We start from the raw sequence: 72089 nt of genomic DNA, 5'->3' as shown, positions 1-72089 counted from the left end.
TTAGTTTTTTTTCAAAGGGTTGCATCTATTTCTAAAGGGTTGCATCTGTTTTTCAAAGAGTTGCATCTGTTTCTAAAGGGTTGCAACTCAAAACCAACAGACACCATGTGAATCATTACAACCTATTAGAGTGGATGTGTCTATTGGTGAACAGATACCATCTGAACCATTGCAGCTAATTGGAGTGGATGTGTCCGTGTGAAGAGACATATATAAATGGTTGTGTCCAATGATGAAGAAACACACCCAATCCAAAAAGGCACCTTACTTAAAAACTACGATTTAGTTTTTTTCCAAAGGGTTACACCTAATCCGAAAAGGCACATTAATTAAAAACTACTTTTTAGTTTTTTCCAAAGGTTACATATAATCCGAAAAGGCACCTTGTTGCCTATAAATATCCCCCTTTGGATCATTTGCAAATAATTCATTTTTCAATTTCTTCTATCTCCCTCTTTAGACTTAAACCCAACCCAAGTGGGTTCAAACCATAGGTTAAATGGTCCGAACCACTTAGACCCTAATTCAATTCCATTGAGCCGTATTAAGATTGGTCCGAACCATTTGGTTTGGATTGCACCCAATTCAGCATTTATATAGTATAGATGCATTTTTGAGTCAGAGAGAGTATTACACGGAGGAGGTTCGCCGTATCCACGAGTTTGTAGTGCTGCTACTGGTGGATATAGACCGTTGTATTCTAGGAGATAAACACCACTGAGTCTGTTAGCACCATAGCGGGGCGAATCTGTCTTAAGAACATAATATCCAATACTAGCATCGGTCCAAGTTCTTTATTTATTATTATTATTTTATTGCTTTATTTTACATATTTAATTAAATATAGAGTTGCATATTTAATTAATGATTTCTTAGCATATTGTTAATTATCTCATGATATATTAGTATAAGATTTGTTATATTTTAAATGTTACATGAAGCATATATTTACCAACAGAGTAGAGAGCGTTTGAAAAAGTACAAAAATAATATTATGTATTGTAATGAACTGACAAATTAATGTAAGAGTATTATTAATTTTTTACACTCAAAATCACTTGCTAGGAGATGTCAAAATAACAATTGCAGTTTATGGTATGTAATTTACTTAAAACTACAAAAGAGGTCAATATAATTTACCCATAATATTGTCTATAAACTAATGTTAAAGTCCTGTAACTTGTACCATCTGTTCAGTTAGTCTATTAACATCACAAGCGAAACAGTGAAAAAAATTGGAGCCACCTCTCGTAAACCGGATTTAAGAATTAGGTCTAATTCTTGTACCATAATAATGAGTGAAATGCTTACTTCCTGCATATCACGTGTTATTTACTTATTATTATGGTGCAAAATTAGTTGGGGAGTCTAATTCTTGCACCACAATAATGAGTTGAATGCTTCTTATCTGCATATCACGTGTTATTAACTTATTATTATGATGCAAAATTGATTGGGGGTCTAATTCTTGTACCACAATAATGAGTTGAATGTTTACTTTCTGCATATCATGTGCTATTAACTTATTATTATGGTGCAAAAATTGGTTGGGGGCACTTGCCCACTAAGCCTTTTAGCTAGTTCCGTCTCTGCTGTCATCCAAACAAAAGTGGAGACTGATTGTTACATCTAATGATGCTGTCATCCAAACGATATATAAATACATATATATATATATATATATATAGGCTGGTGAAAAGTCTATAACGCCCCTAAGGCAAAATAATAAAATCGAAAAAAATTTCCGAAACCCAAATATCATTCCGACTTTCGAAAAATTCTAAATCAATCTCGTCACCTCTAATTGATTTAAAATAATAATAATAAATTTTCTAAAACCCTCGGCTCAAAAAATGATCGAAACGGCCTTCGGGACCTGTGTGGCACGTAAAACGAAGCGCAAAAAAATAAATAAATAAAAATTTGAAATAAAATTCAAAAAAAAATTCCGTGACATTGTAGTTAATTTAATTTATTTGTTACTAATTAGAGGAATATTTTGGAGAACTCAATTTGAAATTTATTCCATTCTAAATTTTAAATTGGTCCAACCAAATACTAAAATAATTATTATCATTTCATTCCGATACATTTCATATTTACAACTAAACATCTCATTCTATTCCTGCATTCCATTCCATTCTATTCCTGCACCCTAACATAAAGGTTTTTGAAAACTAAGGAATATTTATACATTTTGTATATAATGGGGAGGTTTTTTTGCACTTACCCAATTTATAACAAATAATATGTATATTTTTATTCATAAAAAATGTATCTCCACGCCGTACAGGTGAGACTAATCCACCTTAGGGCATATGTAACACTCCCACAAGTCACGTGCACCGGACAAATAATAAACATATGTGGTAGATATGTTGTAGTAAGTATTATAATAAAAAAATTATTAGATTTGATTTTTTGAAAGCAAGATTAAAATGATTTTATTGGAAATTGGAGGCGTTTAAATTTGGCTGGTATTTTTTTTTACTTAAATCCCATCATTTCATTTTGTATGAGTTTTGATATTGGTCGTTTTGAAATAGTAATAATAATAATAATAATAATCGTGTTTTAAGTCAATAAACTGCCATTATAGTTAAGAGTGTTTTTTTTTTTTTTTAAATAAAAAATAAAAAATTCCAAAACTACCTTCAATTTATTTCTTCCAAACTACTCTAGTTGCAAATAGAATCCACCTTTGTTCTCTCTATTTTGGGTCGCCGTGGCTAATTTCCCTCTATTTTGCATCGTCGATATAATTAGGGTACTAAACCCAATCATGTAGGGCTAGTATTTTGTACTAAAGATGTATCTTCTCCACTTTTCAAGGTGAATGCGCAAATGTTTGAGTCTTCAAAAGATCAAAGTATGGGTATTCTGCGTTTCTTGCTAAAAAAAAAAAAAAAAAAGCCCTTAGTATTTTGTCTCTTTTAGAAAATAAAAAATGAAAAGTTGGAGCTTTATTGCTTTCTCTTCGTATCATCATTCATATGGATTCCATTCAAACTTGACAGCAATATATATATATATATATATATATATATATATATATATATAATATTTTGATTGCTTGTCATATATATTATAATAATATATAGGGTTAAGTGCAAAAAATCTCTTTGAAAAAAAATTAGTCTGTACTTTCAAAATATATATGTATAATATTTTAAAAATGTGCATGTTAGTTTATAAAATTCAAAAAATGTACAAATAAGCTAATTACTTTTTTACAAAAATTAAACATGAAAATTCGATTTTGTCCTTTTTCCTTCCCATTTTACCACTCACTTTATGCCATCTTCGCTCTCTCTTTATCCCTCTCTTGGTAATTATCTTGTTATGACCATACGATAATAATAAATAAATCAACCAATTTTTTACAAAAATTAAATATGAAAATTTGATTTTATCATTTTTCCTTCCCATTTTACCACTCACTTTATGCCATCTTCGCTCTCTCTTTATCCCTCTCTTGGTAATTATCTTGTTATGACCATACGACAATAATAAATAAATAAAACAGTACCGGCAAGACCCATAAAGTTTAAGGGATTATTACATATAAATGGACTTAGTGGTCCATATTTACCCATACATTTAGTCAAAGCCAATAATTTTTTTAAAATGTGTTTGACCCAAAAGCTGAGGTGGCACGTGAAAAAATACTGTTTCATATTTCTGTGGCCTAAAATACCCTTCTTCCTATTTTATGTGTTGCCTAAAATGCCGTTTTTCTACAATCAGCAAACATAAATGAAGAAGATACAGGGGGCGGCGCACTATGCCGACTGCAGCAGATGAAGCCGGTCGGTGGATCACGGACGGAGAATGATCTGTCCGGCGAGCATGGTGGCGAGGACGGCTGCGGAGAGAACGGGTCCGGTCATGAGAGGAAGGCTTCGGTCGTGAGAGGAACGGCGGCCGGCAATACAGAGCCGGCGATGGGAATAGCTGGCTATATAAAAATGTGAGTTTAGCCATGATATCCGGTGACAGAACCAAAGGAAGAAGGATACGAGTCTTATGAGAAGATTACTGAACTTCTTCATCGCGACTGTTCCAGTTCTGCAGCAACCCATGCTCGTCGAAAATTTACTACTTCGACCAATTCTTGTGGTGGTAATTGTGATTATTAGTTGTGGCGGTGCCTGGTTCTTTGGCCTCGTATGAACTCCCTCTCTCTCTAGAAAATTTTGCAGACCAAGACACATAAATAGGTGGATTTTGGGATTATTTACATACATACATAATTGACACCCAAAATGTGTATATCCGAGGTGGTGGTTCTGAATTTCCAAACATATTTATAAATCATAAATTGTAAAAACTAAGAACTGGGGGTCTTGTTTTGTTTGTTTATGGAGATGAAAAATAAGAACTGGGTTTGTGTGAATCAGCAATTATTTGTCATGCTGTGCTTTTTATGGATTCAATTTGAGCAAAATCAATTGAATCAAACATGGTTTATGATTTGAAAAAAAAAATTCAAAAAGAAATTCAAAAAGATATATATATATATATATATATATATATATATATATATATATATACACACACACGCACGCTTCTTCTTCCAACTCTGTTATACATTAAGTAAAAAAAAAAAAAAAAAAAAGAAATTTCAAAAAGAAACCCATTTATAGTCAAACCAACCATCTCATTAGCCGACCGTAAGCCACTGCTCGTCGTCACCACACCTCCAGCCCAAGCCGCCATCACAGCCAGCCCTTCCTCATTGCCATCCGAGCCCATCACCGGCTCTATATTGCCGGCCGCCGTTCCTCTCACGGCCGAAGCCTTCCTCTCACGACCGGACCCGTTCTCTTCGCAGCCGTCCTCGCCACTATGTTCGCTGGACAGATCATCCTCCGTCCGTGATCCACCGACCGGCTTCATCCGCTGCAGTCGGCATAGTGCGTTGCCCCCTGTTTCTTCATTTGGGTTTGCAAATTGTAGAAAAGGGCATTTTAAGCTACACATAAAATAAGAAGGAGGGTATTTTAGGCAACAAAAATATAAAACAGTATTTTTTCATGTGCCACCTCAGCTTTTGGGTCAAACACATTTTAGAGAAATTAACTTTGACTTAATGTATGGGTAAATATGGACCACTAAGCCCATTTATATGTAAGAATCCCTAAGTTTAATTTGGTTAAAGTTCAGCCCGGTTTAGTTCAGTGTAGTGGAGCGTACTGACCCTGTCCGTTCAGACGAGCTTCAACCTTGGTTCAGTTCGGTGGTTGTCATGTCTCCGTTAGGAGTTCTTCACGTTTCAGTCCGAGAAGCTTCAGAGTTGTGGGTTTTCAGTCCGGTAAGAGTTCATAGTTTTAGTGATCAACTCCAATGAACTACATAAAAGACTGAGTGTTGTCCATGGTGAAACAAACGGAGGCTACAACTTTCACTCGTTAGTGGTAATTCAACTACGAGTATCAACAATCTTCAGTTCCAGTGTACATATTCTTATTTTGACGGGATCCAATTCTGTGTGCCGTAGTTGAGTGGAGAGCCATGAAAAACTGTTTCGGTGAGCTTTCGACAGACCCAACGGCTGCGATTTGTAGTGGCGACAATCTTATGCGACGTCGACGATCATGGGCGCAATATGCGGCGACAGTGTTTGGACGGAATCTGTGCAGTGATAGAGTATTGCAAGACTTTTCAAGTGTGCACTATCAAAGTTATTTCCCAAATAACAGGTCACCGTGTAGTGCTCTCTTAGAATGAAATTGATAAATCAATTAAAAGTGTGAAAAGCACAGAAGAGGCAACTCCGGCGACCATGATGCCGGTGATCAAAAGCTGACATATTTGAAGACCAACCGAGAAAGCCTTCAACTTCGACAACTGATAAAGAGACTATCACAGTGAGATTGCATCAATGACCCAGCACAACGAAAAACCAAGTGACCGGAAAGCTTTAAGCAATGACCCAACCGTGAGCTTCACGCCGGCGGTAGCAGAGATTTAAATCATATATTTTCCAAGTCCCACGAGCTTCACTCAGTCCGTCGTTCCACAACTCAAGTGAGATTAGAGATCAAACTGACCGACCGAGCTAATGCACGACCAGCAAGTGTCCCCAACGACCAACTCAGCTTGATAAACCCAGAAACTTCAACGAGAAGAAACCGACAAGAACCAACGAGCTCCACCTTGTATCTTCCCGGCGAGCTGTATGAACAAGTCCGACGAGTTTCATTCTGCATCAACAGTTCTGGCAAGCTTGATTCAAAGACTGAACAACTCCGGTGTGATTTATTTAAGGGCAACAAAAGCTCCAGTGGCGAGCTAGAGCGGATAAGCTGGCAATCTCTCTTTGATTCAATAGATACAAACTTCGACGAGCTACAAAGACCGAGATGTTCTGACGACACTTTCCTTTACCAAATCAGTGAGACACAACTGCAAGTTAGAGTGTTTGGTGTTGGTTGTTTCTTATCCCAGAGCTAGAGTGTTTGGTTGTTTTGTATAAACAAAATAGGATTTGCTTTATTCTGGTCCCAAACAAACTCCTTTGGCAATTGGACAAAATGGTCATTTTACATAACCTGCATTTTTAGTTATTAATTTATTATAGGGTAAAGTACAGTCACACCCCTTGAGGTTTGGCAAAAAGACAAACAGATGAAAGTTACTTATTTTTTGGACAATGACACCCCCTCTTTTGAAATTCCGTCCAAATAAGCCCTTAAGTCATATGAAAAGACAAAATTACCCCTCAATAATAAATTCAAATATATTACAAAATATTAGACCTTACAAAATGACGTTATAGCCCCTTATATATACATACATACATATATACACGCACGGATAAAACGTTGGTGCCTAGTAAAGCCGTGAAATTAGTTACCGTCGCCGTTGTTAGTGGCAACTGCGATAGAGAAGGGTGGTTGAAGGTTGAGTTTCTTGGAGGTGGATTGTTGTTCTTAGAGAGACGACGACGCGGCACACCTCCCACACAATGAAGAGATCCAGTCAGAGAGGGTTGAGAGGTGAATCGAAGAGATCGGGTGTTAGAAGGTGAATCAGAGAAGGTTGGGTGACTGCCGTATGATGCGACGGTCAGTGCCGGTGGACAAGGATGGAAGAAACGGAGAGAACACCGACAAAGGTGATTCGGAATAGAGAAGAACAAGTCACTGGTTAAAAATTTAAATATACCCCTTCTAGTAGGTACAGCCACTTGTTTTTGCTTGGAAATTTAAGACTTTCTGTTAAGGTTTAAGGGATTAATGCATTCCTAAGGCAAAAACTGATGTCAATTGAACTTATTTTATACAGAAACTGATTGTGCAATTCCTTATTTAGGATTGACAAAAACTTATGGTCTAACCACTCTTGGCTTTCCGGATGAAATGTCTATGATTGGAACTATTGGTTCTGTATTTGTTTATAGCAAGTTGTGTCTAGAAGAGGTTCCAGATATGGGTTACAATCTACTTGGAGATCCTCCGCGAGGTGAGATATGCATCAGAGGGAAAACTACCTTTGCTGGGTACTACAAGAATCTAGAATTGATGAGAGAGACAATGAGAGATGGGTGGTTCCATACAGGTTAAGCATTCATTTTCTGGGCAGAGAAGTGCTTGTGGAAGAGTTGAATATGAGATTTTTCAGGTTTTGGCGTTTTAATCTGGACAAAGAAGAGATCCAGTCAGAGAGGGTTGGGAGGTGAATTGAAGAGATCGAGTGTTGGGAGGCGAATCGGAGAGGGTTGGGTGACCGCCGTATGATGCCACGGTCTGTGTCGGTGGACAATGATGGAAGAAACGGAGAGAACATTGGCGAACGTGATTCGGAAGAGAGAAGAACAGGTCACCGGTTAAATTCGTCCGGTTAAACGGAGAGAACACTGGCTCTGCACCGGCAGGAAAGAAGAAACTCGACTGTGAGCTTCTCGGTTGTTCGCGGCGTGATTGCAGTAACGGCGACATTGGACTTGGTTGTGATGAGGAACTGTGGCGGTGAGCTCAGTTGTGAAGAAGCGGTGAATTGGGGATAATGATAACGGCTGCGGCTGAGGGGTTCGTCCGGCGGGGATTATGTAGTGTGTGTGTACATACATACATACATACATACAAAGAAAAAGGGTTTGGGTTTGGGTTTGATCTCAGAGTATTTGAGTCAATTAAAATATCAATTTTATATAAAGGGTAATAAAGTTAATTCATCATTTTCAGGATCTCTTTGTCCATTTTTCAAACTTGAAGGGGTGTCATTGTCCAAAAAATGAGTAACTTTCACCTGTGTGTCCTTTTACAAAACCTCGGGGGGTGTAACTGTACTTTACCCTTTATTTTAATTACATTAGGGCATTATAGTCATTTTAAGTCACAAGAGCTATTTGCACCAAATCAACAGTATAGGAGAATTTTTTATCACACATGGACCGTTTTGCACTATATCGATAATAGAGAGTTTTTTTTGCACTTAACCCTAATATAGATATATATATAAGGGTGGTCTTTTATAGTAGATATGTTGATATATTTTTAAATACTATATGAAATTTTGTATATAAATGACTTTTTATGGTGTTCTATATTATTTTGTACCTATAAACAATTTGCCTTATTCGTACTCAGGATTGTCTGACGAAGAGTTGGATAGCCATACTGTTTGAAAAATCCAATAGACAATTGGGACAACAGTGACGATGATGAATTTGAATCAAACACCAACGATAAAATGAAAATTGAGAGGTTGACCAATCAAGAATCCTAATCCATATTAAGAGTTTGGATAAAAACAACCAAAAAAACCATTACAAAAAATGGATAACATATATACTTTTACCTATTAAGGCAGATTCGGTGAAAAGAAATGTTGCGTTTGTTCTAATCACATGAATTTATATGATAAATTATGATAGAATGAAAGACTGTTTGGTTTATGGTCTGTGTTATTGGGAGATGTCTCACTTTCAAATCGCACTCTTAATTTAAATAGTACGTATGTTATGGGATCGATACACATACTTTAAAAAAATATAAAAATAAAAAGTTATTCGCTTTAGATATTAAAACTTTTTAAAGGAATGTGAAATTAATGCAATTAAAATTATCAATTAATTATGGAAATATACTCTCTTTTTTCTTTAATTTTTGGGACATCCCTAAATAAAAAAATAATAGCTATAAATAGAAAATATTTAAAATTACGAAGGGCGTGCTTGAATTTTGCTACACAAAATCACAATTAATAATGTTAAATAATTTTCATTAATAGATGTTTGAAAAAATAATAGGAGAGAGCCACACCTTGTGAATAAATTATTACATAATCTAATCCAAATTATACTCATGCAAATAATTTTTTATTTTTATTTGGGTTAATTACAACGACACCCCCTGAGGTTTGACATAATGACAGCTATATATAAGTTGGGCCATTTTTTAACAATGACACTCCCTTAGGTTTGATAAAGTTAACAAAAGCAACCCGATGGTACTAAATCACGATGAATTGACAATATTGCCTTTTGACACATTCAATTATCAATTTATCCAATTTAATTCTTTTTTATTGACTAAAATACCCTACTCATTCTAGGACCAAAATACCCTACCAAACCAACAGCCACCACACGGACACTGTTGACAAAAACCCACCGTCATACATTAACTTAAACCGGCTATTGCAGATTGGTGTTTCAATTATTCGCTTTGTAGAAGGGAATGGACTCGTTGAAGAGGAGGATAAACGAAGAGCCGCCGGATACGGCGGCGGAGACCATCGCAGCGTCGTGGTGGAGCTGCCACTTGGGGACACCACTGCCATCTGGAAAGCACCGTATACAGCCACGGATTATTCATGATGACCCCCAATTTCTGGGACTCACTCACCAAAACCCTCCAATGCCCACTACGCTTCGATTGCGATGACAATGGTGAAGAAGTCTCCGTATCTTCTCTCCTCGTTCGCATCTGTCATCCCTCTGACCCTCCTCTCTCTCCACATTCGAGTTTTCGGCACGGAGTTTCTTTCTCCTCAGCACCAACAATCATTGCTGGTACTGAATTAATGCTTCAAACCCCCCTTTCTCTTTCTCTCTTTAAAACCCATCTCTCTCTCTTGTTGTCTTCTCAACCCAAATTTTGCAGCATACCCATGGACCCATCTCCACCCATCGTATTATCAGAAAGATTCAGAATAACCAAAACAAAGCTTTCTTGAGATATATATATATTGAGCAATAAATTTGTATATGATTCTAAATAGGGAGTGTGTGTTTATGGAAACAAACCCTGCCAAGATCATAAGCTATATATATAGGACATGAGTGAAATTGTAATTGGATTTCTGATTATGTGACAATGATTATGAAGAATGTGTTCAGAGACCCCTGCAAATTCGCCGGCGTCTATTGCGACGACAACAAGGTGATCGCGTTGAATCCCGGTGATCCAAGGGCCGGTGCACCCTGTCTTACAGGACGGCTCGATCCTGCCATCGGCAAGCTCTCCACTCTTGCCGAATTCACTATCGTACCAGGTCGCATCTTCGGTTCGGTCCCTCTATTGGTGTCCAAAACCCTAACTCGGTTCGACCTCAAGCATAGCGAACTCTCCAGTTTTTTCTCGTCAACCACACTCCCTCTTTCGCTCTAATACTTTTCGCTTGTCTTGCTCAGCTTTCTCAACATCAAACTTGGCCTTTCAGCTTCTTGTGCCACAATTGGCGTTGCCTCAAGCTTCTTGTACCGCAATTTGTTCGTGCCCGCCGTTCGCTTTGGGTCGGATCAATATTGGGCTTCATGGTCGTGTCCTCGGGCTTTGCGCCACCGGTCGACCAGTTTAGTGAGGATTAAGAGGATGTGGGTATGTTTGATATGTGGTGGAGACACCCTGGCGGGTGATGGTGGGTGGAAGTGGTGGCGATGGCGGGTGATGGTGGGTGGTAGTGGTGGCAGTGGTGGCGATGCCATTGCTCTCTCTTCCCTCTGCTCTTTCATGGGCAATAGTGTATATAATGTATGTTTATAAGGGTAAAATTGACTTTTCATGAGTTTTGATATTTTATAATAAAAATGAATTAAATATTTAAGGGTAATTTCGTCTTTTCAAACGTCTTAAGGGCTTGTTTGGATCAAAATTATCACAGGGGCTATCTTTGTTCAAAAAAACAGCTAACTTGTATATGGTTGTCAATATATCAAATCTCAGGAGGTGTCATTGTAATTAGCCCTTTTTATTTTTATCTGCATTGCTGTCTTACCAAAGATGCACAACACGTAACCATATTAACGTGCAAAATTTAAAAGGGCACCGGCCGGAAGTGTGCCGACGAGGACGTCGGGCCTCCAAGGGGGGTGGATTGTAATGACCTTGTGGGCGGGTGTGCCGTGGGCAGGTGCGAGAGACACTGTCAGGCTACCACACTGGCGAGCTACGGGTGCACAGTCCCACATCGTCTGAGTAGAGGAAAGGTGAAGTGCTTAAATGTAAGTGTGTCACCTCCAATTGGTATGAGGCCTTTTGGGGTGAAGCCCAAGAGCAAAACCGTGCGGGCTCAGGCCCAAAGCGGATAATATCATTCCATGTGGTTTGAACTTATCCGCCCGTCATAGTTCTGTGTTAGAGCATCTCTAACCCACATGTTATTTGGGCTGCTAATTCAAAATATGGCAGGTGGGCTTAAAACCGGGCTCTCCAATGCAATGCTATTTGGGCCGCTATTTTTTAACTTTGCTATTTTTATGCCAATTGTAGCAAAACAAATAGATATTGCTATATGGGCTGGGGCTACAGGAAAGAAGGGACGGCTCCAATTTCATCTAGGGCAACAGAGAGAGAGAGAGAAAACGGTGGCAACAGAAACGATAATACGGCGAATATCCGGCCACATTCCACCGGAATCTAAGATTCCGACTACACTGCAGCTTCAGACAAGGTCACAACCTCCTTCCTCTCAAGCTCTATACTTCAATTCTAAGCGCTCGCTCTTCGTGAAATCTCTGGCTTGCTATGCCAGCAGTTTGCATTTTTCTGACTCTACGGCTGTGTTAGCGTACGCCGTTACTTTTCGGTATCGCCTTTTTGATCTCTGATTCGTTCGCGCGTTTTGAAGGTAGTCCAATTAATTCTCTCTTTGTATCGCCTTTTTTTATTATTTACTTTAATTTTAACCTAATTTACTCACGAAGTGTGAATCTTCACTTTTTTATCCAAAAAATTGATTTTTTAATTTACATTTTGTCTTAATTCACTTTCTCAATGGATGATTTATTTGGATTGATAATTATATTATTTATTTATTTTATTTTTGTGTTGTTTTTTTGGACTTGAATACTTTGGTTCTTGAGGTGACTGTTTCAAAAATTAGGGCTTTTTCTAAGCTTCTATTTGTGATTTGAACATGTTGGTTCCAATTTGAATAAGTGTGGGTTATTTGATCATTTGGCAAGTGTTTTCTATTAGAGTTTATTTAGCTTATTGTGGTCACTTGATGTGAATTTTCATGTAAATATGCCGTATTTTCACACAGCACATAATAGCTTGTCTCTCGGTTCATATATTATTTGATTGCCTGTCAAATTCGTGCAATATACCAGTTATTGGTATCTATTTGTATCTCCGAATTTAAGCCCTAGATTTGAGCTTGAAGTTCTTTTTTTATGGTGAATTTGAATCGAGTCTTGTCTGTGCATGATCTGGAGGGACGGAGGCAACATTGAAATAATTGCACAAGTAATAGTTTTTGGATTGAGAAATTGGTTGTGTTGTAAACTAAATTTTATAGCTTATGGTAGAGCACAGTGTAGTGTAGAGATTTGTAAAACTTAGAATGGTGGGAATAGTAGTTGAAAAAGAATGGTGATTGTGTCAAAAAATAGCATTTTGTATGAAATACACCTTTGGAGCAGGATTGTTAAAATGTAGCATTTTGACACTGTAACACTGTCAAAATATAGATTTGGCATCCGAATTTAGCATTTTAGCATTGGAGATGCTCTTAGGTGAGTAGGTATTTTTGATATGCTAGACTACTAAAAATATAATAAATTAATAAATAAAAAGTGATTGTTAGTAATTTTTTAAGTGTTGGAATTCATTTTATTACGGATTAATTAATTTTTATTTATTTAATGACATGACATGTCCGTTAAGTGGAATGAAATTGATAGCCAAAAATAATATTATTGGATGAGAGACTAGAATAGCCACACGTAAGATGTGCGTTCTACTTTCAGAAAACAACAGTGTTCAAACTTTCCAAGATTTGGGATACTTGCCAACCCCTCGAGAACCTCAATAAAACTGGTCAAACTTGGCTCCCTCTCCTCACTTACATGTACCGAGGAGGAGAAGAGAGACTTGAGAAGAAAAGAAATCAAGATTCCTTTCCGTACTACTACTGTTGTTTGGCTACAAGATGGCAGGAGGAGTTTTTGTTCAATAGGGTTCCAACCAGTACGAGGGCGGCGTCACCGCATTCGTGGTGATCACATGTATTGTTGCCGCCACCGGTGGTCTCATCTTCGGCTATGACATCGGAATATCTGCTTGGCATATACTTTTATTAATCAGTAAAGAAGGGTGCAACTTTTAATATTTACATAAAGCTTGTATAACACACACATATATATTCACACACCTTACTCGAGCTTGAACTCTCAATCTCTCCTATGAGAAGTCTGAGGAAATACCATTCAGGTCAAATTTTCAGTGGTTCTCATGGTCATGTTTCTTTCCAAACTGAAGGGAAAAAAAAGTTTTTGAATTTATGCACGTTTTATTATTATTATTATTATGGCAAAGTTCTCATTACCAACCTAGTTTAAGGCACTTTCACAAATGGGGATGTCAATCCATATCTGCAAGAAAAAAAAAATTAAGATTGTTGAGACTAATCATGCTAAATATTTGATTTATAATTGATGTTTTGATAGTTATTAGTAATATGATTATGAACCATAAACGGATAAAATTACATTCAATATGATATGTTATGCAGGAAGTGTAACATCCATGGATGAATTCCTGGAAAAGTTCTTCCCATCAGCGTACTTGAAGGAGAAAAATCTGTCTGGTCACCATTATAATCAGTACTGCAAATTTGATAGCCAGATACTTCAAATGTTCCCCTCTTCACTTTACATAGCTGCACTCGTAGCTTCATTCGTTGCCTCCGAAACAACCAGGGTTTTCGGACGAAGGATCTCCATGCTTTTTGGAGGGATGGTGTTTCATGCTGGCTCTCTCCTTAATGGTCTTGCCAAAAATGTAGCAATGTTCATCATTGGTCGTATATTGCTAGGTGTTGGTGTTGGATATGCCAACCAAGTAATAAAATCACACACACACACACACATATATATATATGAGTAATGCTGCAAATACCGGCCAATTTTTTTGTGTGAATCCAATGAATAATATCCAACAATTACCTCTTAAATTTAATTGTTGACACAATCTGTGCCGGTGTATCTGTCAGAAATGGCACCAGCAAAAATAAGAGGTGCACTCAACATTGGCTTTTCAATGGCCATTACAATAGGTATTCTCATTGCGAACCTAGTGAACTATGGCACGTCCAAACTCAAGAGAGGCATTGGTTGGAGAATTTCCTTAGGTCTCGCGGGTGTCCCTGCTGTCGTGATGAAACTCGGGGCTTACTTCCTGCCAAACACTCCCAATTCCCTCATAGAGCGAGGCGACAAGGACAAGGCAAGAGGGATGCTGCAGAAAATCAGAGGCGTTGAAAATGTTGACACGGAGTTCCATGACTTAGTTGAGGCGAGCGAGACTTCAAAGCAAGTGAAACACCCCTGGAAGAACATCAGGCAACGGAGATATAGGCCTCAACTTGTCTAGGTCCTCCTCATACCATTCTTCCAACAGCTCACCGGCATCAATGTCACCATGTTTTACGCTCCTGTTCTTTTCAAGACACTGGGACTTGGTAGCGATGCCTCCCTTATGAGTGCTGTCATAACTGGCATTGTTAATGTCTTTGCTACATTGCTGTCAATCTTGTGTGTCGACAAGTTCGGGAGAAGGGTATTGTTCGTTCAAGGTGGCATTTAAATGCTCATTTGCCAGGTATCTATCTGTTCTGAAGATTTATGTGAGCGAAAAATGTCATGTCACATTACATAAAATTAATTGGATGTGTCTGCTGTCGGACTCCCTATTATTCTCTATAAATTAACATATATACATTGTTTCATTTTAGGTTGCTGTAGGAGCCATTATAGGCAAAGAGTTTGGAGTTGGTGGAGAAGGAAGCATCAGCAAAGCGGCTGGTGATCTTGCATTGGTGTTTATATGCTTATACGTAGCTGGATTCGCCTGGTCTTGGGGTGCATTGGGATGGTTGGTACCGAGTGAGATCTTTCCACTTGAGATTCGATCAGCTGGGTAGTCCATCAACGTCTCCATGAACATGTTCTTCACCTTCATCATAGCTCAATGCTTCCTCTCCATGCTCTGCAACTTTAAGTTCGGCCTCTTCTTCTTCTTTGCCGGATTCGTGTTCATAATGACTGTTTTTGTCTACTTCTTCTTGCCTAAGATTAAGAACATCCCCATCGAAAACATGAACAGACTGTGGAAGGCACATTGGTTCTGGGGAAAATATATCCCGGACGATGAGGTCGTGCCCAAAGAGATGTGTTAATTTTAGTTTTGGGTCTAAGTCCTCAATCAGGTTATTATATAACCGAGGAGAATTCACAAGAAATGACATGTCACATAATTATGTGACAGAAACCCACTTCAACAAAGCAATTATGTAATTGATATATATATATATATATATGGAACAACGAAATAATATATATATGGAAATATGCAAGTTAACAACAAAACATGAATAACTTTGAAGAACTTTTTATTAAAATATGGAACTTACAACTTTGATCTTTGAATACAACACTTTTGTTCTGAGCCGAGCTCCTTGGATGAAGTAAAACTAAAGACTTAAACTTAAAAATACAATTTGAACTGAGAGCTTTTGGAATGGAAACTAAAATCTAAACTTGAAAATATAAGCCTGCCTCCAATGTCTTGAGGAGCTGTTATTTATAGGACCTCGGAGAAGCCCTGGGGAGCTTTGGATTCCTTGGGGATAAGGATGCAGCAGGAGGCCATGTGCAAAGCCTGAAAGGCTGATTTGAGATAATGTCTTCTGAATGCAGCAGGAGGCCATGTGCAAAGCCTGAAAGGCTGAATTGAGGTAATGGCCACTGACTTGCCTTGGATTCCTTTTTTGAAAAGCTTGTCTGTCATGAACACCGAAAGGTGCTAAAAGCCTGAAAATGGAGAACTGTTGAATAAAATTTTAAACTGTAGTTTTTGCCTTTTTTTTTTTTTTTTTTTTTTTTTGTCGCTATGCAGCAGCATTGAATGACCGAGGTCAGAAACTTTTTTGAAATGAAATGATGATTTTTTGAGAATATTGTTTACTAGAGCTGTTGGGTAAAAATACCAAAACAGTCATCTTCATTGGTTTGGGCCAGATCTGTTTGGGAACCATGGAAATAACCGGAGCCTTCACTTCTGTTGGAGCCCAATTTTGAGAAGGCTATGGGATTGACTTGGGCTAGAGCTTCCATGAGGAAGGCTTCATATTCATCTTGGGATTTTGCTGAAGAAAGCTTTGCTTGGGCCTGGCTTTTGGATAGGAGGAAAGTCGAAGACTCTCCTAAGCCAGAACACGAAATTGCAGGGTGCTTTGAGAACCATTCAGAAATTGCTTCTGGAGTAACATCTTTGATAGAGAATTGGTCCCACCATTTGACTTTGAAAATCCTTCCTAGAAGAGGAAGATTAGAAGGGGATTTGAGGAGTTGGAATTGCCATAGAACTATCCATGACAATGCGAAATTTGCAAAAAATAAGAATGATTTGGGAAATTCGGAAAGCTCAGGAGGAGCATGGAATTTTTCATTGAAAATTGAAAATCCCTTGGACACCGTTTCAGGGATGATTTCTTGGTAGGGACCAAACACATGCCACCAGTCAATGAACCATCTGGGGACATTTAGATTGAAATTCTTTTGGAAAAGGATAAGCCAGGAATGGCTATAATCCTGATTTTGGAAATAAAAGGTATTGTACCAAGCATCCTGATAGTCCCAGTAATTGAAAGTTTGAGGGTTGCGAGGCTGAGAAAATTGCCTCGGAGCATTGATGTTTTTACCCCAGGCTGCTGGAGTAAGGACTTTTTGAATGGTACATGTGGTGTGAGAAATGAAAGACTCATCACCTGGTTTTGAATGAGTTCGAATTTTGATAGAATCAGTGTCCACTAAAATAAACTCATAAAAATTTTGTGTTTTCCGAAAATCGGATGTTGGATAATGAAAACCTTTGACAAAATGATTTTGAGAAAGTAAAATTGGGTTTTGGTTAAAAAGTTCTTTTTCAACCACACAAATGGTTGATGAATTTGGTTTTTGAAAATAACGAGATTTTTTGAGAGTGGGATTGTTAACCACCACTTGCTGTGAAACAGATCTTGCGAAAATTTGTTTATCTGATGCTGAAGAAATTGCAGCATAAGTTTTTTGAAGGGGAGGAAAAACTGGTTGTTGGGATTGTAAGTATGCTTGGATGAGGTCATACTGGATTGGGGACATGTCTATGACATGTTGGGGAATTGTGGTTAGGGCTGAAAACTGGTTTGTAATTAATGGAGATGGACTAGCACACATAACTTCTTCATCTTCCTCAACTTTATCATACCAGGTTTTTTTGGAAGGGTTTTGAGAAGAGGATGATTGGGCATATCCATCTTTTGTTTTGTGGGGTTTTGTGCTTACAACTGAGGCTCCTCTTCCTGTCTTGGGAGGCATAGTAACCACCCCTAAGCTCCTGCTTTTCCCTGCAAAAATTCCCTGGTGAGAACATTAGGAAGAGAATTGTTTTTTCCTTTTATATATTCAATATCAAAGTCAAATACAGAAAGAATAGCTTGCCATCTGGCGAAAATTTGTTTTGAGGCTATGTTATGAACATCTTTCTTTAAAACAGTTTTTGCAGATTGGCAATCAACACGAACCAAAAATTTTTGATTTAGTAAGTCACTTTGAAATTTTGAAATAGATAAAACTATAGATAAAATTTCCTTTTTGACTGTAGAGTAATTTTGTTGTGCTTGGTTGCATGTGTCAGAGGCGAACTGAACTAGTTGTTCCTTGTCACCTGTTTTTTGTTTTAGGATACCTCCATATCCTAATTCAGATGCATCAGTTTCCACAATTTTGAAGGCTTCTGGATCAGCAATAGATAGGCAAGGAAGGTTTTTTGCTTCGCTTTTAAGGATTCTGACTGTGTTTGTATGTTCATCTGACCATGGGGGAGGGGACTTTCTTAATCTTTGGCGTAGTGGAGCACAAAGAATAGATAGATCATTAAAAAACTCAGAGAGATAATTTAGGCACCCTAAAAATCTTTGAAGCTGGGTTTTGTCTTTAATTTCATCAGGGAATTTATCAGCAAATTGGATGGATCTGTTGATTGGGATGACAGTTCCTTGGTGGATCTGGAAACCTAAGAACCTAATCTTGGTCTGAAACAAAGTTAACTTTGATAAAGAAAGGACTAATCCATTATGCTTGATGGTTTGAGCAAAGACATTGAGATGTTTCCAATGAGCATCTATAGAAGAAGAAAATATTAGTATATCATCAATATAAACAATTGAAAAATTCGTAAGATGAATAAAAATATCATTCATAATTTTTTGGAATTCTGAAGGAGCATTTTTTAATCCGAAAGGCATCACATTCCATTCGTAATGGCCAAAAGGAACCGTGAAAGCTATTTTGTATCTATCCTTTTCAGCAATTTGGATTTGCCAAAATCCTGACTTGAGATCAAACTTTGAAAAACGGTTGCATGAACGAGACGTTAGATTAGGTCCTTTTTATTGGGCAGGGGATACCTGATCCATTGAAGAACTTCATTGAGGGGCTTGTAATTGATAACTAATCTGGGAACACCTCTTTCTATTTCAGCATTCTTTTGGACATAGAAAGCGGCACAGCTCCATAGGGAACGGCTTTTTCGGATGAGGGATTTGTTTAATAATTCATGTACTTCCTTCATACAGTAATCAAGAAGTTCCTGACTCATTTGGCTAGGACGGGCTTTGGTAGGGATATCCTTTTCATTGAAAGATTTTTCATAAGGTAATTCAACAATGTGTTGTCTTCTGTGCCAAAAAGCGTTTGGGAGATCAGAGCAAACCTGACTTTCAAGTCTTAATCTGAACCTTTGAATAGAGTCTTGGAGACTTTTTTGACTGAGTCGTTCATCAATCTGTTTGAAGATTAGCTCTTGTTTGAGAAAGTCTAAATGTTTTGTTTTGCTTTCAATCCTGTTGACAACAGGGACTTGAGTAACATAGGAATTCTTAAAGATATTGAGATCCTTGGTGTCTATAGGATGAGCAAAAGGAAAGCAAATTTCTTGTCCAACTAAACTTGTTGAAATGCCTTGGCTATCAACTTTGAACGGGTAGAGAAGAGAAATAAATGGAGTTCCCAAAATAACAGGGGTATTGAGGTCTTTGACAAGGATGAAAGGTGTTTTAATGCAAAGACCCTGATTACAAACATGGGCTTTGGTTAACTTGTACTGGACAGTGAGTCGTGAACCATTAGCACCTTGAAGCCGTTCTTTGGTTTTCTCAAAGTATTTCGTAGGGACAAGTCCTTCATTGATACAATTGAGATCAGCACCGGAGTCAATGAGAGCCACTGTATGAATGGTATAGTCTTTGTTGATGACAATTTTTAGATTAACATGTCATTTCTGAAATGTTATCTGGGTCAGGAGGTTGATGTAAGTTTCATTGTCGTTGGTGGGATTTTCAGAAACTTGTTGTGCAGAGGACTTAGGTAGTAAAGCATCTATCTGGGATTGTTGAAAAATGATTTGGCTTCTGAGGGTAAGAATATTATGAGCAGTGGAATCTTTCAAAGCCTTGCCTTCTTGCTTTAGGAGTGAAATCTCTTGCTTGGTTTGTTTGATTTCTTTATGGAGATCTTGAATCGTAATTGGCATCTAGGGTTGTGTACCAAATCTTTCAAAGATATCAGTAAGGTCGTAAGTATTTGGTATAGTAACGGGAGCTTTGTCATTTCTTTGGCCAATGCTATTGGTGAATTTAATCAAGCATTCCTTGCGTTGATCAAGATCTTCTATTTTGCCAATGAGTTCCAACATGAATTCTTGGTCCTTAGTAATCATACAGATGCATTTGGTTTTGATTGGTTGGTCATCCAAAGATGGGTTGGAAGAATCAGAATCATAATCTGTATTAGCATGATAGTCATCTTCTTGAATACCATTGATATCATGTTCGGATTCGTCATCAGAAGAGTTTAAAAGAATTTGCATCAGTTGGCTCCTGACGGTTTCAGGGAAATCGAGCTCATTGATCTTCTGTTTGGCTCTACAATCGCGTTTGTAGTGACCCATCTTACCACACTTGAAGCATTTTATATCTACTTTTGAGGTGGTAGGTTTCTTTTGAAAATGTTTTGGAGGAGGGGTATTTTTCTGTCTATTTTTCTCAGAGGAGAGATATTTATCTGCAAATGAGGGTTTGCCCTTGTTATACCGTGACCTGTTTTCGTATCTCTTGGGAAAAGGCTTGCCGTAGCGGGTGTGAATTTTTCGTTTGGAATGAGGGGTTAGGTTTTCAAAGCCGAATTGTTGGCAGAAAGTTCCTAATTCTTTTCGGCTAGTGGCATTCTCATGCTTGATTTGCTGTTGGAGTTTGAAGTCGGTGCAGAGAGCAATTCCTTCAGCTGTGATGGTACTAATGATGTCACCATAGGTGAGGGAGTCATAAGGAATATGGCCATTGTGTTTTGATCTGAAATGCTTGCGAATTCTCTCAGCAAAAAGATTGGGGAGTCCAGCAATGAACTTTTCTTTCCAAAAGGCTTGGTTATAATCAGTCCTGGTGAGGACCTTTGAGAGGAAGACATCCTTGTACCATCTGAAATCCTGAAGTTTACGACATCGAAGGTTGGCTAGAATTTCTGAGGTCTTGTCTCTAACAATTGAGAGGTCACCGAGGAATTGTTTGGCGATAGAGAAAATGAGAGTAGCAACTGCATCTTCTATATCTGCACCTTCTTCTGTTTTGGTATTTGTGCCTTCAGGAGTTGTTTTGACAGAGTTAAGAATGGCTTGTCGTTTATCTGGAGTGAGGATGTTGTCCCACCATCCTTTGAGTTGGCCTGTGAATCCTCCTACAAGGAGTTGTGCTATAGCATGATCAGAAGAGTCATTCTTGGTTTTGTAAGCAGTGCTGACCATTGTCATTTCTTGAAGTGTATTGAGAATGTGATACTCAGTTTTGCCATCTATGTTCCATTCATAAATGGTACCACCATGATAAGCAGCTTGGGAAAACTGGCCTCGTTCTTCGATCTGGAGGTCAGGGAAAGTTGGCCTGGGATAATAATTTCGGGAAGAAGTTGGTTCTAAAGTATATGTGTTGGTTCTGGAAGACCTCAGTAATTTCATCAATTTCAGTATCAATACCAATTTCTTGGTCAAGAGTATTGATGGCTCGAAGAGGTCTGTTTGGCGTATCAAGTATCGTGGTTGTGGAGGTCATAAGGGATTCGATACGCTTAATCCTATCCTGTACTTCTTCAATGGCGCTACGTTTTGATAGTTTTTTGGACAAGTGGAAGGGGATTTCATGGGGTATGAAAGGGGGAGCATTATCAGATTGAATGGGGATAATTTGTTCTTTTTGAAGCAAGGTTTCTACGCGAGAAAGCTGCTCGCCAAGTGTCTGGAGGTGTTGGTTTGTGTAGTTATTTTGTTCCATGATGCTTTTGACATCACGGGACGTGGATGTGGTTGTGTCATTGGCGCCTGCCTTTATCTTGAAAGGAGAAGCAGTAAGTGTGACCGTTCCTGACGCCTTTGTCTTGAATTCGATTGCCTCGGCTGGGGGATGGATGGCTTCAAGAACCTCACCACGTGATGTTTGCCAGGTAATGGTGGATTTGGTTGTGACATTTAGGGATTTGATTGTTGGGAAAGGAAAATCAATATTGTTGTCGAGACAATATTTTTCAAACCATGTGAAAAAAGGGGCTGAGAACTTGTGTTGTATGCAGAAAGCATACCACTTTTCTCTAATAAGGATGATTTTTTGAGCTGAAAAGGTTTGGAAATACCATTGTCTTTTCGAATCATTGGTCACAGAGTAGAAATCTTTGCGTAAGAGGTCTTTATCGATCTCATACCTTTTCTATCATGTAGAGCTGATGAATCTGATGATCGGGATCTTCAAATTGAGAATCATTTGGGGATGGGGGAATCATGATGATCTTCATTTAAGGGAGGGTTTTGCAGACCTTTGTTTTGAGAACTAATTTGTGTAGGTAAAGGAGTGTTGCGAAGAGGATGGATGTCTTCTTCCTCAGTCTGTATGCTAACATTGTCCTGGTAGACCGGGTTAGCAACTTCTTTGTTTTTGACACCAACGAGGTTTGGATACCTTGTAGGCATTCCTGAAAATGATTTTCTGGAAGGGGCTTTTGAATAGTTTGAGGGAGTAGCATGAGAGAAAGAGGATCTAAAACTTTCTATTTCTTGGAAAGAAGGTCTAGATCTTTTTATTTCTTGGATAGTAAGTCTATTGGGCCTGTTGGAGTTAAATCTAACCTTTACCGTGCCATCAGAAAATTGAGATATTTGTTCCAACCTTTTATGCTCGATCTTTAAAGGAGGGGCTGCATGCTCGAGAGTCCACTCTGTCGGGAAGGTGACTTCATTCCAAGTAATGGTCCTCGGAACATAAGTTTGTGAATTTTCGTCACTAGCATGAAGAAGAAGGGTTTCTCCTTTGGGAGACTCACAAAGAGTATGGGGGCTGACTTGGGTTGTATAGACTTTACCGACTGTTAATTTTTCTTTGTATTCCTGGTAACAGCAAATATCAGTTTTGGAGGGAAAAATATAACTACAAGTTCATATTTACCAAGTTATCTAATCATATCTTCGTCTTCATCAAATTCGAACATTTTCACTCTTGCTCTCCAAAAAAACAGATCATCAGTCTCATGTATTGCACCAATATGATGCAAGAGTATTATTAAAAGAAGAGAAGTAGAGAGCGTCTCATGTATTGTAATGAAATGATAAATTAATGTAAGAGTATTATTAACTTTTTAAGCTCAAAATTAGTCAAAAATACAATTGAATGTAGGGGTGGCAATATTTGACACGACACGCTAACACGACACGAGATAAGCGGGTTAGGGCTTGGGTTAATCGTGTTCGTGTCATAATCGTGTCGACACGGATTGACCCGCTAACTAAACGTGTCGTGTTCGTGTTTGACCCTGTAAACACGATTATGACACAATTAACCCGATTAACTAAACGTGTCAGATAAACGTATCGTGTTCGTGTAAAAAATGAACCATTTAGCAAAATATGTCGTATTCGGGTCAGATAAACGTGTCTTGTTCGTGTCAAAAATGACCCATTTAGTAAAATATGTCGTATTCGTGTCGAAAATGACTTAAATGTGTCTTTTCGTGTCATGTCAAATCTTGACCCATTTATTAAACATGTTATGCGTGTCATGTCGTGTTACACGTATAATAATCGTATCGTGTTCGTGTCAAGGGTCTTCGACACGATTAATAATCGTGTCGTGTTCGTGTCAACCCTAATCGTGTCCGTGTCGTAATCGTGTCGACACGAACACGACACGCCAACACGAATTGCCACCCCTAGAACCAATGTGCCTTCCACACTCTGTTCATGTCTTCAATGGGGACGTTCCTGGTCTCGGACAAGAAGAAGTAGACGAAAACGGTCATTATGAGCACAAATCCGCCAAAGAAGAAGAAGAGAGCGAACTTCATGGTGCAGAGCAAGGAGAGGAAGGCCTGAGCTATGACAAAGGTGAAGAACATGTTCATGGAGACGTTGATGGACTGCCCAGCCAATCGAATCTCAAATTGACAGATCTCACTTGGTACCAACCACCCCAATGCATCCCAAGATCATGCGAACCCGGATACGTATAAACATATAAGCACCAATGCAAGATTGCCATACCCTTTGCTGATGCTTCCTACTCTAGCGACCCAAACACTTTGCCTATAATGGCTCCTACAGCAATCTATAATGAAACAATTCAAATATACACAACCATATACATTATGAATGTTAAATTAATATCATTTTCATATTGATGAACAAATACCTGGCAAATGAGCATCTGAATGCCACCTTCAAGGAACAATGCCCTTCTCCCGAACTTGTCAACACAAAAGATTGACGACGATGTAGCAAATACATTGATAAGGCCAGTTATAACAGCACTCAAAAGGGAGGCATTGTTACCAAAGCCCAGTGTCTTGAAAAGAACAGGAGCATAAAACATGATGACATTGATGCCGGTGAGTTGCTGAAAGAACGGTATGAGGTGGACCATGACAAGTTGAGGCCTATATCTCCGCTGCATGATGTTCTTCCAGGGGTGTTTCACTTGCTCTGCAGCCTCGCTCGCCTCAACCAAGTCTTGGAACTCAGCGTCAACATGTTCAGTGCCTCTGATTTTCTGCAGCATCCCTCTTGCCTTGTCCTTTTCACCTCTCTCTATAAGGGAATTGGGAGTGTCTGGCAGGAAAAAAGCTCCCGGTGTCATCACGATGGCAGGGACAGCTGCGAGACCTAAGGAAATTCTCCAACCGTTTCCTCCCTTGAGCTTGGAAGTGCCATAGTTCACAAAGTTGGCAATGAAAAGACCGATTGTAATAGCCATTGAAAAGCCAATGTTGAGTGCACCTCTAATTTTTGCTGGTGCCATTTCTGATAGATACACCTGCACAGACTGTGTCAACAATGATCGGCTAAATTTAGGTTTAACAAGACTAAAGAGTTTTTTGTTGGACATTATTTATTTAAAAAAAAAAAAATCCATCATTGTTTACCTGATTAGCATATCCAACACCAACACCTAGCAATAAACACCAACGATAAGCATTGCAACATTTTTGGCAAGACCATTAAGGATAGCGCCAGCAAGAAACACAGTCCCTCCAAAAAGCATGGAGACCCTCCGGCCGAAGACCCTTGTTATTGCAGAGGCAAAGATGGAAGCTATCAGTGCAGCTATGTAAAGCGAAGAGGTGAATAGTTGAAGTATCTGACTATCAAATTTGCAGTACTGATTATAATGGTGACCAGAGAGATTTTTCTCCTTCAGGTCCACTGATGGGAAAAACTTCTTCAAGAATTCATCCATGGATGTCACACCTCCTGCATAACATTGAATGTACAATCATGCATTCACTATAAATCAGGCATTCTATTATAATTTTCATGCAGACAAAACATATTAATTAAAGGGAAAAAAAAGCACAAGTAATAGGGTTTAACCTATGAAGCACAGACACGGATACGGGACACGGGTACGACACAACACGGATACGGCGACACGGCAAATTTCAAAAAAATACGACACGGACACGGTAGGGATACGCTCATAAAATTATATATATATATATATATATTTAAAATATAATTACTAGAATCTTGTACAGGTAAATAAAACAATAGCAAAGAACATAATCAATTTCAATAATTTCATCTCTGTTATAAGAAAAATATAGACAAGACAAAACAGAAAATAAATAAAAAATAAAGTTGATCCAAATTCCAAACGAAGATGTGCAGAAGAGACATAGCTATAATGAACTAAATATGTATATGAATAAACATATATACTTCCAGTCTTTCACAAAATCTTGTTCGCGTAACTTAAATATATATATATATATATATATATATATATATATATATATCTTGTTCATGTAGAGAGATAATTGAAGAAGATGAGAGACTGAGAGAGGAGTGAGAGAAAATAAATTTTGTCTCACAGAAGTGTCAGACCGTGTGTCCGAGCCTTGGACACGCGTGTCCAATAAAAAATAATATTTGGACACTTCACAGAAGTGTCGGACACGTGTCCGAGCCTCGGACACGGGTGTCGGTGTCCGAAAAGTGTCCGACACTGGCACGGGACCCCTGGGAGGAGTGTCCGTGCTTCATAGGATTTAACGAAGAACTCTGTTAAAAACTACATAAATTCAAAACGTTTTTTTTTAAACAACATGATCACAGAACCACCAAGGCATATATATGTAACGACCTGAGATTCCAATGTTGTAGCCGAAGATGAGACCACCGGTGGCGGCAACAAAACACGTGACCACCACGAATGCGGTGACACGGCCCTCATACTCTTTGGAACCATTTTGAACAACACCACCTCCTCCTGCCATTGTAGCGCCAAACTAGGGTGAAAAGAAACCAAAAGATCTCACAGTTGAAGCTTTATTGTCTTGATGACAGACCCTTTGATTTCTTTTCTTCTCAAGTCTCTCTTCCTTGCTACATTCAGTGAGGAAATCTTGTTTCCCTTCCTCTCCTCTCTGACCTAGCTATTAGGTTTATCTCAAATGAAGTAATTGAACTTTATCAAGGTTTTGAAATGATAGGTAGCCCAGAAAATTCGGGAAATCTCGACACTTGTTAGTTAGTTAAAAACAAAACACGCCATCGCCATCTTAGTATGTGGCTATTCTTATTCTCATCCAATAATATTTATTTTCGCTATCAATTTCATTCAAACTAACCAAGCCAAGGATTGGTGGGTTGGAATCTTATCATTAGATGCAATGATCAGTCTCCACTTTCATTTGGATGACAGCAGAGACGGAACTAGCTAAAAGGCGGCTTAGTGGGGTAGCTAAGAGGCTTAGTGGGCAAGTGCCCCCACCCCCAATTTTGCAACCAACTAGTTACTGTGGTACAAGAGTTAGACCTAATTCTTGATTTGGTGTCGGACTAACGGGACAGATGGTACAACTTACAATGACAATGTTTACAGAACTTTAACATTAGTTTATACACTATATTATGGGTAAATTATATTGACATCTTCAGAGTTTTAAGTAAATTAAATATCATACAAATTTGGTTCTGGGGAAAATATATCCCAGACGATGAGGTCACCAAATAGATTAAGTTCTAGTTTTGGTGTATGTCTAACAAGGTCCTCAACTAATCAGGTACAATAATTAAGGAGAGGGCATGCACATCAAGCAAGGTCACACATTATGTTCTTGTTCATTAGATTTTGCTCTCCTGTCCATAGATATACAAATAATAGAATCATGAAATGAAATTTATCTTTGCTTTTTTCGTGTTCGTTTTCATGTTTTTTAACACACACTGTTCCTGTTGACCGTGCATATTACAGGACTAATTTCAACATGAAATAGATCGAATACCATGCTCTATGTTGCTACCGTATAGAGAGTGCTCTACACACAGACTATCTAAGAGAACCAGAAGTGCCACAAACGTAGAAACTTTGATCGACTGATATGGCTTACATCTAGTTTTTCAATAATTTCACACTTGGAACAGCTCAAAATATACAAGCAGGATGGAATTACATACCATGTCGTAGATCGCAAGAATAGAACAAATGGAAAAGAACTTTTTCCTACTCACACATGTTCTCAGCCGTGTTGCAACTTGAAGAAGAGAACAACATTGCTGGTGAAGAAACTTCTAAAGAAACTATGTGACAGAGACCGACTCCAACAGAGTATCAACGTACTCTTTAAGCTTTACCTTTGTAATAGCACCTTCTCTCCTGCTTTCTGGAACTTCTTGCCCATTTTTGAAGAGGATCAAAGTTGGCAAGCCATAAACCTCGTACTTTTCAATTAGTTGAGGATTCGAGTCATGATCAATCTTTACGACTATTAGTTTTTCTTTGTATTCCTGATAAATAATATAAATATCAGTTTTGGGGGAAAAATATAACTTCAAATACAGATTACTAAGTCATCTAATCATATCATCTTCATCAAAATTCGAACATTTTCACTCTTGCTCTCCAAAAAATAAATCATCAGAATCAGAAGTTACAACGCTCTGATACATGACTGAAAAGCAAGAAAATGGGAAAGAAAGAAGCAGAAAAGAGAGAACTTCGTAATGCTCAACAATCAATTGAAGAGTAGGTTAAAAATTTACAAAAGAAGAAGAGAAGTATTATAAATAAAGCACCAAAGGTAACGGAATAATCTAGCCATAATTAAGTAGATTAAATATTTATTGGATTGTTACAAGCTCGTAAGGAATTTAAGTTTAATTCTCGACATGATTGAGTTAATTAGAGACTCGTTAAATACGTAAATGACATTGGGTATGATTAAATTTCTAGGCACTATTCTAATTCTACAATTTTGTAAAGACCATACAAGATAATTCTATGAATGCACACACATACATATGTATGTATAAATATATATATATATATATATATATGTATATCTATTTAAATCAAGATATCAACTGTGTCGATTCTTAGAAAAATAATTCGAATTTCAGTATTACCTAAAATTGTAGAATTTCAGACTAAAAAACGTGAACGACAAACTGGAAAGTAAAATTAAGATGAACAATTTAACATATTCAATCCATAGAATCGTAGACCTTCATAAACAATGAAAAAAAATCTATTCTGAGGTACTAGAATAGTTTAACATGAAGTCTCATGGTAGATAAACTGTCACTGACTTATTAAATATGGTATGTAAATTAAAATTAATGCAATAAAACCCAATATTCGTTTAATTTACTTCTAAAATCAATGCAATCCTATGATTAATCACACAATTGATCAGTTCGTTTATTGAAGAAACTGAAAAATGAATTTCAATTCAAATAGAAACTGAATTAGAGACCGAAAGAAATAGGGAATGATTCGAACCTGAGCAAGCCATTCAACAGCGGGAGAGATCAAACGGCAAGGACCACACCAATTGGCGACGAACTCAACGAGAACCGGACAATCAGACCTCAAAACAGTGTCCGAGAACTGGCTCTCGTTAATCTCCGTGACACCGCAAGTTATTGCTGATTTGCGAAGTGACGAAGATCGACGAAACCCTAACCCTAGTGTTCTTCGATTCTGAGGACGCAACGATAGCCTCCTCTTCGGCGAAGCTGTGAAGCAACTCGTCTGGAATTTAAAGGTCGATGTCACTGTAAGAACCGGAGAGACTGGTAATCTGACAAAAGTCATCGAACTGGAAACAATTGTCTCCATGTTGGAGCGATTGCGAGCGAGATGAGAGAGAAAGAGAGTTGCAGAGCTTCAAAGCATTATCGTGAGAGAACTTTTGTGCTCAAAGTTCAAACTGATTGGAAGGACGAGAATGAATTGCGTAGACGAGGCCTTACCTCAACAGACTCAGCACTGAGTCAGCTGGAATAAATCAAGGAAAAATAAAAAGGAAAATGATAGAAAAAACTGATAGGGCTATTTTGTAAAAAAAAGAAAAATCACATAAATTCATTTTTCTTAAATTAGAACGAGTTTTTTGCCATTTCTATTTTATGTGAAAATTGAATTCATTTTTTCAATTTATAAATATAATAAAACTATTCAAATGTTTTAAAAATAATAAATAATATTAATATTTTAGAGAATAAAGAAAATATTGCTTAAAAAAATTAATAAATAAAATATACAACTTGGACATTTATAAAATGGGAAGGCCAATAAGCGGGTTGGGTCTGATTTGGGTTGGATTAAAAATGAGCGGGTTAATGTGGGTCAATACCCATATTCAACCCGTTTATTCATTATGTGTGTCTTAATAAGACGCAACTTAATTATTTTAAAAATAAAATAAAACTTAACTTTGGAGGTAATAGACATTTATATTGAGAGGTAAAACACATTACATTAGTAATTATAAAATAATTTAAAAGTATTTCTTTTAAATTATAAAATAAGCTAGACGACAAAATCAGTCAACTGTTCCAGAAATATACTGCAGAGCCCATATATGAACCAGATACAAAATTACAAATCAGTCCAACCATTACAGATATATATTAAAATCAAATCAGTAAAAAATTAAAAGAGTAATCCTATTAAGTGCGTTTTACAACAATTAGGTTAGAAAATTTTAGAGATATGTGCAAATAGGAAAGTGAAGGTTAAAATAAATAAATAAAATAACGTTTTCTTACTCTTGAAAAAAAAAAAAAAAAAAATTCATAATATTGTGCAATTTGCAAATTTTTAATTTTTTTAATACATTGAGTTGGTGCAGATTGGAGCAGTTTTCACAGCAACTAAAAAAGAAAGATAATATCACAAAAATAAGAGGATTATATATAGGGATAAACATAAAAATATAAAAGGTTGTTGAAAGAAAGACATTAAGAAGAAAACAATAAAACAACGTGCACATCAAGAAGAAAAAAAGAACGGTGATTAGTTAGAATGTTTAGTTTTGAAATTTATCAAATACAACAATACATAGAAATTTTATGATCTTGGATATAGTGATTCATAAAAAAAATTAAATTATTTTTTATTTTTTAATTATTTTTTTAAAAAATTAATTATTTTTTATTTTTTAATTATTTTTTCACAAGGTTTCAAAATTTTTAATTTTTAAAATTATTTTTTAATTATTTGTTTTTTTAGAAGAAGTTTCTAGAGAGAGAAACTTAGAGAGAAGTGATTGATAAGAGATAAATTTAGAGAGAGAAAGGATGGTAAGTGAGAGAATTTTAGAGAGAAAAATGAGTTGAGTACAATATAGAATAGATTTATAGATGTGTGTTTTGTGTTTATTATGTGAAATATGGGTTGAATATGGTTAACCATATTTAACTCATGTTGACCTTCAAATTAAGTGGTTAAAAGTTACACAACCCATCTTGACCCTCAAATTAAATATAATTCATCCAGAACCATTAAAAAGCGGGCGAATATGGGCGGGTTGATGGTTCCTGACCCATTTTGTCACCCCTAATAAAATATAACAAGCTTTGCAAAAATAAATAAATAAATAGATAAAATAAAATATCGTTCTTAAAAAGGTTGGGCATAAAAAAATAAAAAAGCTTATAACAAATCGTTCTTACAACAAGGACGGACATAAAATAAAATAAAAAATAAAAAATCGTTCTTACAACTAGATTGGGCATAAAAAAATAGGTAAATTATACTTAGCTCCCTTAAGGTTTGAGCAAATTTCACATTAGTGGAGTATTTGAAATTTATTACTCCAACATCCCTTAAGACTATAAAAAGTCAATCATACCCTTATATGTAATATATTTTAATAATACAAAATATATTATAGAATCTAAAAATAATAATTTTCTATTTCATCTCTTTTCTTAGTTTCTCTTTCATATCCACCACGGTTATCCCCTTATGTAAATAAATAAATAAAAAATGAGTGCAGGGGCAACTTGATCATTTCCTAAATTTTTTTTACAAGTTGTGAAGGAGGGGGAGTTGTTGGGTACACCCAATCCTCAAGGTACGTCAAAGTATTAAATTTAAAAAAATTTACTTGTGTAATCTTTGTCCAAACTTCAGGAAAATTTGTACAATTTATCCTTTAAAAAAATTAATAATCATTATCAAAACAACTTTGGCTATTTTGATTGAATTTTTGTTTTAGTGCTCGGTTCCGCATCCTTGTTGGGCATTGTTTGTGAATTTAGGTAAAAGGTGCACACGGTTCAGTTCAGTCCGGTTCCCGGTTCCTTACAAATGGAACCGGAATCGTTGAGCTCTGGAACCGGACCGAACCGTCATTCACGGTTTGGTTCCATGGAACCGTTAACCAAGTTGACTATTTCAATTCCCAAAAGATATTCCTAAGCAAGCACACAGTTAGTTCATGCAATACGCCAGCTTGATTATTGCTAATTAATCAGAATATATAGCTTTGATGATCGAGTTGGAACGTACACATAAAAAATTGACAGAAATAAATAATACTGAAATGACATATTTCATCATCTTCCTGGTTAAAAATCATTAATAAGTAGTTGTATTTAGAGTAAAAAAATACGAATTGACCTGAGAAGATAAAGAACGATCCGACTGAATCCACAAATCAGAGTCGAGTCGGCGTCGTGAGACTGTGATCTGAGAAGACAGAGACCGATCCGATCAAATTCACGAATCAGAGGCTAGTCGGCGCCGCGAGACTGTGATATGAGAAGATAGGGACAAGTGAGTTAAGAACTTGAGATAGTGAGAGGCTTAGAGTCTCGAGAAGAGAGGAGAGGAGAGGAGATGACTGATGAGGGGAGGCGGAGTGAGTTTGAGAGGTCAGGTGAAAGTGTAAAACTAGTTTTAGATTTTGTGCTTTTAATTTTTATCGAGATTCAGAGTGAGTGAGTTTGTGATTTTAATTTGGGTTAATTATAATAACACCTGAAGTTTGTCATAATGATAACCATATACCTATTTTGAACAATGACATCCCCTCACATAAGACCCCAACAGTCAGCTACAAGATCTGACACATTGTGAAATGACTTTATTACCCTTTAACTTATTAGTTACCCAATTTAAATAATATAATTACAATTTTAACCTTCACACCCATCATTCCAGGCCACCACCACCCACCACCACCACTCCACAGCTCATATTAAGAGGGAATGAACACACGGATAAATATATGTGTGTGTGTGTATATATATATATATATATATATATATATATATAAATCATGTAATTTAATGGTAAAAGAATAAAAATCATATAATTGAATTAAGGAATTGGGTGCGTGTGTTTATGTATATATTATTTTGATAGTATGCATCTGTTTATGATTCCAATAGAGGTGGTTTAGAAAAGTAAAGATGAACTAATTACAATCCGGTGTTGAAGGATTGATGTAGACAAGGAAAGTTGAAAAATCATGTATATATATTAATATATACTAAAACAGTAAAAATCATGTAATTGAATTAAGGAATTGGGTGCGTGTGTTTATGTATATATTATTTTGATAGTATGCATCTGTTTATGATTCCAATAGAGGTGATTTAGAAAAGTAAAGGTGAACTAATTACAATCCGGTGTTGAAGGATTGATTTAGACAAGGAAAGTTGAAAAATCGGTTTGTGATTGTAATTGGGGTGTTGAAGGATTGATTTAGAAAAGGAAAGTTGGATAATTGTGTTTGTGTGTAATATATGTATTGATGTGTACATATATAGAGAGAGATTATCATGATTTTATAATTATTTTCTATATATACAGATAATATAAAATCTCTCACATAAATTTTTTTCTAAATAAATTCCTTTCTAAATAAATTCCTTTTTTAACTCTCCTTTTCTAAATAAATTCTTTTTCCCCTAAATAAATTCCTTTTTTCTTTCTATATAAGACCGATTGCCAACACACATACACAAATAATGCATACACAAATATACATACACAATGAAGGGCTGATAATAATCAATTAAGAATCTTGAAACACCGGGAAAGCATCGTCGACCCAAGTTTGAAGAAACAGAGGAGCAAAGAGAACAAACAGAGATGCAACCCTCTCGTCGCCACCTCCGCCGCGGTCCACGAAGCCATAAATCAATCTAATTTCTTCACAAAATCCTACAAACCCTAGTCCAATACAACTTCCATCGTAGCGATCCACTTCCTTCTCATACCACCCATAGCACAAATCAACCATGGTGGTGGTGAGAAAAAGAGATGTAGGGGTAGAATTAGCGTTTCATTTTTGCAGAACTTAGAGAGAGAGAACGGATGCATACGCCGTGTTTGGAAAAGAAAGAATGAATATCCTATAGGGTAAGGTTCACTGAAGGGCAAAAATGACTTTTCATGGGTTTTGATTTTTCACAATGAAAGGCAATTTATCTTTTTAAACATTTTAAGGATTGTTTGGATCAAAATTCTTACAGGGTCTCATTGCTCAAAAAATGCTTAACTTGTATATGATTGACATTATGACAAACCTCAATAGATGTCATTCTAATTAACCCTTTTAATTTTTATCTAAAGGCCCACAACTATAATTATATATAATATATGCTAGTTAGTGGTGCACGTGTCCTAACCATTTCCATAAGAGTACGATTAAGCCTTTCCATGGCGTGCCTGGCATAGTGTATTGAGCACAAATGTCTTTTCAAGGAATTTAGCAAACGGTTCAGGACATTGACCGTTTCATCATACTTCCCATAATATTCACCACCTCTATCTGACCTTACTATTTTCACTTTTTTATCTAGTTGCCTTTCAACCTCATTTATGTATACTTCAAGAGTGACTTGAGATTTTTCATGCAACAAATAGATATATCCATAGCGTGAAAAATCATCTATAAAGGTGATAAAATATTTTTCTCCACCAAAATAGCACATGTAAAAACTCTAATTCAATTTGTGTTAGACTTTAATCACAAATTATTATAAAATCCTAGATCTCAGAACTTCAATTAATTTTACATTCTTATAACGCACATGTAAAAACTCTAATTCAATTTGTGTTAGACTTTAATCACAAATTATCATAAAACCCTAAATCAGAAATTCCATAGTCTAGCAGTAGCAAACTCACTCACTACGAATCTCCATAAAAATTAAAAGCACAAAATCTATATTTTTATCTAAAGGCCCACAACACCATGACTTTTTATGGTGTTCTATATTATTTTGTATGTATAAACAATTTGCCTAATTCGTACTCAGGATTGTCTGAGGAAGAGTTGGATAGCCATACTGTTTGAAAAATCCAATAGACAATTGGGACAACAGTGATGATGATGAATTTGAATCAAACACCAACGATAAAATGAAAATGGAGAGGTTGACCAATCAAGAATCCTAATCCATATTAAGAGTTTGGATAAAAACAACCAAAAAAACCATTACAAAAAATGGATAACATATATACTTTTACCTATTAAGGCAGATTCTGTGAAAAGAAATGTTGCGTTTGTTCTAATCACATGAATTTATATGATAAATTATGATAGAATGAAAGATTGTTTGGTTTATGGTCTGTGTTATTGAGAGATGTCTCACTTTCAAATCGCACTCTTAATTTAAATAGTACGTATATTATGAGATCGATACAACATACTCTAAAAAAACATAAAAATAAAAAGTTATTCGCTTTAGATATTAGAACTTTTTAAAGTAATTTGCAATTAATGCAATTAAAATTATCAATTAATTATGGAAATATACTCTTTTTTTTCTTTAATTTTTGGGACAGTCCTAAATAAAAAAATAATAGCTATAAATAGAAAATATTTAAAATTAAGAAGGGCGTGCTTGAATTTTGCTACACAAAATCACAATTAATAATGTTAAATAATTTTCATTAATAGATATTTGAAAAAATAATAGGAGAGAGCCACACCTTGTGAAGAAATTATTACATAATTTCATCCAAATTATACTCATGCAAATAATTTTTTATTTTTATTTTTATCCGCATTGCTGTCTTACCAAAGATGCACAACACGTGATCATATAAACATGCAAAATTGAAACGGCACTTGCCCCACTAGGCCTTAGCTAGATTCGTCAGTGTCACTGTTGTCCAATCAATCATGGAGATAAATTTCTCGTATTTGAACTTATCCACCCGTAATAGTTCTCTGTTAGGTGAGTAGGTATTTTTGGTATGCTATACTACTGGAAATATAATAAATTAATAAATAAAAAGTGATCGTAAGTAATTTTTTAAGTGGTGGAATTCATTATATTACCGATTAATTAATTTTTTATTTATTTAATGACATGTCATATCCGTCTTATCTAGTATCTTACTGTTCAGTTAAGTGGAATGAAATTGATAGCCAAAAATAATACTATGAGAGACTAGAATAGCCACATGTGAGGTGTGTTCTACTTTCAGATAACAACAGTGTTCAAACTTTCCAAGATTTGGGATACCCACCTACCTGTCACGCCCGTGACATACCGCTCGAGAACCTCAATAAAACTGGTCAAACTTGGCTCCCTCACCTCACTTACATGTACCAAGGAGGAGAAGAGAGACTTTGAGAAGAAAAGAAATCAAGATTCCTTTCCGTACTACTACTGTTGTTTGGCTACAAGATGGCAGGAGGAGTTTTTGTTCAACGGGGTTCCAAACAGTACGAGGGCGGCGTCACCGCATTCGTGGTGATCACATGTATTGTTGCCGCCACCGGTGGTCTCATCTTTGGCTATGACATCGGAATATCTGGTTGGTATATACTTTTATTAATCAGTAAAGAAGGGTGCAACTTTTAATATTTACATAAAGCTTGTATAACACACACATATATATATTCACACACCTTACTCGAGCTTGAACTTTCAATCTCTCCTATGAGAAGTCTGAGGAAATACCATTCAAGTCAAATTTTCGGTGGTTCTCATGGTCATGTTTCTTTCCAAACTGAAGGGAAAAAAGTTTTTGAATTTACGTACGTTTTTTTTATTATTATTATGGTAAAGTTCTCATTAGCAACCTAGTTTAAGGCACTTTCACAACTGGGGATGTCAATCCATATCTGCAAGAAAAAAAAAAAAAATAAGATTGTTGAGACTAATCATGCTAAATGGTTAGATTTTTCCTTTAATAAGTTTTGGATACATGAAAATATATATAATTAAATATTTGATTTATAATTGATGTTTTGATAGTTATTAGTAATATGATTATGAACCATAAACGGATAAATTACATTTGATATGATATGTTATGCAGGAGGTGTAACATCCATGGATGAATTCCTGGAAAAGTTCTTCCCATCAGTGTACTTGAAGGAGAAAAATCTCTCTGGTCACCATTATAATCAGTACTGCAAATTTGATAGCCAGATACTTCAACTGTTCACCTCTTCACTTTACATAGCTGCACTCGTAGCTTCATTCGTTGCCTCCGAAACAACCAGGGTTTTCGGACGAAGGATCTCCATGCTTTTTGGAGGGATGGTGTTTCTTGCTGGCTCTCTGCTTAATGGTCTTGCCAAAAATGTAGCAATGCTCATCATTGGTCGTATATTGCTAGGTGTTGGTGTTGGATATGCCAACCAGGTAATAAAATCACACACACACACACACATATATATATGAGTAATGCTGCAAATAACGGTCAATTTTTTTTGTGTGATTCCAATGAATAATATCCAACAAAGGCCTCTTAAATTTAATTGTTGACACAGTCTGTGCCGGTGTATCTGTCAGAAATGGCACCAGCAAAAATAAGAGGTGCACTCAACATTGGCTTTTCAATGGCCATTACAATAGGGATTCTCATTGCGAACCTAGTGAACTATGGCACGTCCAAACTCAAGGGAGGCATTGGTTGGAGAATTTCCTTAGGTCTCGCGGGTGTCCCTGCTGTCGTGATGACACTCGGGGCTTACTTCCTGCCAGACACTCCCAATTCCCTCATAGAGCGAGGCGACAAGGACAAGGCAAGAGGGATGCTGCAGAAAATCAGAGGCGTTGAAAATGTTGACGCGGAGTTCCATGACTTGGTTGAGGCGAGCGAGACTTCAAAGCAAGTGAAACACCCCTGGAAGAACATCAGGCAACGGAGATATAGGCCTCAACTTGTCATGGTCCTCCTCATACCATTCTTCCAACAGCTCACCGGCATCAATGTCACCATGTTTTACGCTCCTGTTCTTTTCAAGACACTGGGACTTGGTAGTGATGCCTCCCTTATGAGTGCTGTCATAACTGGCATTGTTAATGTCTTTGCTACATTGCTGTCAATCTTGTGTGTCGATAAGTTCGGGAGAAGGGTATTGTTCATTCAAGGTGGCATTCAGATGCTCATTTGCCAGGTATCTATCTATTCTAAAAATTTATGTGAGCGAGGAGCCCTTACATAAAATTAATTGGATGTGTCTGCTGTCGGACTCCCTATTATTCTCTATAAATTAACATACATTGTTTCATTTTAGGTTGCTGTAGGAGCCATTATAGGCAAAGAGTTTGGAGTTGGTGGAGTAGGAAGCATCAGCAAAGCGGCTGGTGATCTTGCATTGGTGTTTATATGCTTATACGTGGCTGGATTCGCCTGGTCTTGGGGTGCATTGGGATGGTTGGTACCGAGTGAGATCTTTCCACTTGAGATTCGATCAGCTGGGCAGTCCATCAACGTCTCCATGAACATGTTCTTCACCTTCATCATAGCTCAGTGCTTCCTCTCCATGCTCTGCAACTTTAAGTTCGGCCTCTTCTTCTTCTTTGCCGGATTCGTGTTCATAATGACTGTTTTTGTCTACTTCTTCTTGCCTGAGACCAAGAACATCCCCATCGAAAACATGAACAGAGTGTGGAAGGCACATTGGTTCTGGGGAAAATATATCCCGGACGATGAGGTCGTCCCCAAAGAGATGTGTTAATTTTAGTTTTGGGTTTAAGTCCTCAATCAGGTTATTATATAACCGAGGAGAATCATGTCACATAGTTATGTGACACAAACCTACTTCAACACCGCAATTATGTAAGTGATTTTATTTACCGGAAATATATATATAGATATTGTACTCTTAAGCTTTACCTTTCTAATAGCAGCTTCTCCCCTGTACTCTTCAATTAGTCGAGGATTTGAGTCATGATCAATCTTTTACTTTACTGACTGTTAATTTTTCTTTGTATTCCTGATATCTAATCATATGTTCGTCTTCATCAAATTCGAACATATTCACTCTTGCACTCCAAAAAAACAGATCATCAGTACCATGTATTGTACCAATATGATGCAAGAGTATTATTAAAAGAAGAGGAGTAGAGAGCGTCTCATGTATTGTAATGAAATGATAAATTAATGTAAGAGTATTATTAACTTTTTAAGCTCAAAATCAGTCAAAATAACAATTGTATTTTATGATATTTAATTTACTTAAAACTCCAGAAGACGTCAATATAGTGTATAAACTAATGTTAAAGTTCTGTAAACATTGTCATTGTAAGTTGTACAATCTGTCCGTTAATCCGACATATCAAGAATTAGGTCTAACTCATGTACCACGCTAACTAGTTGGTTGCAAAATTGGGGGTGGGGGCACTTGCCCACTAAGCCTTTTTAGCTACCCCACTAAGCCGCCTTTTAGCTAGTTCCGTCTCTGCTGTCATCCAAACGAAAGTGGAGACTGATCATTGCATCTAATAATAAGATTCCAACCCACCAATCCTTGGCTTGGTTAGTTTGAATGAAATTGATAGCGAAAATAAATATTATTGGATGAGAATAAGAATAGCCACATACTAAGATGGCGATGGCGTGTTTTGTTTTTAACTAACTAACAAGTGTCGAGATTTCCCGAATTTTCTGGGCTACCTACCATTTCAAAACCTTGATAAAGTTCAATCACTTCATTTGAGATAAACCTAATCGCTAGGTCAGTGAGAGGAGAGGAAGGGAAACAAGATTTCCTCACTGAATGTAGCAAGGAAGAGAGACTTGAGAAGAAAAGAAATCAAAGGGTCTGTCATCAAAACAATAAAGCTTCAACTGTGAGATCTTTTGGTTTCTTGTCACCCTAGTTTGGCGCTACAATGGCAGGAGGAGGTGGTGTTGTTCAAAATGGTTCCAAAGAGTATGAGGGCCGTGTCACCGCATTCGTGGTGGTCACGTGTTTTGTTGCCGCCACCAGTGGTCTCATCTTCGGCTACGACATTGGAATCTCAGGTGGTTACTTATATATATATATATATATATATATATATATACAGATACATATATATGCCTTGGTTCTGTGATCATGTAGTTTAAAAAAAAAAAATTTGGTTTTGAATTCATGTAGTTTTTAACAGAGTTCTTCGTTAAACCCTATTACTTGTGCTTTTTTTTTCTTCCCTTTAATTAATATGTTTTGTCTACGTGAAAATTATAATAGAATGCTTGATTTATAGTGAATGCATGATTGTACATTCAATGTTATGCAGGAGGTGTGACATCCATGGATGAATTCTTGAGGAAGTTTTTCCCATCAGTGTACTTGAAGGAGAAAAATCTCTCTGGTCACCATTATAATCAGTACTGAAAATTTGAAAGTCAGATACTTCAACCATTCACCTCTTCGCTTTACATAGCTGCACTGATAGCTTCCATCTTTGCCTCTGCAACAACGAGGGTCTTCGGCCGGAGGGTCTCCATGCTTTTTGGAGGGACTGTGTTTCTTGCTGGCGCTATCCTTAATGGTCTTGCCAAAAATGTTGCAATGCGTATCGTTGGTCGTCTATTGCTAGGTGTTGGTGTTGGATCTGCTAATCAGGTAAACAATGATGGATTTTTTTTAAAAAAATAAATAATGTCCAACAAAAAACTCTTTAGTCTTGTTAAACCTAAATTTAGCCGATCATTGTTGACACAGTGTGTGCCGGTGTATCTATCAGAAATGGCACCAGCAAAAATTAGAGGTGCACTCAACATTGGCTGTTCAATGGCTATTACAGTCGGTCTTTTCATTGCCAACTTCGTGAACTATGGCACTTCCAAGCTCAAGGGAGGAAACGGTTGGAGAATTTCCTTAGGTCTCGCAGCTGTCCCTGCCATCGTGATGACACTGGGAGCTTTCTTCCTGCCAGACACTCCCAATTCCCTTATAGAGAGAGGCGAAAAGGACAAGGCAAGAGGGATGCTGCAGAAAATCAGAGGCACTGAACATGTTGACGCTGAGTTCCAAGACTTGGTTGAGGCGAGCGAGGCTGCAAAGCAAGTGAAACACCCCTGGAAGAACATCATGCAGCGGAGATATAGGCCTCAACTTGTCATGGTCCACCTCATACCGTTCTTCCAGCAACTCACCGGCATCAATGTCATCATGTTTTATGCTCCTGTTCTTTTCAAGACACTGGGCTTTGGTAACGATGCCTCCCTTTTGAGTGCTGTTATAACTGGCCTTATCAATGTATTTGCTACATTGTCGTCAATCTTCTGTGTCGACAAGTTTGGGAGAAGGGCATTGTTCCTTGAAGGTGGCATTCAGATGCTCATTTGCCAGGAATTTGTTCATCAATATGAAAATGATATTAATTTAACATTCATAATGTGTATGGTTGTGTATATTTGAATTGTTTCATTATAGATTGCTGTAGGAACCATTATAGGAAAAGTGTTTGGGTCGCTGGAGTAGGAAGCATCAGCAAAGGGTATGGCAATCTTGCATTGGTGCTTATATGCTTATACGTATCCGGGTTCGCATGGTCTTGGGGTGCATTGGGGTAGTTGGCACCGAGTGAAATCTGTCCACTTGAGATTCGATCGGCTGGGCAGTCCATCAACGTCTCCATGAACATGTTCTTCACCTTTGCCATAGCTCAGGCCTTCCTCTCCTTGCTCTGCACCATGAAGTTCGCTCTCTTCTTCTTCTTTGGCGGATTTGTGCTCATAATGACCGTTTTCGTCTACTTCTTCTTGCCCGAGACCAGGAACGTCCCCATTGAAGACATGAACAGAGTGTGGAAGGCACATTGGTTCTGGGGAAAATTTATCCCAGACGATGAGGTCACCAAATAGATTAAGTTCTAGTTTTGGTGTATGTCTAACAAGGTCCTCAACTAATCAGGTACAATAATTGAGGATAGGGCATGCACATCAAGCAAGGTCACGCATTATGTTCTTGTTCATTAGATTTTGCTCTCCTGTCCATAGATATACAAATAATGGAATCATGAAATGGAATTTATCTTTGGTTTTCTGGTGTTCGTTTTCAATGTTTTTTCACACAGTGTTCCTGTTGACCGTGCATATTACAGGACTAATTTCAACATGAAATAGAATACCATGCTCTATGTTGCTACTGTATAGAGAGTGCTCTACACACAGACTATCTAAGAGAACCAGAAGTGCCACAAACGTAGAAACTTTGATCAACTTATATGGCTTACATCTAGTTTTTCAATAATTTCACACTTGGAACAGCTAAAAATATACAAGCAGGATGGAATTACATACCATGTCGTAGATCGCAAGAATAGAACAAATGGAAAAGAACTTTTTCCTACTCACACATTTTCTCAGCCGTGTTGCAACTTGAAGAAGAGAACAACATTGCTGGTGAAGAAACTTCTAAAGAAACTATGTGACAGAGACCGACTCCAACACAGTATCAACGTACTCTTTGAGCTTTACCTTTGTAATAGCACCTTCTCTCCTGCTTTCTGGAACTTCTTGCCCATTTTTGAAGAGGATCAAAGTCGGCAAGCCATAAACCTTGTACTTTTCAATTAGTTGAGGATTCGAGTCATGATCAATCTTTACAACTATTAGTTTTTCTTTGTATTCCTGATGAATAATATAAATATCAGTTTTGGGGGAAAAATATAACTTCAAATACAGATTACTAAGTCATCTAATCCTATCATCTTCATCAAAATTCGAACATTTTCACTCTTGCTCTCAAAAAAATAAATCATCAGAATCAGAAGTTACAACGCTCTGATACATGACTGAAAAGCAAGGAAATGGGAAAGAAAGAAGCAGAAAAGAGAGAACTTCGTAATAATGCTCAACAGTCAATTGAAGAGTAGGTTAAAAAATTACAAAAGAAGAAGAGAAGTATTATAAATAAAGCACCAAAGGTAAGGGAATAATCTAGCCATAATTAAGTAGATTAAATATTTATTGGATTGTTACAAGCTCGTAAGGAATTTAAGTTTAATTCTCGACATGATTGAGTTAATTAGAGACTCGTACGTAAATGACATTGGATATGATTAAATTTCTAAGCAGTATTCTAATTCTACAATTTTGTAAAGACCATACAAGATAATTCTATGAATGCACACACATACATATGTATGTATGAAGAGATATATATATATATATATATATCTACTCAAAACAAGATATCAACTGTGTCAATTCTTAGAAAAATAATTCGAATTTCAGTATTACCTAAAATTGTAGAATTTCAGACTAAAAAACGTGAACGACAAACTGGAAAGCAAAACTAAGATGAACAATTTAACATATTCAATCCATAGAATCGTAGACCTTCATAAACACTGGAAAAAAATCTATTCTGAGGTACTAGAATAGTTTAACATGAAGTCTCATGGTACATAAACTCTCACTGACTTATTAAATATTGTGTAAATTAAAATTAATGCAATAAAACCCAATATTCGTTTAAATTACTTCTAAAATCAATGCAATCCTATGATTAATCACCCAATTGATCTGTTCGTTTATTGCAGAAACTGAAAAATGAATTTCAATTCAAATAGAAACTGAATTAGAGACCGAAAGAAATAGGGAATGATTCGAACCTGAGCAAGCCATTCAACGGCGGGAGAGATCAAACGGCAAGGACCACACCAATTGGCGACGAACTCAACGAGAACCGGACGATCAGACCTCAAAACAGTGTCCGAGAACTGGCTCTCGTTAATCTCCGTGACACCACAAGTTATTGCTGATTTGCGAAGTGCCGAAGACCGACGAAACCCTAACCCTAGTGTTCTTCGATTCTGAAGACACAACGATAGCCTCCTCTTCGGCGAAGCTGTGAAGCAACTCGTCTGGAATTTACAGGTCGATGTCACAGTAAGAACCGGAGAGACTGGTAATCTGACAAAAGTCATCGAACTGGAAACAATTGTCTCCATGTTGGAGCGATTGCGAGCGAGGTGAGAGAGAAAGAGAGTTGCAGAGCTTCAAAGCATTATCGTGAGAGAACTTTTGTGCTCAAAGTTCAAACTGATTGGAAGGACGAGAATGAATTGCGTAGACGAGGCCTTACCTCAACAGACTCAGCAACTGAGTCAGCTGGAATAAATGAAGGAAAAATAAAAAGGAAAATGATAGAAAAAACTGATAGGGCTATTTTTTTAAAAAGAAAAATCACATAAATTCATTTTTCTTAAATTAGAACGAGTTTTTTGCCATTTCAATTTTATGTAAAAATTGAATTCATTTTTTCAATTTATAAATCTAACAATTAAATTTCTAAAGTATAATAAAACTATTCAAATGTTTTAAAAATAATAAATAATATTAATATTTTAGAGAATAAAGAAAATATTGCTTAAAAAAATTAATAAATAAAATATACAACTTGGACATCTATAAAATATAACAAGCTTTGCAAAAATAAATAAATAAATAGATAAAATAAAATATCGTTCTTAAAAAGGTTGGGCATAAAAAAAAGCTTATAACAAATCGTTCTTACAACAAGGATGGACATAAAATAAAATTAAAAATAAAAAATCGTTCTTACAACTAGATTGGGCATAAAGAAAAAAAAAAAAAAAAAAAAAAGGTAAATTACACTTAGCACCCTTAAAGTTTGAGCAAATTTCACATGAGTTGAGCATTTGAGATTTATTACTCTGACATCCCTTAAGACTATAAAAAGTCAATCATTCACTTATATGTAATATATTTTAATAATACAAAATATATTATAGAATCTAAAAAAATTAATTTTCTACTTCATCTCTTTTCTTAGTTTCTCTTTCCTATCCATCCACCCCTGTTATCCCCTTATGTAAATAAATAAATAAAAAATGAGTGTAGGGGTTGTTGGGTACATACTTGTGTAATATTTGTCCAAATTGCAGGAATATTTGTATAATTTATCCTTTAAAAAAATTAATAATCGGTATCAAAACAACTTTGGCTATTTTGATTGAATTTTTGTTTTAGCGCTCAGTTCCGCATCCTTGTTGGGCCATTGTTTGTGTATTTAGGTTAGGGGTGCACACGATTCAGTTCGGTCCGGTTCTTGCCGGAACTGATCTTAACGGTTCCTTAAAAATAAAACCGGAACCGTTGAACTCTGGAACAGGAACAACCCATCATTCACGGTTCGGTTTCATAGAACCGTTGACCAAGTTGACTAATTCAAAATTATTTTAATTTATCTTAAAACAAAATACAGATCGATGAAATTCTATAACCCGTCTTCACCATATGTATCATAAACTTTCAATTCCCAAAAGATATTCCTAAGCAAGCACACAGTTAGTTCATGCACTACGCCAGCTTGATTAATGCTAATTAATCAGAATATATAGCTTTGATGATCGAGTTGAAACGTACACATAAAAAACTGACAGAAATAAATAATACTGAAATGACAAATTTCATCATCTTCTTTATTAAAAATCATTAATAAGTAGTAGTATTTAGAGTAAAAAAATATGAATTGATCTGAGAATATAAAGATCGATCTTAACGGTTCCTCATTTTAGTCCGATTCTCACAATTCCAGTTCCGGTTCCACGATTCTTTTGTGCACCCCTAATTTAGGTTCAATTCATGTTTGCCTTATATGCTTGTTTCTTTGGGCTAGGCTCTTGCTTTAGGATCTGCCCCCTCACTGTACATTTGCTCCACATTTCTGGGAAAAATAGACAGAAAAAAAAAATAGAAATTAGTTTGTTAATAGATTTTTTTATAATTGAGTTTTCATAAAATTGAATCAAGCATAAAACTGTTTAAAATATTTTGTACAATTTGTAATTTTTTTCAAAATTACAAACTAAGCGACCATGTTTGGATTGAAAATGATAATTCACCATCGTAATAAAATATTTTTTATTTATTTTTACCGTTTCTTATCATAATCATTTTTATCATTTTTCCTTAATTACTTGATGATCGAATGATTAACAATATCTTTTATATATATATTACATTTAATCTCTCTTGACTTTTCTCATTTTATATTAATTTTATATATATATATATATATATATATATATATATATCATTTACAATTATTCTTTCACATAAACATTTAATGTTGGTGATTAATGTACAAATACCATTCTATATAACTCTATATACGAGTTAGCAAATGAAGTGATTGCTGATGTGGAAGAATGGTATTGGTCCACTGATGTGTGTCCATACCATTAGTTCAGTGATGTACATGCAATTGATTGGTTATTAAGCATTTATAGGCTGTGACTCTAGACTGTTAACTATCTTATATTTACAAGAGTATTATTATTAATATTCGTTAATGGGCGTGATAGATGGGCCGATGACTTCGGCCGATTTGTTTGGTAGAACAGACGTGGCAGTTCATGTAAGTAACTTTAATAATTAAAAAAACTGAAATGATACACGCCCTGACAAACATTCTCTCTTTGTCTCTTCTCTATCTCAAGTCTCAACATAACCTTCTCTCTCTCATTCAATTGCCCAGAAACCAGAGATAAGTCTTCCTCTCAATCTGTTTCTCTCTCTCACACACATCAACAGAACACATTAGTCGGCAGTTCATGGAAAATCTCTCATTCAAGAAACTCATCGGCAAAATCCCACAATCTATGGCCTTAGATAATCAGAAAACAAAGTTCTTCGCCGGAAACACGGATATCTGCGGCCAACCACTCAAGAAGCTTTGTATAATCCCTTCAATGCTCTCAACTCCACCTAATGTCACAATAAACAACACTTCTCCAGCAATTGTGGTCATACCCAGAACAATTGACTCCACTCCGGTAACAAATTCACCTAATGAGTCTCCGAATTCTCCTAATCAACAACAGATGGGGCTAAATCCAGGGACAGTTGCAGGGATTACAGTTGGGGATTTAGCAGGAATTGGCATTCTCACTATGATATTCAATTATGTGTATCAATTGAAGAAGAAAAAGAAAAATGAAGCAGAAAAATCTGTCAATACAGCGAAGAAAGAAGAAAAGGGTATCAGAGAAGACCCTCAAATGGCGAAGGATTCCAAAGCTCTCGTGACCTGGTCGTGTCTAAGAATCACAAACAATGAAGAGACATCCTCGACGAACTCACCACTGAGAAGCTCACAGCCGAGCTTCTCCTTGCTCGCCGACCGCCATCATCCGAATCTGCAAGCTCACGGCCGAGCCATCCACAGCCAAGCACTCGACCGGCCGAGTTTTCCACATCCGATCCCGTTTCATCCTCGCCGTCAATCTCACCGTTATCCCGCCTTTCGCCGAAATAGTGACTTCTCTAGTCGCTGCTGTAGCCGCCGTTGGGCCATTCTTCCATTGTCGCCAGTAGGGTCTTCTTTTGCTCACGGTCATTCCATCCCCTTTACCGACCGTCTGCTCACTGCCATAACCACATCACTGAGGTTATCGTCCTCTAAGTTCTCTGCCCGCTTTACTCGAAGGTCCGTCACCGCCGCTGTACCGCCGTTCCGTGCTCTCTGCACCATCTTTGCTCACCCGTCTATTCCGTCTTCGTCCTCGCCGGACTCTGTGCAGCAACCTTGTCGCACCGATCTCATAGACCCAACCGATACGAAAAAAATGTTTGTTAAAAAGAGAGAGGAGAGAGGAATTGAGGGACGTACACGTGGACAACCCCATGTTCCTGCCTAACAAATCTGCCAAAATTATCTACCCAAGTATCATTTTCCTTCGTTTATAGGATATAGTTCTTGTTTTTTGAAAGTTACGCAAGAGTTTTATTCCAAGAGTTTCCAGTCGACATATAATTACTGAGCCTCCTATATGTTAAAAAGAAGTCGGACAATAACCATTGTAAGCCCTACAAATATAGGTTATTCAACTTTCCTCCTCTTTCTTGAATCATTCACCGTAACAAACATAGTTTGATTTGAAGTTTTTTTTTTTTTTTTTTTAATCATTGCAAAAGCACAAAGGCCAAGTCATCAATAGCAGTACAAAGGCAAAAGTCAAGCCAGATAAAGACATACAAATCTTGAAGCAAAATAAGAAAAAATGAAAAACATGCTTCAAATTTGTTGAAAACAAGAGCCAAAGTTCTGCAACGGAAACAACCAAGGGCAAAAAGTAGCAACAGGAGTGACCCAAAGGTTAACTCTAAAACTACATCCGATCAGATCAAATCGGGAACAATCAAAACCGACATATATCAGGGATCTAGTCGGAGAGAAAATATAAGATCCACCCATTCTAGCTGGAAACAAGCCAAACATGAGCAAATCTAACCGAGTAAAAGCAAAAACGGTGTGAAAAACGCTCACAATGCGAATTTATTGAAACAAGATGAGTTTTATTAAAGCTGTGGGAGGCAAAACGACACCTCCCCTCGTGAAAGGGAGCAGGGAGAAAAACGGAGAGAAAGAAGGGGGTTTGTTGTAGAGAGAATGGTTAGAGAGAGAAAGTTTGAAGTCATATTCCTCCTCCATGTATATTTATATTATATATGTGAGTTTTGAGTAGTGAATAGTGGATACACAATAATCATCAGACTTAGTATGTTGCCATGAAAGACTGTTGAATCCTGCGGGTTAGGACAATGTGTTCAACGTGTGCCTCAATCTGCAGGACAGGTTAGGCGGTAGCTTAAGGCCCCAACCAATAAACCTAAAAATTTTCATTTCTTTATATATTATAACTTTCCTAAATGAAAACATATTTCCTTCAATTATTAAACCTCAAATAAAGAGATTTGGTAGTGGGTCTAAACAATTTATATCATTTTTTATCTTTTTTGTATCTAAAAGATTTCTATCCATTTTCACTTCTTTTTCTTTAGGCCCCCCAAAAAATCTCTATATATTATTACCTATCTAAAACCAAAGAAATTTAATAATGGGTCCAACATATTTTTTTTCCTTATATCACTTTTTTTTTTTTTTTTGGTAAACAAGTAGAAAATAAAATTAAAAAACTATACATTTTTTCTCTCTATAATTGGTGAACCTTTCTATATTTTTCTAAGACCCTTATTAACTTTTATCTTCTTTTTTTTTTTTTGTTCTTATTCCTCACACATATTTTTCATCCTTTCTCATTTTAACATTTTTTATTAATATGATTATTGATTTTTTTTATTTTTTTATCTTTTCGACTTGGTACTTGTTACAATTTCACCATCTGACTCTAGAAGAAGGTTTTGAATACATTTTTATTGTATTGAAGAATTTATTGGATTATTGGTCTAAATTCTTTGAAATAAGTTTCTATTGTTGTATAACTTAACAAAAATTAATAAAACTATATTTGTCAAATTATATATTTTGCTTGTGTGTCATTATTTTTATTTATACTGTTGAATGTGTCCATGAGAAAGCACAAGCCAAATAACTAATGATGAAATTATAGATTGAAAAAATCTTAGTGTCAAGTTAAAAATAAACAACTAATGAGCATAGATTTTATTAAAAGGCCACTTTATTTATTTTTTTGCCAAAGATAATGAGCCACCTGATAAGTTTCCTTATTTTACTCTATATTTTAATTTGTTATTTTAAATTGTTATTCTTTATGAAACTCTGTAAAATAAAAAATTCTGGTTGAAAATAACATTCATCTTATTTTTGGTTTACATGATATATAAATTAAAATAACATAACAGAAAATAATTGGATGTAAGGATATAACACTACCAAAAGTTTGTTTGTTTGTTTTTTTGATACGATGGAGTACACATTTAATTTTTCAACAATCAGCATGAAATTCATACCTCCAAAAAATTACAATTTTTAAAAGTTAGATTATAGGAAAGAGCTTTATACATTGGTTGGAGGAGGAAAGAAGAGGTGTCTCGTCTATATTTTTATTAGTAGAATGAAAGGATGTAAAATGGATAAAAGGGAGAGGGGAGTGTCTCGGCCAAATGGAAGGATGTTGGTGGATGAAAAACATGGATAGAAGACAATGGGGGTGGCGAAAGAAGAAACACGAAAACTTTGTGAATTTGATTTGGTTACATGGTAAAATTGAAAGGGCAAAAAAAAAAAGAGAAGAAAAAGTTAAAAGGAAAGGCAAAGAAAAAGGAAATCTTTCCTCACTTCTGGAAACTAAAAACTTTTCCTCTTCTTCGTTACCAAAATTTGTTGATGTGTCGATATTTTAGTGGGTTAGTAATTCCAGTGGACTTTGGAGTGTAGTGCATCCTTCAACTTTCTGCATCTATTAATCTAACTTTTAACCCTTCTTACCTTGTAAAAAAAAAAAAAAAAGTTATCAATTATTAAAATAAGTAGTTAGGGAAGTTCTGATTGATAAAATGATTTGATATAATCAAACTTTATAAATTTAAGAACGGAACAAGTTTGTAATTATTTTTTTTTTACCCTCTTCTTCCAATTTTGAAGAATTTTTAGTTTCCTGTTTGTGAAGGGAAAGAAAAAACACCATGCTTTTCTTTTCTTTTTTCAATCTCCTTTCAGTTAATACCAGGTAAAAGATGACTCTTTCGCTTTTTAATTACATAGCCAAATTAGATTCGGAGAGTTTTTGTGTTGCCTATCATTACTAATTTATTTTTATTAGTAGAATGAAAGAATGTGATGATGCTATTTATTACCAAGTAAAATAGTAGGATGTTGGAGGATGGAAAAATGGATAGAAGGCCGGGGTGTCTCGTCTATTTTTTTATGAACAATGTTTGTCTTAGGCCGTAAGAAACTTCCTTCTTATAATGAGGTGGCCCAATAAAACATCAACCGGTGTTCAAGTTTTAAAAGGAAAAATATATATATGTATATGATGATTATAGACAATAGAAACTAACCCTTCCCTCTTTCTTTCTCGGCGATTGCCTTAGGCCGCATAAGAAGGAATCTCGTTCTTATGATAAGGTGCCCAATAAAACATCAATAGGCGTTTAAGTTTTAAAAGAAAAAAATATGATGACTACAGAAACCGACCCTTCCTATTTCTCTCTCTCTCTCTCACTCACACACACACACACACACACACACACACACACATATATATATTAGATCGGCATCTTTCAGTCATATATGAGAGTTGAGACAAATAATCATATATATTATTTCTGTGTTTTGAATCTAAAATCAAACATTGTTCTGGAGAAGAAAATACATATATATGTATATATATATTGGATCGGCATCTTTCAGTCATATATGAGACTTGAGACAAATAATCACGATAAATTCATGAAAAATGATATATATCAATTCATTTTCATGATACGAATCGCCACGTATTTTTTTTTCTAAGTTTTTTCGTTGGTATAGAAATTAATTAACTATTATTATTATTATTATTATTATTTTTTTTTTTTTTGCTTATATATAAATTTTAAAACTTTCATATTCATCTTCCTTTTTTTTTTTTTTTTTCTTTTCTTTTCCTTTCTCATCCCAATCTCTCCTAAATTTTAAAACATTTCATGTTCATCTTCTTTTCTTTTGTATTTAATAACAAACTTCTCATCCAAATTTAATTATTTAAAGATGATTATCACCAAACAAAAACAATAAAAATAGATCTATTAGATTTCTTTATCGAAAAAGTTATTTAATTTGGTATAATGTGTCGTTCATATATTATATATAACATGTAATTCTGTGTTTGAGAGAGGGAATATCATCATTCATTATAGAACCAATGTAGGTCAGGGTCATTCCCCAACCTGGCCCCACTCTTTATAATATGTGGTATATATATATATATAAATTTTTTTTCTTCTCTAGAACAATGTTTGATTTTAGATTCAAAATAATATATATCGGTGCTTGAGAGAAAAAGAGGGAAGGGTCCGTTTCTATGGTCTGTAGTCTATCATTTTTTATTTTTTAAAAAACAAAAAAAAAAACTTAAACTAACTGTTGATGTTTTATTAGGCTACCTCATCATAAGAAGGAACGGTTGATGTTTTATTATACCACCTCATTATGAGAAGGAAGTTCCTTCTTATGCGGCCTAAGATAAACATTGTTCTTAAACAAAAGCATACAAAGGGCTAACATGAGCGACAACACTATATAAATTAATTGTTTGATTAAATTTTCAAAATTAAATTTTTTTTTCCACATAATTAAATTTTTTGAAATTATACCAAATCTGACTGATTAATCTTTTAGTCTAATACTTACTTAAAAGTGCCCCTACTCAAGGTTGTTTTATAATTTTTTGAAAATAGTCTTTTATCTACTAAATTATTGAAAATTGTTTTTTAAGAAATTGAAACAAACAAGAGTTAAGTTTAGTTGTTTTGTTTTTTTTTTTTCTTTGTAATCTCTCAAGTTTAGACAGTTTGGATCCGCTATTATTTAGGTTAAGAAGGGTAAAAGTGGAAAATGAGCACGAGAAGACCGACGTGTAAATCGTCTATACTATATAGGGGAGGGGCGAAATTATGAATTATTTTTGTCTCTCCTCCTCTCTCTCACTCACAGGCGAAGATGTCCTCCGCCGGAGGCACCGTCGTCATTGGCGCCCCACAGCTATATTTCTGCCATCAGTGTAATCGAACGGTCAACATAACGCCGTCTCCGAGCGACGATCTTATCTGCCCTACATGCAATGGTGGCTTTCTTGAAGAACTTGAAAACCCTAACCCCAATCCTCTTCCCAACTTCGACCCGTTCTCCGCCTTCTCGGACCCCCTGTCTGGCTTATTCGGTGGCTTGCCTTTCCTCTTCCAGTCAGGCGCCACCGCCATCGACCCCCAAAACCCTACAAACCCCTCCAACTTCTTCGGACAATCTCGGACCACCCAAACCCGTTCATTCGCCCATGATCCCGATTCCTTCGACCCGTTTGTGTTCCTCCAGAACTACCTTGGCACCCTCAGAGCAGGCGGTGCCAACATTCAGTTCGTCATCGAGAACCACCCGTCTGATCCCGGATTTGGCGTTCCGTCCAACCTCGGTGACTACTTCATAGGGCCGGGTCTCGAACAACTCATCCAGCAATTGGCTGAGAACGACCCCAACCGCTACGGCACACCTCCGGCGTCGAAGTCTGCGGTCAAGGCCCTCCCTAGCATTACTGTTGACGATGCATTGTTGGGTTCTGATTTGGCGCAGTGCGCGGTTTGTAAAGATGACTTTGAGCGCGGTTTGGAGGTCAAACAGATGCCTTGTAAGCATGTATACCATTCTGATTGCATATTCCCTTGGTTGGAATTACATAATTCATGCCCAGTGTGTCGGTATGAATTGCCAACGGATGATCCTGATTATGAAAATCGGTCTACAGAGACAACAGGCTCAGGGAATTTGAATGTGGGATCAAGTGGTGGTGGGGATTCTCAAGGAAATTCACCGGGGCAGCGGCCGCGGAGGTTTAGGATACAATTGCCGTGGCCTTTGGGGATTTTTGAGTCTCTGGGGGAGACAAGTGATGGTGGAGTTGACAACAATAATGGCAACACCGGTCGGGGATCAAACTCTGGTGGTCAGCAAAACAGGGAATTTGGTTCGGAATGAAAGATTTCAGAATTCTCAGGTACTTCTATCTGAACTAGTTCCTTTTTCTTTTTTCTAAAAGATAAATATGCACGCTAGTTTTCTTTACATGCTTATTTATTGAATGTAAAAAGAGAAAAAGACATTTGATTTTAACATTAAATTGTGAGAGACAATTATTGAGACTCGTTTGGCTATATTTTTTTGTAATCAAATCAACAAAGCCCTTTTCCACTTATTTGGGTCGGCTACTGTTTCCCCATAGTCCATACCAGTCTATCTAAGCCCGTAACCCATGGCATTATATATTTCCTAACCATCTCAAGCCATCCCTAGCATTAGATTTATATGAACCATGTCACTTTTCTTAGTCACTGCAGTTTTTAGTCCTAATTGCACAGCCAAACCATTTTAATTGGTTGTATCTCTCTTTAAGCATCTTACAAATATGTTTATTTCTAGCTTTATCCATTTTTGTATTGTCTCACATTCTCATACTTATTTTTATGAATATGATGTTCCTTTTTACCACCCAACATTTGATTCTGTAAAGGATGGTTGGTCTAAGTTTGTTTTTATAAAATTTACCTTTCAATTTTAGAAGTATATGCCGATCAAAATATAAAATCATAAGCATGCCTCTATTTAACCTCATTTTTTCTTTGGTTAACATCATTTTTTTATTAATTCTCCTTATTTGTGCATGATCGAGCCTAGGTAATGAAAATGTTAGAATTTTGGTTTTCCTTAACCTTCACTTTTCACTACATCACCACTTGTAATTTTTACTTTACTCAAGATACATAAGTTTAGTTTTATTCCTACTTATCTCAAAACTTTTAAATTCTAAATTTCTCTTCAAACATCCAATTTAGCACTTATCTTCGCTCTAGTTTCATCAATCAAAACGATATTATCAGCAACTACCATACAATGTGGAACTTCATACTAAATATGTTTTGTTAGTTCATCCTTAATTAAGGAAAAGTGGTATGAACTTAATATTGATCCTTGATTTAAGCTTATAGAAATTGAAAATTCATATACTTCTCCCATAGTTAGTATCGACATTGTTACATAGCCAAGTGAAAGTTTACCTATATGTTATATTAAAAGAGCGTCGGTAGCCACAGCCGTTTAGGCAACTGTGGCGGCTCAGTCGCTTAAAAGAGGGATGCTAACATTTGTGGCTCCTTTTCCCAACAATTCTTTTCCTATTCAATTTTTTTGGGGTCTATCATTCTCTCTAATTACCATATTGTCCTGTTACCATTCCAAAGGAAATAGAAAAACCATCAATTTTTCTCCAGCATCTTCCACAGTAATAGTTGAAAATATTTGGTACAAAGAGGACGGAACATATAGCTAGAGAAAACCAACAGTCAGGAGCGGAGGCAGGGGTAGGCCTTTTATTAGTACAACCTAAAATGAGAAATAGTATAGATAAATGCATACTTGGCCCCCCCAAAATATTTTATAACTATAAATGGTATCTAACTTTCTATTAAAAATACACAACTTTCTTAAACTCTTTTTTTTTTAAACCTTTCAATATTATATTAAACTAAGCCTAATTGCAATAATAGATAATATATTCACTTTACTTTAGAGTTGAAAGTTTCCCAAAATATTTTCTAACTATAAATGGTTTATAACTTTCTATTAAAAAGACACGACTTTTTTATACTTTTTTTTGTTTCCCTCTTAAACCTTTCAATATTATATTAAACTAAGCCCAATTGCAATAATAGATAATATATTCACTTTAATTTAGAGTTGAAAGTTTTTAAATTTTTGGCTTAACTGTCTTACTTTTGTACATATATATGTCATTTTTTACTAGATATAGGCTATATATATATATATATTTAACACAAATTAGCTGACGTTGGTTTGATAAATTTTTGTATGACTTAGCTGACGTTGGTTTGATAAATTTTTGTATGACTATTGAGGAGGCCCAGGATGACATGGGCTGGATATGACTTGCAAACACGACATCCGGTCCGTATAGCTGGGTCAGCCCATAAAAAGACACTGCCATATGGGCTGAACGCGAATAAGCCCATCAAAGGTGACCAGGACTTATGGAGGAACAGGCCCAGATCCAGCAATCCGTCAATATTTGTAAAAATCTATAAATAGGAGAAAGAATGGAAAGAAGGAGGAGAGATCTTTTTGTTAAAATGTAAGAATTCTAGAGAGAGAAAGAGAGTATGAATTTCTTGCATCTTCAATTGGCGCCGTCTGTGGGAAGCGTTGAAGATTGATTGATCAACTGATCAATATCGTGTGGATTCAGACCAATTGGTGAAAACGAAACTCAATCTTTGGGAGTTGAATCCAGATCTGAGCGATTGTGACCTACTCTGGAAGAATCTTAGTTCCTGCTGCTTTGGCGGAAGTGGCTTCGGAACAACGCAACAACGAGTTGCTCGATTGTGGCAGGATCTGACAAATTTAGAACTCGGACAATTCAGATCTCGTCAACCGTAAGCATAATTCGAAGAATTCGAAACCAGATCTGAAAAATTCGCACTCACGAAGCTCAGATCTACTCGCGAATCTGAGATTAATGCCTTTACTCCGTTCAGGAATAATGATAGGTGAAAGCTCCAATTCGATGGAGGCTATCCAGCAAACGAAGCTTGAGGAGTTGATGAACTTGATCGAAGCTCTCAAAAAAGAGAATGCAGAATTGAAAGCTGGAATGCAACATCAGCAAATACCTGCGGTTTCGCATCCACTTCCGGTCGGTGAAGGAGGTGTTCAATCTAATATCGCGCATCATGGCGAGCAGGGCGAGAACAATCAGTCAGCTCATCACCGTGATGAAAGGATGATGGACAATTTGCCGCCAAATGTTCGTCGAGTTGAGGATCACGAAGGATCGACTCACGTTGATCCGCGACATGAGCAGATCAGACAGAATGAAGCCATGACCTTAGATCCACATCAGGAAAGGTTCAATCGAGAGGAGGAGACAGAGGTTGATCGCCGCCGAGTTGCGTCGTCTTGGCAAAGAGAGCTCATAGAGGAACGGTCGTTCGATCCGTCCTACCGGCCTTCCATGGCTACAATCACTTATCGCGGTTCGGAGAGCAGAACCGTAGCCTACAGAGCTACCACTGGCCGCCAAAGAGAGAATGAAGCGCTCCGATCCGCAGCTCGAACGGTTGATTCACCATTCACTGACGAGATCCTGAATGCCCCTCATCCAAGGAAGTTTGCTATGCCAGTGTTTATTCTGTTTGACGGAACAACCGATCCGATCGATCATGTGTACCATATCCAGTTGAAGATGGCCCTGAATACGGAAAACGATGCTTTAATGTGCAAATGTTTCCCTACAAGCCTAGCTGGACCGGCGCTCAGCTGGTTCAAGAACTTGCCTAAGAGCTCCATTGGTAGCTTCCGAGATCTGTGCGATCGGTTCATAAGTCAGTACTATGGGAACAAGCGCCCGCCAAAGGACATCTCAAGCCTATTCACAATGAGACAGCACAAAGATGAACGTCTCCAGGCTTTTCTCACCAGGTTTAATCTCACTAAGAGTATGGTGATCGAATGCCACCCTTCTACAGCGGTTCAAGCCTTCAAGTTGGCCATGACACGTGGCACTCCGTTCCATACCATTCTGGTAGTGAACACGCCGACGACTATGGATGAACTTAATGAAAGAGCCGACGGCTTTGTGCGCCTAGAAGAAGAGGAGGCAGCCAATGCTCGGACAGCGTCGCTCGTGTCGACCGAGGAGAAGTCCAAGGCAAAGATCAGGCAGAAGCAAATTCAGCCGCAGCGTCAGACCTCCTGGAAGGCAGAAAAGAGGTCCAGGGAGGAAGAGCTGATTACTCCGCTGAAAGTCACTCTGGCGAGGCTATATCAGGAGAACAAAGATAAGTTTCATCCACCACTGCCAATTAGGCAACCCCTCGAACAGAGGGATCAGACTAAACATTGTGCTTTCCATTCCGATTTCGGTCATCAGACTAACGAGTGCAGGAATTTGAGAAGGCAAGTGGAGATGTTGATAGCTAGAGGGGAGTTCGCGAGTTATGTTCAAGGCTCGGCGATAGAGCAGAATCGACCGGCGGAACAAATAAAAAGGAGTCACAAACAAAGCTCCCACAATTCACAACCAGTTCGTATAATCAATGCTATCCACGGTCGACCCGAGTCTAGCGAAGAGTCAGATGAGCTACTCCGAGCGCGCCTACGGCAGGCGCAGATGAAGAAAAGGGTCAGCAGTGTGAATACTCTACACCAGCAGATCACGTCGATGCAGATAAAGTTCGACAGGACAGACCTGCAGCGTGTTCAAGTCCCCCATGAAGATCCGTTGGTAGTCAGTTTAACAGTGGCGGACTGCTTGGTGCGCAGAGTTCTGATCGATCCCGGGAGCAGTGCGAATGTCATGCCGAGGGACACATTTGATCGGCTCGAGATTAAACCAGAGAGGCTCAAGCCCACCGGAAATCCCCTGTTAGGGTTCAATGGCAAGAGGGTGGAACCCGTCGGGATGGTGGAAGTAGAAGTTCAAGCTGCAGAACGAGCTCTTATGGAAACTTTTGTGGTTGTAGAAATTCACCCCTCGTATAATCTCCTGATGGGAAGAGGATGGATTCACAGAGTCCAAGGTGTACCCTCAACTCTGCATCAGGTCATGAGGTGCCTCGGACCCGATGGAGATAAAGTGATAGACATTCGGGGTGATCAGGTTGCAGCCAAAGAGTGCTATTCCGTCACACTAAAGTCTGCTGGGAAAGGGAAGGCGTCCGTCCGATCGGCAAGCCCCAGATAGCAATTACAGGAACCTCCGCCCGAGCAGAACAGGGTGGAGGAGTCAGTTGACTTGACCGAAGAGCCCCTTCTGGATGTGCAGATTGATCAATCCAGGCCAGAACGAACTACCAGAGTAGGTATAAGACTGACCAGAGAAGAGCAGCAAGAGCTAGTGGATTTCTTGTCCCACAATGCCGACGTGTTTGCATGGAGTCACCTAGACATGCCTGGAATTAATCCCTCCGTATCCTGTCATTCCCTGAATGTCAATCCCAATTTCAAACCAGTGAAACAGAAGCAGCGAAGATTTGCTCCAGAACGCAATCAAATCATAGCGGAAGAAGTCGATAGGCTGCTTAATGCGGGATTTATCAGAGAAGTGCACTACCCTGATTGGTTGTCCAACGTCGTTGTCGTGCAGAAGAAGAATGGGAGATGGCGAGTATGCATTGATTTCACCAATTTGAACAAAGCCTGTCCGAAGGACAGCTTCCCGCTGCCTAAGATTGATCAAATGGTGGATGCCACCACCGGGTATGAGCGTTTAACCTTTCTGGACGCTTATTCAGGTTATAATCAGATCCCTATGGACCCCGCAGATGAAGAAAAAACTTCTTTTGTAACCGAGCGAGGAATATACTGCTACAAAGTTATGCCTTTCGGACTAAAAAATGCGGGAGCAACTTATCAAAGACTTGTTAGCAAAATTTTTAAGAATCAAATGGGAAAGATTGTGGAAGCCTATATTGATGATATGGTGGTAAAGAGTAGGACGAAGGATGATCATCTGAAGCATCTGCAAGATGTATTTGATGTACTGAAGCGATATGGGATGAGGCTCAATCCAACCAAGTGCTCGTTCGGTGTGAGTTCCGATCAGTTTTTGGGACACGTGGTCAACCGCAGAGGCATCGAAGTTAGCCCCGCTCAAGCAGAGGCTTTGATTAAGAATGCCGAGCCAAAGACGATCAGAGAGGTGCAAGCCCTCACAGGACGAATAGCTGCATTAAGTTGATTCATTTCAAAATTGTCAGATCACTGCAAGCCGTTCTTTGACACGATTCGGAGCCATGGAAGGCAGGTCTGGGGGGATGAGCAACGACAAGCATTGACTCATTTGAAGGAATATATGCAGAATCCACCAGTCCTGTCAGCCCCGGATCCAGAAGAAAAGTTATTTCTATATCTTGGAGTATCTGGTGTCGCGACAAGTGCCGTTCTGATTCGTTGCAAGGAAGGGGTGCAATACCCGGTATTTTATGTAAGCAAAACAATGACAGAGGCAGAACAAAGATACTCAAAGGCCGAACGGGTGATACTTGCACTTGTAAATGCAAAAAGAAAGTTGAGGCATTATTTCGAATCCCACCCTATAGCTGTTCTAACAACTTTTCCAATCAGAACGCTTATGCACAAGCCAGAGCTCTCGGGCAGAATGACAAAGTGGGCCATAGAGTTGAGTTCATTTGACATAACGTATGAGCCGAGAACAGCTGTCAAAGGGCAAGCGGTAGCCGATTTCCTACTAGAATGTGATTTCGAGGATACGGAAGAAGACCTTAGATGCGGCTCTTGGAAGCTTTTTGTGGATGGCTCCTCTAACCAGATGGGGGCTGGAATTGGGGTCAAACTGCAAACCACAGAGGGTACTTCTTTAAGTCAAGCACTCAGACTTGAGTTCCGAGCCACCAATAATGAAGCGGAATACGAGGCGTTGCTAAATGGGTTAAAGTTGGCCAGAGAGCTACAGGTCAAAAGTTTGACTGTGTATAGTGACTCGCAGTTGATTGTTCGGCAGGTAAATGGTGAGTACGCGACCAAGGATGACACGATGGGGGCATATCGTTCTGCCGTTCTGCATAAAGCCAAGGACTTTGCAAAGATTAAATTCATACAGTTACCGAGGGAACAGAATGCAGACGCGGACCGGTTAGCATGTAGTGCTTCGAGTTCCGGTGAAACATTGGCGAGGGTGATTCCAGTAGGAATATTGACCCAGCCATCCATTTTCGAAGAACCCTTGGACTCTGACCCTTGGCAAGTCAACGTCATACCGTATGAACCGAGTTAGATTGACCCCATCATTACTTATATTCGAGATGGCGTTTTGCCTATGCAAAGGGATGAAGCTAGGAGACGCAAAAAGAATGCTGCAAAGTACGCCATCGTGCGTAACCAGCTGTACAGAAGGTCCTACTCTGGCCCATACTTGAAGTGTGTCACCCCCGCGGAGTCGCAGCAGGTATTGCGGGCTATTCATGAGGGTGTGTGTGGCAATCATTCTGGGGGAAGATCGTTAGCGCATAAAGCAATGACACAAGGGTATTTCTGGCCAAACATGTCAAGAGATGCAGAGGAGTTCTCTCGAAGGTGCGATAAATGCCAACGATATGGACCATTGATCCACCAACCACCTGAGGAATTGCATGTAATGGCCTCGCCATGGCCTTTCGCGCAATGGGGGATGGATGTGGTCGGTCCTCTGCCAATTGCAAGAGCTCAGAACAAGTATGTGTTACTGGCCACGGATTACTTCACTAAGTGGGTGGAAGCAGAACCATATCCTAGCGTGACTCAGACTCATGTGAGACGATTTATTTGGAACAATATTATCTGCCGTTTCGGCGTTCCAAGATCAATAGTCATGGACAATGGCACAAATCTCGACAGCAGGCAAGTAAGAGAGCTGCTGGAGGAGTATGGAATCAACCAGAAGTTGGCTGCAGTAAGTCATCCTCAGGCCAACGGACAAGCAGAAATCACAAACAGAACCATTTTCGCCTGCATTAAGAAGAAGCTGGAAGACCATAAAGGGAAGTGGTTGGATGAGCTCCCGAACGTTCTATGGGCTTACAGAACCACCCCAAGGCGGCCGACTGGGGAGAGCCCGTTTGCAATGGCATATGGTACCGAGGCAGTTATACCGGTTGAGCACTTGGTCCCCACTATCAGAAGCTTAGCATGGAGTCGAGATCAGAACGACAAGATGTTAAGATTGAACCTCGATATGATAGACGAAAGGAGGGACGCTGCAGCCATAAGGTTAGCATCGTATCAGCAAGTATTGACGAATAGTCACAACAAAAGAGTGAAACACAGGGATTTTGCCCCTGGCGATCTGGTTCTGAAAAGAAAGGTGGGGATAGTCAAAAAAATGATGCCACCCTGGGAAGGCCCATACAGAATCGCAGAAGTCATAGGCAAGGGAGCATATACATTGGAAACCATGGCGGGAAGGTTGGTCAGCAAGCCCTGGAACGCCACGTCTCTGAAGAGGTACTATCAATAAAAGCTAAGTTTCGGCTTTAATTGGATATTATTTGTTGTCAATCAAGTACGTATGAATGTGCAAATTACTGAAGTTTACAAAAATAACTTTCTTCTTCAATGGGTTGCTAAAAAATATATATATATATATATATATATATATATATATATATATATATATATATAATAAAAGCCAAGTGGCAAGTGGCATTCTAGCCGAGCGCCAGGCACTTAAGCAAGATAAGTGGCAGCTGGCACCACAAGCCGAACGCCAGACACTTGCTAAAAATTTAAAGCCAAGTGGCAAGTGGCATTCTAGCCGAGCGCCAGGCACTTAAGCAAGATAAGTGGCAGCTGGCACCACAAGCCGAACGCCAGACACTTGCTAAAAATTTAAAGCCAAGTGGCAAGTGGCATTCTAGCCGAGCGCCAGGCACTTAAGCAAGATAAGTGGCAGCTGGCACCACAAGCCGAACGCCAGACACTTGCTTAAAATTTAAAGCCAAGTGGCAAGTGGCATTCTAGCCGAGCGCCAGGCAGTTGAGCAAGAAGAATGACAGCTGGCACCGCAAGCCGAACGCCAAGCACTTGCCATAAACAAGCACACGACAGAGTTAATATAAAAGAAAAGAGAGAAAAGGTATATATGTATTGAAAATAGGTTGAACAGAGTACAACACAAAGGGAAAAGGGAAAAAGAGTTCTGTCATTTCATTCATAATAAGCATTGAGTTTACAAAAAATGAGATATTCAAGTCGCATTGTTACAAAAAAGTATGGAATCGAAGAGTCCGGAGGAGTCCTAGCTAGCTGCCTCAGTACCAACAGCATCCTGGTTGTGCCGACCCGCCTCCTCGGTCCCATCAGCCGTCTCACCCTCACGAGGTGGGGAATCAAGATGAATGACAGAATCATTCTGCTGGAGTTCAACGTCAACAGTGGTTATGGGAAGTACCACAGTTGACGATTGAGGAGCGGTTAGAGGCAGAACGGTAGGAGGAGCTGTAATGATCCTTGAGGAAGCAATGTCCTGGCACTCATCAAATATGCGCTCCGCTTCGGTGGGTTCTGGGTCAACATAGACCCCCAGAGGGTCGATCCCTAGATCCTTGTCGACCTCATCTGGAGTGGAGCCGGTCTGTCCCTCATCCGGAACTCGGTCGGAGAAACCTTCTCGGAATCCTTGAGCATATCTAAGAGCGCCGACCCTTGAGAACCGAGCATGAAGAGCTAGCATCCCACCGTTCACTCTGCTGATTGTATCAATCAGAGCGGTACGCTCGTCCAGAGCTCTCTTCTCAAAAGCCATCCGAGCAGACTGTTCATCAGCCAGAAGGCGCTGGAGCTCTGCCTTTTCGTCTCTAATTGAGTCACGCTCAGTCTGCCAGACGCTCTTTTCCAGCTGGAGGGCATCATTCTCATCCTGAAGAGAGTCGTTCTCCTTTTTCAGGACATCTCTTTCTTGTTCAGTTTTTTCAAGCCGAGCTAGTACCTCAGTATTCTTGCTGGCGAGAAGGTCGTTTTCTTTATTGGCCACCTCCAGGCTATCAGAAAACTTACGAGCCCTGGCGTTCCCCATCTCTACCTGCTTCTGCATAGCCATCATTCCGAACAAAGTCTGCATAGATGTACATTAATAACGGTTAAGCCAATAGTCGGGTCGGGCGAAGGCAAGACCAAATAATATGAGAGAATTCATAAGTTGGAAAATAAAAGTCACCTCCATGGCAGATTGGGGAAAGCGGCTGAACACATCCTTCTGGGATAGGCCTTTCGCCGCCTCAAGGTCTTTCGGAGTCCACATGCTCCTATAGTACGCCATGGCGGTCTGGCCATCCTTCAGCATGGTCTCGCTCGGTTTCACGAACGTCCCATCCGTTCGGGTGTACCGAGGGGCCCATGGTGGTAAAGTGGGCAGAGAAGGGGGGCCTGAAGCAGAGGCAGAGGCACCAGCTGCAATAGGCCCGGAGGGGGCAGGAGCCCTGACCGGGCGATGCAAGAGAGCACCCGGCCCGGAGACCCGGGTCCTTCTTATGAGAGGTTCCTCCTCAGGATCAACTCCACTGTCAGGATGAGGCCTTTTTCCTCGTTCCTTGTCCCGAGCTCCCCTCGCGGCAGCAGGGGCTGTGGTAATTTGGGCAGACGCGCTCGGGTTGGCAGCAGGGGTGCTGACAACAGAGTCAGTAGCCACCGTGCTCGGGATAGTGTCAGAGATGGTGGCTGAGGAAGAGGCTGATGCAGGAGAGGAGGTTGCCCCAGCAGCAGGAGTGGCTGGGGGAGTATTTTTCTTCCTGCCAAAAGAAGGAATCTGAAGCCTGCTCATGTTGTAGCCGAGTGATGAGAGCGCTAGGAGGTTGTCTGAAGTGAGGAGGTCTGAGCAGGAAGGAATATCGTTCAGAACGTATTTCTTCAAGTAATTACTCCTATCCTTGCAAACACTGTAGCTCAAGTCATCACAAGGTATTCCTAAGGAGCGGCATAAGAAAGTACAAAAGCGGGGAACACATGTTTCGCAGGGGCAATCATGTTTGTGAGATTTGAATTTCTTATATGAGGAAACAGAACAGACGCCAAAGGCGCTCGGGATTGGGTAACCCTCTACAGCCGGCGAAGACCAAGCCCCACTAATGCCTACGATGTTATCCCTCCAACCCTTTTCAGATTTTATTGTGTCCGTACATATGGACATCTTCTCGAACGGGTAGAGGTGGTAGAAGGGCTCATTAGTTCGGATCTTACTGACCTTATAACACAGAAGAAGATCTATGAGGTCAAGGTCCAGACTTCTGTCACGAATCAACAGAAGCATAACAGATATGATTCTAAAGAAATTGGGGTTTACCTGCAGGGGGGATATCCCCAGTCTATTGAAGACATAACTAAAGAAGGTGTGCAGAGGGAACCTAACGACATTCAGTTGAAGGTTCGTAAATAAAACTTCGCCGGGCAGGAGGCCGGCACCGGTCATAATATTAACATCCTTAGGGCAAACCCTAACTTCGATGTCGTCAGGGAGTCTAAGTCTCATACGAAGAACATCTAGATCTACAACCATGGTGGAAGTGTTTGAAGGATCTAGAAGGGGTAAAAAGAAGCCTGCCGAAAGTAAAAAGGAACAAAATTAACCTCTGAGGTAGAGAACAATAAAGAGCACTGCAAGATCGCTGGAAGAATGACTCTTGAAGGATTTCACCAGAAAAAGCTTAGCTCTGTTCTAAAGAGAAAGAGATTTGACTGATGATGGAGACGGTAAAAAGGCGTGAAATGGTATCCTAGAGCCTTATAAAGGCGAGGGGGACCCGAGGGCCGAAGCGTCAGGAAGGCGAGAAATTCATCGAGCCCCGGAACATTGATTCTGGATCTGACCGTCCGTTCCCCCACGTGGTTTTCTCGAGCTGTCAGCGTCATGATGAGACGCCATCAATAATTACCCCCTTATTAAATAAGGGGCAATTATGGGGGCAGTTGAGGAGGCCCAGGATGACATGGGCCGGATATGACTTGCAAACACGACATCTGGTCCGTATAGCTGGGTCGGCTCATAAAAAGACATTGCCATATGGGCTGAACGCGAATAAGCCCATCAAAGGTGACCAGGACTTATGGAGGAACAGGCCCAGATCCAGTAATCCGTCAATATTTGTAAAAATCTATAAATAGGAGAAGGAATGGAAAGAAGGAGGAGAGATCTTTTTGTTGAAATGTAAGAATTCTAGAGAGAGAAAGAGAGTATGAATTTCTTGCATCTTCAACTATAATCGATAATATATATATATATATATATATATATATATTTGGCTTAAAATAGTCTTATATTAATTGTAAGTTCGGCACCCCCAACCATAGAATCCTGGCTCCGCCCCTGCCAACAGTATACATAAAAAAATCTAAATAATCAAACGGAGAAGTGGAGAATTTCCGAATTTGCTGTTGCAATATGATTGTCCCATTAAAAGAAATAGGGGAAAGATAATAATTCACAACCAAAAGGTATTGTGATCATCAAATTTTATGGCAAGTCAAGACGGAGCGCATTCGACGCAGATTAGTTGCGACATCGCCATTCTTAACTAAAACACTTGTTTTAGTGATGAAATCGAGCAACGTCAAAGAGCTCGTGTGAGGAGAAAATAACCTCTGGACCAACGTAGAAATCAGTGAATTAAAATGTCTTCGTTTTTGTCTTATGGAATTTCATCATAAATGTCCTTAGCATGTCAATTTATCTATGGGAAAATTACAAAAGAATTCTACTTTTACAAATATAAGACTATCAAGTCCTATCAATGAATAAAATACTAGTTGGTTTGTTCATTGATAGGACCCGATGATATTATTGAAGGAAAAGTAGGACTTATTTGTAATATTTCCTATATATAATTGTAACTCTTTTTTTAGAACCCACTATGTTGTATCTTTAGGACCTTATTTCCAAATCTATGTAAACACATGGAGATTATTCTTTCTCTTTTATATCTTTTGATTCTTTCCATTTATCTATTTATCTTTTATTATAGACTTTACTTTGCAATTTATGAATTTCGAACTTGGATCTTAAGCAGTTTTGTTATGTTGGAATTAAATAAGTACCATAGGGAAGGGCATAGAGAAAAGTACCATAGGAAGGTAATCTGTACTTAAAAGGATATTTGTCCTAAAAAAAAAAAATGTTGGTTTTATTTGCCTAATTTTAATAAGGACAATATTTGTCTACTCACCGGTGAGTAGGAAGTATATGCTTACCTTGATGTGGTGCAAAATTAGTGGAACATGTGTCCCTACAATATAAAATTATAAAAATTAAATGATTTGAGAGGTTATCCAGATTAAACCCAATATGATCCAAATTTAACTCTCTTCCCCTTTCTCACGTTACTCTTTTTGTCAGTGAATGAGAAGGGGATCTTGTCGAAAAAAAAACATTTTAAGCTAAAATTCTTAAATAAAATAATATTACAGGATACAAACAAAGTTTTGGATGATGAATAGAAAGAATAACTATAAATGTAATGATACATAGATATTTGTATTCCGCTAAAAGAAAAAAAAGATCATAAATAAGTAATAACAATCTATCCTGCAATCAACAAATATTTTCATTACATTTATAGTTATTTTTTCTATTCATCATCCAGAGCTTTGTTTGTATATTGTAATATTATTTTATTTAAGAATTTTAGCTTAAAATGCAATCAACAAATTATCTATCAAACCATGTGAATCAGATTTTATGTAATTTGGTATACTTTAGATCAAAATAATTGATAAGTATATATAAGGAATAAGGATTACACATTAAATCATGAAAGATAAAAGTCAAAATTTCCACTATTAGTAGATTAGGGTTTTAACGAAATAGTTTGAGAGAGACAAAGAGAAGGAGAGTTAAATTAGGATTTGATTTGCATCTATTTGGGTTGACCTGGTAAGCATTCAAATTTTTTAATTTTTAATTTTTATTTTTTTAGGGACACTTGTCACATTACTTTTATGCCACATCAGGGGTAAACATGTACTTCCTACTCACCGGTGAGTAGGCAAGTATTGCCCTTTTAATAATTAGTACTGTTTTATATATTTTTATATATTAGTTTGTGCTAGTATGCGTAACAGACTTTTATCGACATTTTTGAGCTTAGTTGACATGAGTTCTTCTACTTTATGGTTCTTCTCGTGCATCTTGTGTACGATAAGATAAGATTTGTAATTTGCGCATGGTCAAATCTTAAGATTTTCTTGGCCTCTCTGAAGGTCTAAGGCGCCCTTTGGCCCTTTTGCTTTCCTTTTGTTTCTCTGGGCTTCGCTTCCTTTTTGAGCGTTTTTAATAAAATTTTACTTATCCAAAAAAAAAAAAAAAAATCTTAATATATCATTCATTTTTGGAGAAGAGAAAATTGAGTCCCTATGTAGTTAATTTTTTTTGGGATAAATTAATATTTTGAATTTTTAATAATAATTATTATAGTAGTCTCTAATCTCTATTAGTGCTTAATTTATTTAGAACGTTCTTTTGTCAACTCTCTAGCTTGATTAGTCTCTTCTGTCACTGCAGAAAGAGGTAGTGTGGCCCATGTGGGCTTCAAGTTCTTGGGATGTTGACATAACCTTTTTAATAGTCAATTTTATTTTTTAAATTGATGCTAATGAGAAAATAGGATTTATATATTATTATAACAAATCTATTTATATATTTTTAAAATTTTAAACGAACTGTTTATTGTATTTGGTATTTTTTAACAAATGCCAAAGTTTGTATAATTTGGTAAGGTTTTATTTGGTTGTTGATAGACTTCCCGTGTGTCTGCCACAAGCTCAAGGAAGTTGCATTTTGTTTTCATTTTTCTAATCTAAATTAATTGTACCAAAGATAATCATATTTACAACAACATGTTGATTGTATTTTATCACTTTGTGATTGTATTTTTGGTCCCTACATGATTCCAATTAGTAATGTATTGATTTTCTATTTATTTACGGCATTAATTAAAAAGGTTGTGAGCCTAAACAAGTTTTACATTGCTTTACATGATTAAAGTTCATGGTGCGTGATTTTGAGTTCCTTTCTATTTCAAATGGCTGAATTAATGTGTGTGACTATTTTATTCGGATTTTATATATCTGTATTCTATCATTGTTTGATTTTCCAAGTGTTATTTTTTGTTGATGATCTTGGTGGTTCTCTTTAAGTTTTACAAGTGTTTTCAATTAAATTTATGCATGATGAGTCTCGTAGGTATGAAATTTTAGTTAATTCTGTCACAATTTTATTCTTTAAGAAATGTTATGTCTAAATTCTTTTAAGTTTATCCTTTGTTTGGTGGGAGGGATGGAAGAGGGGGGAGGGAAGAATGCCTCCACTATCTTGTTTAAGGGAGAGGAAGTGGGAAGGAAATGAAGGATGGATGAGGCATCTTTTCGGCAGCACCATTTTTCATCCAACAGAGGAGGGAAATGAAGGATGGCTATTGTTTAAACAATGAAATGATATTAGCTACCCTTCGTCTAAACTTATTGAAAAATGCTTGGTTATTAATTTTGATAGTGGGGATCTATGGCAAAAAAAATTAATTCCTCCTCTTCCCTTTTCTCTTACCAAATAATGGAATGTGTCAACTCCTTCCCTTCCTTTCCATTCAACCAAACAAAAGGAGAGAAGACACATTCCCTTTCTTAGAGATGCCTCTTCCATCCATTCCATCCTCCCTACCATATCCTCCCTACCAAACGAAACATTATATTCTAAATAGTTTTAAATCTACATGGAATCTGGAGTAGTAATTGTTTGGATAGTTTTTCTTCAAATTCTGTGAACAAAACAAGGAACTTTCATCACATGTATTGAAAAGAAGTCTGTGGTTCAGTCACAATTACTCACAAACACACATCACAAATAGGCATACACACATCCCTTTCTGGAATTGACATACCTAACCTCTCTTGTCCATGTTGGTTTACAATTTTCACAGTTTTTTGCCAGTTGCTTGTTTCATATCCAGTGCACATAAAATTGGAGTTTTTGACAGAAGTTATTTTTTATCTTCTAGTTTTTGAAAAAGTTCCTAAAATAGTGTTGAGTTGAAATTATTTCCTGATTTAGAGCTTGTCTTGTGTCAGTACATTCCGCATTTGAGAGAGAGTTGATGGAGTAGAAAACTTAATTGTAAGCCATCTAATTGACAAAGAGGCTTTAAAAGTTTATTGTTTCAATATACGACACTACTTATCCTTCTATGTAAAGTTTTTATGTCAATTGCTCAGTAGCATACTCTAGAGCAGCCATTTGACACAGGCTGTTGAGGCCTCTTTTGGAGTATCTTCTTTAGCGGTAAGCTTACTTACCAGATTCCTATCTCATGCGTCATGGAGGCTTTACTTATTTATTAAATTTATTCTATTTAGTAGCTTTAAAATAAAAGCCTTCAGTTGAAACAGTTTAAAGCCTCCGTTTCAAACTGTACTTGTGAAAATATATGAAGCCTCCATTTCCATTGGAGGTTTAATGCATAATATGAAGTTGTCACTTCGGCAGGGTGGTTAAAGCATCTTTCTGAAATAGCGCATGTCTTGAAGGATCCAGTTTACTTGCCAAAATCTTATCCCACATAAATGATGTCTTAAAAAAGAATTAGTTGTTAGTTGAAATTAATGCTTTCAGGGCCTCTATTCGAAATGGAGACTTTATCTTTCAAGTATTTTGCTCCATGAGCTCCTCCTACGTCATATGTGACGTGACAGAAACAACATTAGATGGAGAAAATGAACCTTCTGGTGGATAATTTAAGGCCATCGTAACTATTGGTAATGTGGGAAAGGTAAAGAAAAATGCTTTAGAGCTGGCTCATTTTGTGCAAGGTGGGGAAATTTGTCGTTGAGTTGATAGGGTGTATGTAGGAAAGGAGGCTGTACAAGCAAAAGAGGGTTCAGGATGCTTTATAATCTGCATTTTTGTTTGTGATGTGATGCCTCTAGAAGGAAAGAACCAGGTGTACATGGATTGTGCCTCTCCTCCACCCAGGGGTTTTGTTAGTATGATTTTACTTGTCAGAAAAGACTGTTTGTTCAAGGCATTGAAAAACTTAAAAGTTTGAGAGTATATACATATATTGGGTGAGCAATTGTACAGTAATGTATTAAACAAAATAAAATGTACGAAATGTAGTAGGGTGCATACTCCCTGGATAAAAGAACCTTCAGCAGCTACCTAACTGGGTGACAAATGGCTAAATCTCAAGTGGCTTGTGCAGGATTAGAGCAATGTCTAGCCCAGAATTTGCCGCCCACCCACATGGTTGCGATCCAACAGAAGATTTTGATTCCAGTGGAGACAGGTATGATCATGGTAGCTGCGGTGAAGTAGGTATGGGTATCAGCGTCTAAGTCCATAGTAAACCTAATAAGCAAAATTTTCTAGTTAAGGATAAAGACAATATACTTGGCTTAAGGATAGACTTGTGAATCCCCCACCTGAAACAAATTTCTTAATTTTCATAGGTTTGGAAACCTTCTTCCATTTGCAGATCTAGTTCCCACAACATTTGGATTTCAATCATAATGATATCCTCTGTTTTTTTTTCTCATTCTTAAGACACTAAAATCTCTCTCTCCAAATGAATTGCGTTGAAGATGCCAAGGCAAGAGACTTTGAGATGAGCCAGAAAAGTATCCCATTTACAATTAAAGATGGCCCACCCAAGCTTAAACTCCAATTAGAGGGACTTCTTCCAGAAATTTATTGGAGTATGGACAGGAAATAAGATGTGTGTCAAGTCTTCTCTATGATTATCTTATAGCATCAAACACATTGGTTGGATATTGCAATACCCCATTCAGCCATCTTCTTGGATGCTTTGTGGTATTGTTAGTAACTTCTTGAACCAGTCAAAACTCATTGCAATTCATTGCACATGCTGTTTTTGTGAATTCATCTGTACTTGGTTTATTTTTGTAAGGTCATTCTTACTTGTCAATTTTTTTTATTTTTTATAAGGTCATTCTTATATTATAATTGCTGCTATTGTACCGAGTCTAACATTCTGCGATTTCTAAAAAGTGATGTATTTTTTTCTCATCTTGAATTGAAAGGTTTTCATCTGTCTCAAGGATCCTTTGTTGCATGGCTTACATTTAAGTTTTGAATATGTCTAGATTCTAAATCATAGGACATTGTGACCCAATTATATTGTTTGGGTATACACAATTTTTCTGTGTTTTGGAGTTAGGGATCATATCCGAGTGCAATGGTGAAAGTTTGAATTGACAAGCCTGAGCTAGAAGGTTCGTAGCAGTTACTTTTTGTAAAATAATGTCGAAGATTAGGTCTGTCTCTGGTCTTTTCCTCCCAACACTTCATAGAGAAGGGACATATACTTGGTAATGCACTTTGCTACTCCCAATTTACTTGGCAAAGGCTTTATTGGGTTATGTATTTATAGCAACTTGGTTAGATGTATTTCATGTAACTTAACATATTTGGCTTATTAAGTTCATTTATTTTGGAAAATCCATGTTAGCAGCAGGAGCATTTGTTGAATTCTGTTTCTATAGCAACTTGGTTAGATGTATTCATATTGTAACATGTTTGGCATACTAAGTCCATTTATTTTGGAACATCCATGTAAGCAGCAGGAGCAAATGAAGTGTTATATAGAGCGTGTTAAGAAGAAAGGGATAAATGGGCAATTGATGTATGACCTGCTTGGGACTTCTATTGCATTTTAGTTTGAGTTTGATGTTATTCTATTGTTATCTTAGATTAATACGGATCATCTTAGTCAGCTTTATTCAAATGTAATTTTGCCACGAAAATGAGTCAGGGTATGTATGGTTTGGTTAAGCCTTGTACTTCCATATAAGAGTTCTTATATTCTTGATAGCTAGGTGTATAGTATTGTGGTTTATGATTAGTTGTATTGCCTATGGCATTCAAAAATTTATACAATGTTATGCTAAACCCATCTACCAGGAAGCTTGTATTGGATGCATGTTGGCCTGGTGATTTTACTTGTTTCTTTTGTGGGATATTGACATTATGTAATTTGGACGATGGTTGCCGTGTACTTTTGAAAATGATTAATATTTTGGATTGGAGTTTATTAGTCTTGTGTTTATTTATTTTTGGAGTCATCTATGTATACACTCTTTGACTTGGATGGTATGTTTTGCAGCTTGTATCATTTGCTGCAAAGTTGAGAAAGGCTCTTTAGTTCAGATGGTGTGTTTGCAGGAATCCTCTATGAAGCATGGATTGGGATTTCATTGTGTAACATGGATGACTAAAGGTTTATATACAACATAGATAGTGATATAACATTTTAAGGTTTTGGCCGTCTCAATTATCATCTTACATATATTTTGTTCGTAATGGAAGGCCGGGGCAATTATCATCGTACATATATTCTGTTCATATTCCATTACTCCTTATGGTTGTTTTTTAACTTGTGTTCATTTTGGAATTTTGTTTCATCTTTTAACCTCTGTATTACAGATCATTGAATTGGTTTTTATACTTGCTGTTATTATTTATAGTTTTATCAATATCTTAGAAACCTGTTATTACTCTGCTTGCGCTTTGGTGGTGGACAGGGAA

The 72089-nt window shown here is 37.5% G+C and overlaps 5 protein-coding genes and 2 pseudogenes across 7 annotated transcripts; 4 read left to right on the top strand and 3 right to left on the bottom strand.

The window, feature by feature from the left end:
- The first annotated feature begins 13383 nt into the window (after window positions 1-13383).
- LOC132278181 (sugar transport protein 10-like) lies at window positions 13384-15630 on the top strand (annotated as a pseudogene).
- A 192-nt stretch (window positions 15631-15822) lies between these two features.
- LOC132276100 (sugar transport protein 11-like) lies at window positions 15823-27223 on the bottom strand (annotated as a pseudogene).
- A 148-nt stretch (window positions 27224-27371) lies between these two features.
- LOC132276101 (thioredoxin X, chloroplastic-like) lies at window positions 27372-29290 on the bottom strand. The gene is made up of 2 exons (XM_059777365.1): window positions 28804-29290; window positions 27372-27809 (listed from the first exon to the last, which is right to left on the bottom strand). Exons 1-2 carry the CDS (start codon window positions 29140-29142, stop codon window positions 27603-27605), a joined length of 546 nt encoding a protein of 181 aa, XP_059633348.1. The 5' UTR covers window positions 29143-29290; the 3' UTR covers window positions 27372-27602.
- Window positions 29291-35905: 6615 nt separating this feature from the next.
- On the top strand, window positions 35906-38506 carry LOC132276097 (sugar transport protein 10-like). The gene is made up of 4 exons (XM_059777362.1): window positions 35906-36093; window positions 36601-36929; window positions 37058-37687; window positions 37808-38506. The coding sequence occupies exons 1-4, from the start codon at window positions 35964-35966 to the stop codon at window positions 38249-38251; spliced, it is 1533 nt and encodes a 510-aa protein (XP_059633345.1). The 5' UTR covers window positions 35906-35963; the 3' UTR covers window positions 38252-38506.
- A 1296-nt stretch (window positions 38507-39802) lies between these two features.
- LOC132276098 (sugar transport protein 11-like) lies at window positions 39803-41606 on the top strand. The gene is made up of 2 exons (XM_059777363.1): window positions 39803-40126; window positions 40226-41606. Exons 1-2 carry the CDS (start codon window positions 40007-40009, stop codon window positions 40922-40924), a joined length of 819 nt encoding a protein of 272 aa, XP_059633346.1. The 5' UTR covers window positions 39803-40006; the 3' UTR covers window positions 40925-41606.
- A 94-nt stretch (window positions 41607-41700) lies between these two features.
- LOC132276096 (thioredoxin X, chloroplastic-like) lies at window positions 41701-43599 on the bottom strand. Its single transcript, XM_059777361.1, has 2 exons — window positions 43125-43599; window positions 41701-42138 (listed from the first exon to the last, which is right to left on the bottom strand). The coding sequence occupies exons 1-2, from the start codon at window positions 43461-43463 to the stop codon at window positions 41932-41934; spliced, it is 546 nt and encodes a 181-aa protein (XP_059633344.1). The 5' UTR covers window positions 43464-43599; the 3' UTR covers window positions 41701-41931.
- Window positions 43600-51901: 8302 nt separating this feature from the next.
- Window positions 51902-72061, top strand: LOC132276095 (E3 ubiquitin-protein ligase RING1-like). Of its 3 annotated transcripts, XR_009470833.1 has the most exons (3): window positions 51902-52994; window positions 69748-69831; window positions 71668-72061. XR_009470833.1 is itself a non-coding variant. In XM_059777359.1 (2 exons), the coding sequence occupies exon 1, from the start codon at window positions 51947-51949 to the stop codon at window positions 52973-52975; it is 1029 nt and encodes a 342-aa protein (XP_059633342.1). In that variant the 5' UTR covers window positions 51902-51946; the 3' UTR covers window positions 52976-52994; window positions 71668-72061. The 3 variants fall into 3 exon arrangements, 2 of the variants coding, with proteins under 2 accessions (XP_059633342.1, XP_059633343.1); XM_059777359.1 differs by lacking the exon at window positions 69748-69831; XM_059777360.1 differs by lacking the exons at window positions 69748-69831; window positions 71668-72061 and adding an exon at window positions 71126-71649.
- Window positions 72062-72089: the final 28 nt, after the last annotated feature.

This window comes from Cornus florida, unplaced genomic scaffold (genome assembly GCF_030987335.1).
Source record: "Cornus florida cultivar Cherokee Brave unplaced genomic scaffold, ASM3098733v1 CherokeeBrave_3.0.0_Hap2_Chr10, whole genome shotgun sequence".
NCBI lineage: Eukaryota > Viridiplantae > Streptophyta > Magnoliopsida > Cornales > Cornaceae > Cornus > Cornus florida.
Note: the sequence above shows the minus strand (reverse complement) of the source record. Positions and strands in the feature narration are given on the sequence as shown.

Coding starts and splice junctions, on each gene's coding strand:
- LOC132276098 (XM_059777363.1), top strand. CDS start 40,007: ATGCTTTTTGGAGGGACTGTGTTTCTTGCTGGCGCTATCCTTAATGGT. Junction 40,127..40,225: donor GTGTTGGATCTGCTAATCAG/GTAAACAATGAT, acceptor TTGTTGACACAG/TGTGTGCCGGTGTATCTATC.
- LOC132276097 (XM_059777362.1), top strand. CDS start 35,964: ATGGCAGGAGGAGTTTTTGTTCAACGGGGTTCCAAACAGTACGAGGGC. Junction 36,094..36,600: donor CTATGACATCGGAATATCTG/GTTGGTATATAC, acceptor TATGTTATGCAG/GAGGTGTAACATCCATGGAT. Junction 37,688..37,807: donor TTCAGATGCTCATTTGCCAG/GTATCTATCTAT, acceptor GTTTCATTTTAG/GTTGCTGTAGGAGCCATTAT.
- LOC132276096 (XM_059777361.1), bottom strand. CDS start 43,463: ATGGAGACAATTGTTTCCAGTTCGATGACTTTTGTCAGATTACCAGTC. Junction 42,139..43,124: donor CCGTTGAATGGCTTGCTCAG/GTTCGAATCATT, acceptor ATTATTCATCAG/GAATACAAAGAAAAACTAAT.
- LOC132276095 (XM_059777359.1), top strand. CDS start 51,947: ATGTCCTCCGCCGGAGGCACCGTCGTCATTGGCGCCCCACAGCTATAT.
- LOC132276101 (XM_059777365.1), bottom strand. CDS start 29,142: ATGGAGACAATTGTTTCCAGTTCGATGACTTTTGTCAGATTACCAGTC. Junction 27,810..28,803: donor CTGTTGAATGGCTTGCTCAG/GTTCGAATCATT, acceptor ATTATTTATCAG/GAATACAAAGAAAAACTAAT.